Source organism: Medicago sativa, chromosome 4, assembly GCF_051527215.1.
Source record: "Medicago sativa cultivar Bolivia chromosome 4, Bolivia_mono, whole genome shotgun sequence".
In the NCBI taxonomy this organism is placed as follows: Eukaryota; Viridiplantae; Streptophyta; class Magnoliopsida; order Fabales; family Fabaceae; genus Medicago; species Medicago sativa.
In genome coordinates this window covers 85,040,268-85,101,215 of record NC_140752.1, presented here as the reverse complement: position 1 = coordinate 85,101,215, position 60,948 = coordinate 85,040,268, and the positions used below count along the sequence as shown (strand labels likewise).

Here is a 60,948-nt window from a genome sequence, read left to right as displayed (position 1 = left end):
CATTTTTTTAAGCACCATTTTCTTCCATATACTTTTCTTGCAAATTAACTTTTTTATTAACTCAACACTTTTCTTGTCATAATTAAATATTTATGTTATGACATGTTTTATTGATGTACATATTTTGCAGATTCAAGCTTTATACCACCGTTAATTTATGCAATGATGGGTATGCCATGCTCGCCATTAAGAAAAAATATGGAAAAAAAAAAATAATGCATATGCTCGCCATTTTAGATGTGGAGCATGGGAAAAAAAAATAAACATGCTCGCCATTTCAAAGAGAGAACAAGAAAAAACCTTAAATAATTTATGCTCGCCAACTTAAATTACGAACACACAGAGTTGTACAGAGAAAGTCTGAGAAAGCCTGCAAGCTTGCAGAGGAAGGTTGAAAAATTGTCATGCTCGCCATTTCAAATGAAGAACAAGGGCATTTAGAGCAATAATTTTCAACTGGGGGCAGATATATCATTTTTTTTTGTGATAGGGGCAGAAAAAAAAAATTCCTCTTCAAGAACACCCCCTAAAATGTTCTTATTTACCATCTTACAACAACTCAATGATTTTCTCTCTTTCAAGGTGTTTATAAAGTGTTTCCTAACTATAGGGTCTCTCTCCAAAAGACACAAACCTTTAGTTTTTTTATTTCACAAATATCTTCTATTTTGATCTCTCAAGATTCACCCAAATTGCACACAAATCTCTCACACTCTCATTTGTTTCCCAAACCTCGAATCTCGTTGAAAGGTACCAACCCTTAGCATATACTTTTCTTAAGAGTCTCCTCTTTTGGTTCCATGAGATTACATGAAAAAGAACAGGTCTTAACATTTTGGACTCCAGAAGCTAAAAATTTGGATCCATGTACTAGATTGTGCGCTAAGCGCACTTCCTCTTGCGCTTACGCATGAGTAAGCACTAATACGGCTCATACAATATTGATCTTTGCACCTTGCGTAGTAGGCAGAAGTAAATATCCTCCTAAAAACTCAAAAGACATGCGCCTGGTGCACCAGTACTTGCGTCTAGCACACGGGACAATTTAATATATTTCAACACAATTTAATATCTTAAAATTTTGAGTGAAGATCGTAACTTTTCGGTCTCTATGTGATTATGAACCATTAACTCATTATTGCTCCCAGCACTCCCCACACTTCCCACACTTGACACTCCCCATCAATGTCAAACGAAAACAAAAAACAACTGACCTCTTCATCTCCACTATATGTCTTGTAGTGTTGTGTTATGTAATTATGTTATCTGACAACCCTACCAATACCATCTCTCTTCTGCTTTCCCAGGGTTCCACTTTGGTGCCATTAATGGCACCAATGGCACCATCCAATTCCATCTCCACCACACACACACACATCACACACACATCCCCACGCGGACCCACACACATCAATGGTCAGGATCTCTGCTATGGCACCAATGGCACCATTTCTAAGTCACTGAAGTATTTCCCGCTTTCCCATAAGTCTTTCTTTTTCTGTAATCTTATCATCTCCTTTTTAAGTATCAACTCACTCATTCTTCTCCTTTATCCTAGAAACTAGAAGAAAAAGCTTTCCACCGTCTGTTTTTGATTCTCTCTGATACTCTTCCCAGTCACTACTTGGTTTAGCTGCATATATCATATCACTCCACAACCCTGCCTTTAGATTCTTTCGTACTATGCTAGCTGCTTATGTAAGTACATCTTTTCAATCATCTCATCACCTAAACATTTGCTTCTTTTACACTTTCTTCCATGCATTTCTTCTCCTTCACCACTCTGCTTTACTCTTTTTAGTTATCTTTTTTTTCACCTTTTCTTCTTCTTTAATTGGTGTATTCTTCTTCTTTTTTTAATCTTTATTGTGCTTTGAAACTCCTTGAAGCTTTACTTTAACTTGCAAGAATTATTCTTTTGGACAATATTTTTTAACTTGCAAGAATATTAATATATTAACATAAGTTTCCTAACAAAACAGAAGGTAATTAAGCTTCCTAAATTTGAGTATTGAAATTTAGATCTAAGCTGTAAGTGTCAACAGGGAGGCTAATTTGATGTTAAGAGCATTTTTTTTCTTCCTTTATCTTCTAGAGTTTGAGTGTTTCCAATCTTCCATAATTGATTGATTATTTATTTGCTTATATAGTTAGGAGTAGTGAGTAGTCTTGAGTGGTTACTGGTTACTTATCATATCAATTGATGCAAGTATAGAAGTGTTAATTTTCTCAAATTTATGAGTGATAACTTCCCCTGAACACTTCCTGTGTTAAGCTTTTTTATTTCCTTATATAATTAAGGGTTAAATATGTGATTACTTCCCACAATTATCTTGAATTCTGCTCTACAAAAAATTAAAATTTTATAGGGATTAAAATATATTTAACTCTAATAAAAAAAATATAATTGGGCTTCCCCAGCAAATAAAGGATGCAAGACTGTAAAAGTTTGAATAGTGTTATATTTGCAACAACAGACAATACAAAGTGCCAATATTCTCTTTTGCATAATTTAATGAAACCAAACAAGCAATTAACTTAGCAATGAGAATATGAAATCAGATTAAATGTGTGATGTCTCTCAGCTCCCCCTTTCAGTTTGCTTTCTTTTCCAATTCCCTTGTTGCGGGTCTATTAATTAAACATTTGGGTTCTTTTAAGGACCAAATCTAAATTGTTACATATTTAAGTTTCTAATTCCTTACTTGGCAAGATAGTTTACTACTGATGTGATAGTTTGAAGGCCATTTCCTCTTTTGGGCAAACAAAATGAATTTTAGATCAAAAGTTCTTTTTTCCATAAAAATCTTTTTAGTTAAAGATGTTGTTGACATTAAGCAACCTTTACATATCATATAATGTTTTTCATCATAATGTAGGTGACAGCATCATGATAAGCTAATCAATTTGCCACATTTGATCTATCCAACTTGCCTTCTGGAAAAGAAGTTATAGCTCATATAAGGTTCATAAAAATGATGACTCCAAACTTGAACTTGGAACCTGAAAATCAGTCAGAAGCACCCCAAGATCTAGATCCTATGACCCTTGACTTGACACTCAATTTCAGTTCGAGTGACGCCGAGTTAATGGGTTCAAGTGATGCTAGTAGTGAAGTAGGAGCTGCTGAAGTTCATGCTTCGCCATCGGTAACTCCAAGGATATTCTCTTGTAATTACTGCAAGAGGAAGTTCTATAGCTCGCAAGCATTAGGCGGTCATCAGAACGCTCACAAAAGGGAGAGGACGATGGCTAAACGTGCAATGCGAATGGGAATGTTCACCGAAAGGTATACAAGCCTTGCATCTCTACCTCTTCATGGTTCGCCTTTTCGGTCCCTTGGTGTTGAAGCTCATTCTGCAATGCATCAAAGACATATGCAACCATCGTCAACAATGAGGGCTCCAGATATGAGAGCTGCTGCGAAATTTGATAGAAACCATTTTGGATCGCTAGTTTTCGTGGAAGATGATGATGTAGGTAGCTTTTGGCCCGGAAGTTTTAGACAGGTGGACCAAGGAGGAAGTGTTAATATAGGATATCCTCAAACTTCAAATTCGGGTTTTGTTCCAATGGCACCTCCTCCACCTCAAGCATCTGCATCTCCTGATCTTACACTGAAGCTATAAGATTTGAGAGATGATACAAACTGGGGTAAACCATTTTTATGAGGTGTCGGTTCAAGTGGTAAGAGCTTGACTATGTAACTTCAGGACAGAGTTCAAATCCCTTTATGGACAGTCGTAAAATGGTCAATAGGTTCATAAAAAAACACAGATAAACCCTTGAGAAAATAATGAGTTGGTGGTTGTAAGAAGTGGCTCATTCATTGTTTCACACTCATCCAAAATTGCTCAATCACTCATTTATTATTATTTTTTATGAGGGGTTTATGACTTTGTGAAGGTTTTGCCAAGTGCTTGTATCATTTATCTTAAGATTATTTGTCTTTGGTATCATTCTATTCAGACATTAAATTATTGATTACTAGACAAAAATGCATTCTATGTATAGTGAGATGTGTATTTCCAATAGCGATTTTACCTTTTTATTTTAATTTCACCTTATTAATGTTTTCTTCTAATTTGTATTTTCTCCATCATTGTTGATGATTGCTGTAGCTATTGCCCTATTAAGTTTAGCAAAATAGGGTAGATTTATCTCTATTTTGTCTAAATAAATGCATCTCTGGAATTGATATATAGTACCGTGAGATGTGGTTCAAAGTGGACCGATTTTGTTTGGTTTGAGTTCATTCACTAATAGTCTCATACCTTACCTCAGAAAGACTGTTTAATGGAAAACTTGGCAAGATCTTTGATCATAAAATGTTAATTATGCTACCAAGTAAAGTCCCAGTGGTTCTAGATTCTTGTCCATGGACCACAATATTGGCTAAAGACTCTTTTAAGGTTTGAAAGGGCGTAGCAGCGTAGGTGCCCAAGGACATGAAAATGAGAAAACAAAGATATGTGGACCACGTGGTTGAAGATGCACATGTGACCATCAATCTATGTACACTACTGCATTAAAACGGAAGGAATGACAGTGGATATAAGGACACAAAAAGATGGAAAGTTATCTTTGAACACCATACACCTGATAGAGAGAAAAAAATAAAGAGTGGTCGATCTAATAGCGGTGATATGTTGGTAATGTGATAGAAGGGAGGAGATCCTCTCCTGTCACTGCACCGTCCAGTGGAATCCAGTCCACTCATCTTTGTTTATTAATTGCATATTTAATAATTGAAAAGAAACGGAACGGCAAAGATTAACACTGGACACCCTCCATTAAAAACCTCATTGGAGAGAATCCTGGTCCGTGATAGAAACACTAGAGAGAGAAAAATAAAGAGAGTGATCGATCTAGTAGAGGTGATATGTTAGTAATGTGATAGAAAGAGAAATGCATGAAAAATAGGGTCTTAAATGGGTATTGAAGAATTAAATATGTCCAAGTATAATTACCCAAAAAACACTAATAGTAGGTTTGGATACAGTTTCACCCTTATTTTTCGCGTCTCAATGCAATATTGTCGTGACTTTATAAAGTTAAAAATCCTAGCTTTTGAGTAATCGTGTGTTAGGAAATTTTTTTACCATGGAATCAAACGAGTACTAAAACATAATCACGCATAGCATATTTTTGCTTCTGAAGAACTTGTGTGTGACGTGAATAATGCATACCATCCATGGAATGTTCCAAGAACCTAGCGATAAAACTTACACACATTAAATGCATGAAAAATGATATTACATGTTAGAACTCTCACTGGACATATTATATGTTTTCGCATTTTTTTACCATATGAGCTACACTTACCAGACAAGAACAAACTTATTATTAGATAAATTAAGTAAATTTTTTAAAAGTATAAAATATAAATGAAAAGACTAAATTTTATGTCATCTCAAAAGCATATATATTTATAGCCTACAGGGACATTTAATATTAAAAAATATGTCTTTTTTTTTTGTAACAATTAAAAAATATGTCTATTCAGAATTAGACCTTTTTTATTTTTTGTAACCAAAAGAAGAAAATTGTCATATCTCCCGAGAAAGTAAATAGCGAAGCCTTCCCAAACAAATATCATTGCATTTTTTGGTTTCTCTCTCCTCCTGAATTTTCTCTCTCCTCCTTGTATTCCGAAAAGGACGCTTTTTTTTTTTTGTCTTAGATGAAGTGGTAATCCACTGAAAATAAACTCACACACAACTGTGAGGTCCCGGGTTCGAACCCGGGTCACGACGTCCGGCCTTGCAATTTCGGCATTTGCCAGTTGAGCTAGGACTTCTAGACAGGAAAGGACACGTTTTAATTGGGTAATGGGTGTATCGGGATGATTTCGGGACAATTCTCGTCGCGTTATATAGCATGGCTCCCAAAAGAATTAGATCTTTTTTTGTTACATTATTCAGAATTAGATCTCTGGGTTATTATAAAAAAATGTATATAAATTCTTTTTTTTTTAGAAGACATATACAGATTAAATCAACAAGTTTAAAATACAAAAAAGCTGATTTTATTTCAATGCTGCTTACCAGGAAGGAATCACTATGGACTGGGTCTTTTAGGTGCAAAGGGTGCTGCTTTTAGTACCTCCTATCCTCCTTAATATAAGAAGATTCAATGTTGTGGAAAAACCCAAACTGGTCATCCTATACAACTGACACGTCCTAAATTAAGGGGTAAAAGAAGTCTAAATAATGCTTTTTGTAACTAAATGAACACCTAAGTACCAAGTTATGTTTGTTTGGTTTCATTGCACTTCAAAATGCTTTTCCCGGTTTAATGCTGACTGAAGATGGTTGAGTACGTTTGAGAGGCAAATAAGATAGTTTGCTTTTACTAGAAAAAATTGCAACTACCAATGACAGCAGCAGCTGATTTGTGTCAGTGTGTCTCAAATCAATATATTTAATGTGTCCTCTACACAATTACCAACCAAATTTGGGGGCAAGTTCTCAAATTCAAATTCAATCAAATTAATTTTGAATATATATACAAGTGAATACTCATATACTCTATCTCACCATTCTCTTATTTTCATCTTCTCTCATTCAACAAAGTTCAAAAAATGTTCTACACATGAAGATTTTTTCAACTCTATCTTCAAGCTTCAAATACAAAATGAGCAAACCTGCAATACATCAAGGTAAAAGACTTTGTAGCAACACACTTTTATGAAAGATTCAACACACTTTTATTCAAGATTCAATACTCCATTTCATTCATTGTTCTTCATAACAAAAATTTTTCTTTAACAAAAACTGTTTTCTTTGCTAAAAAGTATTTTTCATTTTTTTTCCATATCATCATGACAGTTCTACATCAAAGGTATACAAAACAACATTCATGATTTTGTATTTCTTTTCTATTACTTTTTCCTTCTTTATTGAAAAAAATAAAGAAAGCGAAAATACACACAACAATGGATGAGTTTTGGTTCTATGCGACAAACTTCAAAGAGATTATTATGCAGAAATAAACTACCTTGATTTTAGTCCAAAATAGTTCTTATTTTATTCAGGAGTTTTAATCTTTTATTATTTTATATCTAAATATATCTATTATGTCAAACAAAAATTTTATAAACCTACTTTTGTAGATCTATATAGATATATTATATAACAAACTGTATTTAACAAATTGTCCAAAAAAATTATTATTTCTCTCTAAATTATATTAAGAAAATCATTATTGCTCTCTAAATTATTTTAAGAAAATAATGAAGAAGAAATATAGAATCCAAAAACATTTTCAACAAGAACATCTTATACTTCTCTGATTGAGAGCTTTTGTTCACTTTTTACTCTTTACCTTTTGCTAAGCTCAAATTCTGTTCTTCCACTTCATTTTGCAGGAATTAAAAGTTTCTCTCCTTTCTCCTGAGTCATGTAGACCGATTTTCTGTAAAATATGAATAAAATATATTATTATTTTTTCAGTCGGTTTTCTAAAAAGTATTTTCATATTTTTTTTAATATCATGTAAAACTAACTACACTTTGTATTTCTTTTCAAAATTTTGTATTTCTTTTCTATTACTTTTTCCTTCTTTTTATTGAAAAAAATAAAGAAAGAAAACGGAAATACACATAGCAACAAATAGCAGTATAAAAAAAATGTTTTAAACCAATGGATAAGGTATGGTTCTATGCTACAAACTACAAAGTTTTAAAGATTTAAACCAATGGATAAGAGTTTTTGTGAACATTTTCCTCTTTACCTTTTGCTAAGCTCAAATTCTGTTCTTCCACTTCATTTTCTAGAAAGTTAAGAGTTTCTCTCCTTTCTCCAATCAGCGGTGACCGATTTTCTGTAAAATATAAATAAAATTAATATTTTTCAACAAACAAAAATCACATGAAATCAGGGTATAAATACTCTTTTGAATTATTAAAATGAATTATTATTTTTTAAAATAAGTTTAAAATTTGTTTTTTCTGTGTACATAAATAAATCATTTAAATGATAGAAAAAAAATATTAAACAAGGTTTACACATAATTATTTTTTTTGTCTATCACGTAAATAATCAATTTCATTGAAATTAAAGAAAAAAAAAGTTCTTTGAAAACAACAACAAAATAATTTACAAAACAATATTTACCAGCAAAACATAATTTTTTTTGTTGACTTATAACCAATTTCGTTTCCTCACAATAAACTTATCTTTTCCTTTAATAAATGTGATTTTGTTGTTGCATGTATCAAATAAATAAATAGTGATGAAGAAATCAATTTCATATAATTAAGGATATGAATATAAAAGCTGACCTTAAAAGCCTTTGATTTGTTGTTGTTATTTGTTGCATGTGTGAAAGAAGTAGATGATGAAGGTTCCAGATCTGCTGCACAATTCCATGATTGAGATCCAAGTTTGTCGAAAATGGGAATTATAGACTTTTGTAAGCTGTCCATTGAAGATTCCATGTCAAAACTACAAAAAAAAAAAAATAGAGAAAGAGGGATGAGTTGCTCGTGTTCTGACTTTCTAGAGACTCTCCAAAAAGAATCTATTAAAGAAAGAATTTTTTTCAAAAAGAAAAAACAGAGTTGTAACTTTTGTTAAATAAAAAATAAAAAACAGGGATCGTATATAGAAGGAAAAAAAAAATTGATTTGCAAAAGAAAAATATCATTCACCAGAAAAAAAAACCTTATTTCCTGAACAAAAGTTTCATTTTATATTTTTTAATTCAAAATTGGAATAAAAATGATAATTTTTTGTGGTAAAGAAACCCATCTATTTTTGCATGAACCAAAAAATAACTCCAAACGAAGTCTTCAAGGAAATTGCAATATAAAAGCTTCTTTATCAAAGATCCAGGAAAAGGATTACCAAAATAATAACATTAGTATTAGATCTAAAAAAACCTAAAACAGATTCATTAATCTACAAAAACAAATCTTACATCTCTTGAAAATATTAGTCTTTCACTTTGATTTTTGCAGAGGAGGCTAACGATGGCTGCAAAATCGGAGAGAAATTGGACTCAATATTCATACTTTCCTTGATCTCAAAATAAATAAGGGGGTTTTGTATAGGATAATGAGACGATAAAAATGGTGGCTTTATTTATATGTACGGTGGTCGGAGTAAGTTGCAGATGAAGAGAGAAGGAGGTTTTCGTGGTTTAATGGGAAATGAAAATTAGGGTTTGTTATGGAAAGTTATCTATTGGGCCTAACCATTACAATTAACCTATTTTTTAAATTGCTTTTTAGACTCCTATTTTTTTCAACTATAATTTTGTTTTGAAGATTGATATTTATTCTTTATTATCTTTAATCATATTTTTTAGGGTCCTTTAATCACATTCTTCATTGTGAAAGTCCTCTTTTAAAATGATTATTATACACGTAACAAGTTGGCTAACATATTCTAAAATTGTATAGGTCAATTATTATTATACACTTGAGAAATTGTCGTTTCTAAAATTCCATGCAATATAAAAAAGTCCACACAACATAAGAAAGAATAAGTTGTTGCTGCTATAAAGTTAAAAATATTAATCATGCACGGCACACGTTGTTGCATATGAAGTTTTAAAATGATTATTATACACTTGAAAAGTTATTGCTACTAAAAATTTAAAAATTCCTTGAATAATTAAAATTAAAATTATTATTATACACGGGACGAGTCGTCACTAATACAACTTTTATAATAATTATTATTCACATGACAAAATATCATTTCTAAAAAATACATGTGACATGTGGTCACTAATACAATTTTTAAAATAATTATTATACACGGAATGAATCGTCACTATACATGAAAGATGTTCTCATAACTAAAAAACTTAAAGTAATTATAATACACGAGTCATGTTGTCATTGATATAAATTTTAGAATAATTATTATCCACGTGACAAGTCGTCACTGTACAAGAGACATGTTTTCATTGATAAAAACTTAAAGTAATTATAATACACGATTCATGTTGTCATTGATATAAATTTTTAAATAATTACTTTACCTGGGACAAGTCATCACTAATACACACAAGTTGACAAACATATTATAAAATTGCATATGTCGAAAATTATTATACACTCAAATAATTATGGTTGCTAAAATTCTATACAATGTAAAAAAGTCTGCATAATATAAGAAAGGGATAAATTGTTACTGCTAAAAAGTTAAAAATAATAATTATACATGGAATATGTCGTCAGATCATGTTTTAAAATGATTATTATACTCATTACAGGTTGTCACAAATAAATTTTTAAAATGATTATTTTATACTTGAAAAATTGTTGCTGCTAAAAATATAAAAATTATCATTATACACAAGATAAGTCGTCACTAATACAAGAGACATGTTTTCATTGATATAAACTTAAAGTAATTATAATACACGAGTCATGTTGTCATTGATATAAATTTTTAAATAATTATTATACTTGGGACAAGTCATCACTAATACACACGACAAGTTGGCATACATATTATAAAATTGTATAAGTCGAAAATTATTATACACTTAAATAATTGTCGTTGCTAAAATTCTATACAATGTAAAAAAGTCTGCACAATATAAGAAAGGGATAAGTTGTTACTGCTAAAAAGTTAAAAATAATAATTATACATGGAATATGTCGTCACATCATGTTTTAAAATGATTATTATACTCATGACAGGTTGTCCCAAATAAATTTTTAAAATGATTATTTTATACTTGAAAAATTGTTGCTACTAAAAATATGAAAATTATCATTATACACAAGATAAGTCGTCACTAATACAAGAGACATGTTTTCATTGATAAAAACTTAAAGTAATTATAATACACGAGTCATATTGTCATTGATATAAATTTTTAAATAATTATTATACCTGGGACAAGTCATCACTAATACACACGACAAGTTGGCAAACATATTATAAAATTGTATAAGTCGAAAATTATTATACACTTAAATAATTGTCGTTGCTAAAATTCTATACAATGTAAAAAAGTCTGCACAATATAAGAAAGGGATAAGTTGTTAATGCTAAAAAGTTAAAAATAATAATTATACATGGAAAATGTCGTCAGATCATGTTTAAAAATGATTATTATACTCATGACAGGTTGTCACAAATAAATTTTTAGAATGATTATTTCATACTTGAAAAATTGTTACTGCTAAAAATATAAAAATTTACATTATACACAAGATAAGTCGTCACTAATAAGAATTTTAAAATAATTATTATACACGGCATGAGTCATCACTATACACGAGAGATTTAAAATAATTATTGGTAAAAACCTTAAAGCAAATATTCATTACCCCATATTGATTTATGAACTGAAATTAATTATCTAACATAGAAATATTTATGACAAATAAACGAAAAAATTATTACATAGAAGACAAGTTGTTCTTGATAAAGATTTAAAAATAAAAAATAGACGTGGACAAGTCATCGTTTATACAAGTTTTAGAAGTAATGTAAATGTACGGGATAAGTTGTCGTTGACTAAACAAACTTTGATACACGAAACCTCATGTTATTTATAAAAAATTGGTATTGCTAAAACTTTCATGCTATTTAGCCATCCCCTGACTTAAATTCTATAATGATATTGAACCCTCATGAACTAAATACTTAATGACAATATTATACTGCATAAATTCGTCCCCGGCCAACCAGCACCCGTGCGGATGCACGGGTATCTTACTAGTTTCATAAAAAAATCCCTGACTTTTTTTACCTCAATTCCGGAAGTATGGCTTTTGGGGGGAATAATCTGAATCTCAAAGTAGAAAATCATATGGGTTTGAATTTCAAGGATTGGTTTTTCCTTAAAAAGAAACGTGGCGGTGCAGCTTGTTGACCCTTGTTGTCCACTCAGAGCATCCACAATGGAGACTCTCATCTTTGAGGTCTTAAATAGGTCTCACATTGATACATCACTTTTTAATAATTTTTTAATAATAGTACCTAATAGGTACTCAACCACTGGAGATCCTCTAACAAAAGGTCTAATTGGGTCCCATCAATATTATTTATTTAATATACTATCTATTTTATACTATTAAATTGACCATAAAAATTATTATTTTAATAAAAACGTGATGTGGGCCCATTTAAGAATGAGGTCTTAATTTAGATATTGCATCTTTTAAGACCCTTAATTTTTTTTTTCCACAATGGAAGTACCTATTAAGTACCAGGTCTTAAATGTTTAGACTCTCCCATTGTGGATGCTCTCATGTGTAATTTTCAGTCCATAATAATACATTGAACAATGAACTTGCTTCTGGAAGAAAAAAAATGTATAGCTAAATTTACTATTTAAGTAACTTTAATAAGTTTCTTCAAAAGAAAAGTAACTTTAATAATTAAATTTTTAATTTTAATTTGATATAATGGTTTACGAAAAATTTATGTTAACCTGAAAATAAAATATTGTATTAGTGATAACGATTTGATTTAAATTTATTTGGGAAATGTTAACTAGTACCCCTGGGACACTGGTTGGACATTTAATATTAAAAAATATGTCAATTCAAGGAAGTTCTTTTTCATATTTTGTGGAAACTTACTCGCGATAATAGGAGAATATTTACTACAACGCTGTAGAGTTTGTGGAAATGCATAAATATCGCAATCTAGGAATGCAAAGTTGAATGGCATGTTGAAGTTGTCTATAGGGGAATAATGTTAATAGAAGAATGGATAGAAGCTAGAACGGTGGGCAGAAGCAGAGGAGCAATGGGTATGGTAAATCCTCAAATGAAGTGGTTGCGTCCTCCACGAGGTTTTTTAAAGTGTAATGTGAATGCTTCATTCTCTACAAGCTTCAATAAAGTAGGAATTGGTGTCTACATAAGAGATGAAATGGAGTTTTTCGTTGGAGCTAAAACAGTGTGGCTATAACCTATTCTTTCTATTCCCATGGGCAAAGCATAAGCGTTACTTGTTGCGATTCATTGGGTTAAAGAGTGTTGAAATTGTCTTCAAATTTATGATCTAAGAAAATTCATAATTGTGGCACAATTATGGAGGTGTTTCGCGATTTTCGAGGCAGGGAGCTTGGTTTCTGTTGAGGCAAATTGTGACACGATTTGTGGCTGGCGTGACACGATTTCTAGATAAGGTTTTGTACCCTGGGTCATACGTTACGAATCATGACATGATTTTGTCAATCATGACACGATTTTGACTGTTATAGGGTACTATTCAGTTCAGTTTTTGAAGAAGAGATTGAAGAGAGAGAAACTTGGGATTACAGATGAGGTAACTTTAGGGTTGAGTGCCTTTGTAGTGAGGTTCTCTTGGGTTAGGAAACATTGTAAACACCTTCGGTTGTGAGATTTCACCATTTGAAGGATCAAAAAGCTTCCTTTAGTGTTTTCTCTTAGGATTCATTGAGAGTGTGAGTGACTTGAAAAATGTGTAGAAATTAGGTTTTGTTCTTTGTGAGCTTCCACGCTAATTTCTTGTACCTTTTGTATCACTTTCATCTTAATGGATTGGAGAGCTGCTCTCTCCCCTAAAGTATGTCATATTGGACCGAACTGGGTTACCAATCTTGGTGTGTTTGTTTTTCATTCTTGCTTTCTTATCTTGTTGCTTTGATTATGTTTGTGGTGATGTTTTACACATAGTTTTAGGACTGTTTTGTTGTTGTTGCAGCTTGAGACTACTTTATCCATTGATTCCTACTTCCTTTACTTCGCACATCTTTGTTTCATTGGTGTGATTTTGTCTGAATTCACAACGGAGAGCTTGGATTTGATAATGTGATTTTCTCTACTGATTCCAAGGGACCAACATATTAGAATTAGTAGCCCATGAGACTAAAATGAAACATAAAAATGAGTTAAAAGATCAAATATCCAATTTAGCAACAAAATAAAATTGAATAAATTTAGCCAAAAATTAATGAATCTACTACATATTGACTTTAAATCAAATTATTTGTGCTGATTAAACTATTACTTGTACCGATTCTTTTTTGCAGAAAACAAATAAACTTTTTCTTAAGGAAGAAAACAAATAAACTAACTACTCCACTCTTCTTCAAAACTTGACGTCTGTACTTAAAAAAAGAAGTTGAAAAATGAAATGAGAGAAGGTTTCACAATCAGTCATTGACTTTTTGTTTGATTTGCTTGAATACTTATAAGGAGTTTGTTGTTGTCTTATTATTTTCTAAGTTTGCTTACAAAAAAACGTGTTAGAGAGAGTTGGACAGCATGTTGACTTTGAATTGAATGAAGGAAGGAAGTATCATGCTAGTTTCTGAGCCAGCCGGCTTGTCCTTGTAAATGAATGATGATGAGACAATGATAAAATTGTCCAGGATAAGAGACTTAATGACTTTCAAGAACTTAATTTAAAATAGTTTATCTCAAAATATCTTTCAATTGACCATGAGTTTTACGGAAAATTGTATAGTGTGTGTTTGGTATAGCGGTGGTGAGAATTGATTTTGATAGAATTGAGTTTGAGAGAATTGATTTTAGTTAAAAGTGAGTTGAATGTGAATTGATTTATGTTTGGAAACACTTTTTAAAAGTGATTCTTATGAGTTGATGTTGTTTGGATAGTATGAATCAAAATTGATTTTAAACGTGTAATGATCAAACTACCCTTTTAATTATATTTAAAAGTAAATATCTCATTCTCATTAGATAATTATTTCAGCTTATTATAAATTGATTTTACTACTTCAAAAATTCATTTTAAAATAATATTATTTTATAAAAGTTATTTTTAATAATTTTTTATCAATCGGGTGATTTCTAATAGAAACATAAGCGTAAAAAAATTGCAACTAAAAGAGATACATTATATGCTCATACAAAACAAAAATGCAGTATATGTAAAAAAATCACACCCCTATTAACAAATCCTTTAAAAAAGAAATACTCCAGTTAACATAAAAAACATTGACCCAACCCAATAGTAAAAAAAAACTTAAAATAATCCAATAAGTGTGTGCCTCTCTTGTTAAAAAAATCACGTGGCTGGTGGCTCTCATATGTCATAGCCTCACTTTCATTTCTCCAGAGCCTTCTATGGTTGATTCCATTACTTCCATTTCAATCTCCTTCTAAATCTTTCAATATTCTTCTTTAACGGTTTCTCATTCTCTCATCTTTCAATATTCTTTTACCACTCTAATTCCCTAGTCTCTTGCCCAAAATTTCTAATTTTTCATTCTTGTGTTGGTTGAAGCTTTCATGGAGATTGAATGATTTCCTCATTCTTCCTCACCCATTTTCGTTTTTCACCAGATCTGAAAAAATAATTAGAGAGTGTTCCTGAGAATAAAAAAAATTGAAAATTGAAGGGAAAAAAATTGTAGCTTGAGAAGCATGGGTAAATAGGGAAAATACATTTGTCAGCAAAAAACAAATCTCAAACCACGTTTGAGTTGCCGCAGAAGCTATGAATCTGAGCTTCAGGAAAACTGAGTTTTGGGGACAGAAACCGCGTTTCACAAAATTGCTTTTCATTCAGCCAAACGGTATGGAAAAGAGCAAAACGGCGTTTATATAAAGTAACCCATGTTTTGAGCCTAAAAAGGTGATGCCAAACACATACATACCCTTATAGAAAATCGTAAACATATACACACTCCGGTCACTATTATAAGAAAAACTTTGCATTTTACATTAATTCAATTAATGATGTATATAGTCTTTATTATAGACAACATACATCATTAATTGAATGAATTTAAAATGCAAAATTTTGCTTATAATAATAACAGGAGGGTGTACCCTTGTAAAAAAAATTAAAATATTAGAAACATTTGTTAATATTAAAACGACAAACATTACAATAAAAGAGTTAATATTATAAAATGAGAAAGAATCAAATGACTATGGTGTCAAAATGAGTTTGACAATAAATCTCATCCGTTCATTACATTTAATCCAAAGTTTTAAAGCTATCTCTAAAATAACTCTTCTACACCAATTTATGTCTCCATCAACTAATTAAAAATAAAAGAGTTAATATTATAAAATGAGATAGAATCAAATGATGCTATGGTGTCAAAATGAATTTGACAATAAATCTCATCCGTTCATTACATTTAATCCAAAGTTTTAAAGGTATCTCTAAAATAACTCTTCTACACCAATTTCTATCTCCATCAACTAATTAAAAAAAGGAAAGCAGATCATAAATTCATTATCAATCATTCCCTTTTTTTTTCCTCTAATTTTTTATTACTTCCACTATTTATTATGGCAATAAGACATTTTTTTTACATAAGACATTGAAGCTTACCGCTGTTGTGATATATACCAATATCGATGATGTTAATCTTAAGGGCAATGCTAATTGGTGTCCCCGGGGCACTGGCTAAGGATATGAAAAAGGAAATTATATAATAGTTAATGCATTGAAATTGTGTAATTAATTTATAATAAAGTCAAAAACAGTTTCCTTTTATGGTAATAATTTCCTTTTATGGTATGCTTAACCAGTGCCCCGGGGACACCAGTTAGCAAGACCCTAATCTTAAACATGATGAGTGATAAAATAATCTAATTAACAGCAATTTTTTGAGAGGCATAGTAAACACCAATGGTGAAAGAAAAATAATCATTTTGATGTTTTGATGGAATGTGTGACTTTTTTTATTGAAATTTATCTAATTATCGGTGGTGATGTCCGACTCAATCAACCATAATAAGTATTAAAAACAGGGGGAAATAAAAAGGAAATGCATGATTGATAAAGAATTTATAATAACGAATTATTTTTAATTAGGTGATAAAGAGAGAAATTGATCCTTAAAAAAAGAAAGAGAAAAATTAATGTAGAGTATTATTTTGGTGTCAAACTAATTTTGACATCATTGTATCATTTGATCCTATCTCAATTTATAATACTAACTCTTTTATCCTCTCTCATGCAGCAAGTTTCAATGAAGGAGATACTCTTGAAAAACACTTTCCTCCAATCCCTATTATAAGAATTTTTTAAAAAAAATTAGTCATATTTATAAGAAAATATCGGTTTGATTAAATGCTAACCAGTACTCCGAGCAATAGTTAAGGTATTATCAAAGGAACTGTTGACCTTGAAAATTGTGTATTTTAATTTTTAAACTCGAAAAGTGTTCTTTTTAATGTTAAATTTGTCTTTTCTTTCTATTTTTAATTGTTTAACTAATGCCCAGTGACCACCGGTTAGTATGACCTATGTTTAAAAGACTATTATATCACTCGTTTAATGTTTGTTGTTTTCATATTAATAGATGTATTTAATATTTTACAATTTTTTATAATAGTATTAGAAGGAGTGGATGGAGTATATGAGATCAAGAAAAATAATAAATATGAATTTAGTTGTTTTTGTTTTTTTTTTTTTGAAAGAAGTTGTTTTTGCTTATAAAAGTTCTATTTTAAAACAGGGAAGCTTTTTGGGTGGGGGGATCCCACTCGCGTTTATTTAACGGTGTTGGTTTGAGACTTTCAAGAGTCATTAATAATCAAATTTCCTTATGTGTCACTTAAAATTTGGTTTGGACATGTGGTATTATCTTTTTTTTTTGTTGACAAAATGTAGTATTATCTTTTGTGAGTTCTGTACTAACAGAAAAAGAAAAAACTACACTGTACTTAGGATTATAAATAAAAAGCTTAAATGTGTAATTGGTCCTTGCACTTTCACCAATTTTTGGCATTAGTCCCTACACTTTTTTTTGTTTGGCTTTAGTCCCTGCACTTTGAAAAAATATTGCAATTGGTCCTTCTGTTAACCTAAGGTTAAAAAAAAACTAAAACTAACTGTGTGCCACGTGGACCAATTATTACACGCCACGTGGCACACTAAAAGACAAAACTGCTGAATTAAAATAAATCATATAAAATAATTCATTTTTAATTAGTTTTATTATTTTTATTGTTTAATGTTTAATTAGAAGGGTGCCCCTAATAACAGCAAACTCATTGAATACAGCTGGTTGACGCTTCTTCAACCTGGGCCACAAATCAATCAACATGGTAGTCCTCTGTTGTAGCAGGTTTTTTATTAGCAGTAGAAATGTTAATGAATTTGATTTGATGAAACACTTCCATTCAATGTATAAGCTAAACAAATGGCCAACGATTACCTTAAAAAAAAAAACACGGATATCCATTAACAGAAGAAAAACAGAAACACAACTCAACGGTACAAAGTTGAAACGCAGAAACGCATCTCAGTGGTAAAGGGATCAAACGAAAGCGACGGTAAAATGGCAACATAGGTCGAAACCGCGAACAGAATCGAGAACGGGAATGAAATCGCGAAATCGAATTAACGATGGAGGTTGAAATTGATTTTATGGATGGAGGACGAAATCAAATCGAAACCTGATGAATGGAGGACGAACTTGAATGGCAACGCTCAAGTTGAAACCCTAAAATCAGTTTCTTCCCCTTTCTCGTCGTTAGTTTTTTTCTTCTGTTTTGGTCTTTTGGATATCTCTTATCTTTTTAATTCTTAATTTCCAATTAAACAATACTACTACTAATAATAAAACTAATTAAAAATGAATTATTTTATATGATTTATTTTAATTCAGTAGTTTTGTCTTTTAGTGTGCCACGTGGCGTGTAATAATTGGTCCACGTGGCACACAGTTAGTTTTAGGTTTTTTTTTTTTAACCTTAGGTTAACAGAAGGACCAATTGCAATATTTTTTCAAAGTGCAGGGACTAAAGCCAAACAAAAAAAAGTGTAGGGACTAATGCCAAAAATTGGTGAAAGTGTAAGGACCAATTACACATTTAAGCCTAAATAAAATTACTCATAAATAATTTAACTTGTATGCAAATTGACCGTAAAATATTTTATACACGTGTTGAATAAATCTTATTTTGATATTAGCTAAATTATATTTTTAGTTCTTTATTTTAAATTTTAATTTGACCCCTCTTTTGTATTTTTGTACTTAAATAAATGGCCCGTTATATTGCGAGTTATAACAAATCTGGTCATCTTTTTCCTTAAATAAAAACAATCTGGTCCTTTTTAGTTTTGTTCTAAAAAATTGTCTTTTGCGAGTTACACCAGTTTGAACGGAAAGGATTACATCGCTATAACTTTGAAAAATGAAGGACCATTTCAACACACAAAAAAACACGGAACGGAGACCAATTTAAACTTAAAATAGAGATAAATGACGAAAAATAATTCCTTAAATATATGATTACATATATCAAAAAATTATACTCCCTCCGGTCCTATTTATAAGAGAAAATTTGGTCAACAAAAATTGATGTATCTGGAATGGATTTTTAACCACATACATCAATTTTTGTTGACCCAAATTTCTCTTATAAATAGGACCGGAGGGAGTATTATTTTGTTTGTGTCAACCTTCCCATGAAAAAGAGTCCTAGTAATATGATGTTCGATTTTAAGGTATAATTTGGTCATGAATTTTTTTTTAGGAAATAATTTGGTCATAAATTGTTCTACTCTAGAATTGAACACACATTTTTTATTTTTTTTTAGGAAATAATTTGGTCATAAATTGTTCTACTCTAGAATTGAACACACATTTATTTTCTAATGATTTGTTCTAAATTCATTAATATGTTAAACTCAATCACTTGTTATATATATATATATATATATATATATATATATATATATATATATATATATATATATATATATATATATATATATATATATATATATATATATATATATAGGAGGCATATCACATGAGAATGACTTTTCTATGTGAGAATGGTGAGAATGAATTGCAACCATTAGATTAAAAGTAATGGATGAGATTAAAAAACAACTTAAGTGAGTCATGTGCCAATCATGTGACATTTCTCATTCACTCCTTTCACAACTCCACGTTCCACTTCTCAATTCTGATGGTTCCCTTCCCTTCCTCTTCTTCTTCCAACGCTGCGTCAATTATTTTTTCTCTCCATTGTTTCTAATAAACACCATGATTTATTAATTTCTTCCAACACCATGATTTATTTTTTCTCTCAATTCTGATGGTTCCCTTCGTTCTTTATGGGTTGAATTGAAATTGATTTCAAATGCATGTAAATGAAATTGATTAAAATCAGAGTAAAAAGAACAAATTTATTAATTTCCAGATTTATTAATTTCTTCTTTTTCAAAAACAACTTAATAATTGAGAAAACAAATTGCAGCAAACATTAAAAAATGACGTTGCATAGATTTGGTTTGGATTTCAACTTTGCATTTGTTCAGAGACAAAAAATAAAAACAAAAAGCAAAATGACTGTGACATAATGGGAATAAATGGATTTCTGGGTTGTATTCGACAGTGTTGAATGAATAGAAGGATGGAGTAATTCTGAGGAAGAAGAATTTGGGAAGTCTAGGGTGAGAGAACCAAGCGTGAATGAGTTTTGGAGATTAGATTAGACGCGGTGACTCACTTAATTTGGGATTTTAATCTCAGCCATTCTTTTTAATCCAATGGTTATTATTTATTCTTATCATTCTCACATAGAAAAGGCATTCTATGTTTGTCCCAAATTATATGTCATTTTACAATATCAATAAAATAGTAACATATTTGTTTATATTATGCCCTCATTATTTATTACTCAATATTTTTTCAATTTTTTTAAATTTATTTTTCTCCTACCAGTGAATGATATTTTTGTATACTGTTTGATATCTTCTTTTTTCAAATAAACATTAGGTACATTTTTTAATTTATGCAACAAAAAAATTTGAATAAAATTTAAATTTGTGTAAAATTGTTAAAGCGATATATAATTCGCGACGGAGAGAATATTATATTTTAAGCTTATCACATTATCGATTCAAAATAAATATGATTAAATCAAATATTTTAATGATATGATTATGATATTTTTGCAATAATGATATGATTATGACTGATTATATAAAAATGTTTGTATTTTGAATGTATATTAATTAAGAGAATTATACGGTTTGATTGAGTAAGATTTGATTGTGTAAAAAAAAGAATTAATACGCTTTGATTGAAATATCGTGTAAAATTAAATATATTCTAAAGGAAAATTAAAGATTTTTATAGACAATTAAAGACAATATTTGCAAATTAAACTCAATTATAAACCATATTACTGTGAACCTGCCTGTTCTTACTTTGTTAAAAAAGGAAAAGAAAAAACCATTGAAAGAAACAACGCCGAAGATGAGATTGCATGGGGAAATACTTCAGTGATGAAAGAAGAACAAGTCATGCTTTGCTGTTGCCGTTACTTAGTTCTGTGACTGTGCCGTTAACTTACAAAAGAGTTGAAATCGAAATTTTCTAGTCACAATATTTGTTTTTTTACTCATAAATAAAGTCAGAAAAGCATCTCCGGATATTTCTAATAATAATTTAAAATAAACATTTCAGTAAAAAAAAATTAAAATAAACATTTCAGTCAAAAAAAACCTTCCATATACACTACTTAGTCAGTATGAACCGTTGAAAAATACATGATGATAACAATTTATTCAACCAAAAATATTGATATTGATAAACCGAATAATTTGAGGTCGAACAAAAAATAATATTTGAATTTGACAATTTTAACTGGGATACAGATCCAATTAGATTTATTTGAAAATTAAAAAGAAAAAAAATTAAATGATTTGACTAACTCATTTATCTTTTAATTTTTTATATCTTTGTATGTTGTCCAAATAAATTTGAGGTTGTGACCAAATAAAAATTGCTCATGAATTTTAAATATTGTTTCTCACTTTATTTGTAAACAAAAAGGTGTATTTCATTACATTAGTCACTATGGTGAAAATATTTGAGTGCTACAAAATTTTGGACACAATTTTTTTTTAGAGGACAAAATTTAAACACATAAAATACCTACTCATTTATTTTTTTTAAAAATATTAATATATACTCCAAATTTTTATCTTTTTGTTATCTTTATTGTTGTAAATGTGTCCAAATTTTTTGTCTAAAATTTTGCACAGTGTGTGAAAGGTTGAAAAATATAAATCCAGCCGTTATCATAGCATTTACCTACCTATGTCACGCTGAAAAACCGAAACCAAGCACAATCATAGCATAAAAAAACATTTAAATTCACTTCTTTCTATTCACTTTTTATGTTCTGAGTTGAAACTATCAACCTTAGTTTCTCTCTCTTCGTTCATCTCCCTCTCTCACTTGGCCATGATTGCTGGTAAAGATCTTCGTAATGGTGTTGCTGATTCTGATGGTGAAAACTCCAGAAGTAAGTTATCAAGACCCAATTTTGATCCAAACAAACGTTACCCAGATGAAAAAGATGCTGTTTTTCTGAGAGATTCCGACATGGGTGGTATTGGTGGGTCCAACCAGGTTTCTGGTGGTAACTCAGGTTTTCAAGAATTGACCCTGAGTTATCTATGTGGAAACCCAAGATTGAAAGAGATTCAAGGTGAAAGCTTTCTGAGTCAAAAGGGTAAAGAGGTTATGGTTTCTGAGAATTCAAATCAAGATGGAGGAAAATGGGTTGAAAGAGATTTTCTTAGTTTGAGTGATTCTTCAAAGAGATCTATTGAAGAAGATGCTGAAAGAGAGAGTAATATTAGGGATAAGAGACCAAAGGTTCAGACACTGGATCTTTCTCTTGGTTTACCTGATGTTTCTCTTTCTCTTACTGCTTCAAATGCTTTTCACAACAATGGTGATCATCAACAACCTGTTAGAGTAAAACCTAGCAGGCCTTCAACTACTCATACTTCATATTCAAATGATTATACAGCTCCTTTGTCTCATTCTTATTCTAACGCCTTTTCATTTTCAAATGGCTTTTCACATAATCCAAGTTGTTCTTTAACTCGTAATTCAACGGATAATTTTGATTATTCCGCGAGTAAAGACGATCAAATTTGGAACTGTGGTGAAGGTACTAATGGCTCTGTGCATAGCAGGTTTAAGCCAATTGGTGATGGTATTGTTGCTTTGGCAAATCCTGGAAATGGAACTGGTGTTAGTTCATTTATGCAACCAGGTAATAGTAGTCATTATAAAACGACTAGTTCTGAAAACCATTCTTTTTTTCCTTCTGAATTGCCTGCTAGACATAGGTTTGAGACTCATTCAGGGGATTCAAGGGGAAGAAATTCTGAGAGTTTGAGGGGTTTTGAAGGTTTAGATGGTGGTGGAAATAGGAATCTTTCAAAACCAGAGAGGATTGTTAGGGAAATTATTTGGGAGTCTGTTCCTATTTTTTCATTGACAATTCAGGAGCTTGCCGAGGAAGTTGTGACATCAACGAAGGAGTACTTGAAGAATCTTATTGAGACCAAGAAAGACGAATTAGTCAACCTTCAAAGCAGGCTTGAGAGAAGGTCTGATCTTTCCAAGGAGACACTTTCAAAGGGTACTAAAGTTCAATTGGAGATTTTAGTCGCGGTAAAGATGGGACTGTCCAGCTTCTTGTACGGTAATCTTCAGTTATCTGAGTTGGTAGAGGTTTTCTTGTATAGGAGGTGTAGAAATGTTACCTGCAAGAGTTTGCTTCCTGTTGATGACTGTGACTGTAAGATTTGCTCGGGAAACAAAGGGTTTTGTAGCTCTTGTATGTGTCCTATTTGTTTGAACTTTGATTGTGCAAGTAATACTTGTAGTTGGATTGGATGTGATGTTTGTTCACATTGGTGCCATGCTGTTTGTGGCATCCAGAAGAAGCTCATCAAACCGGGACCGAGCTTGAAAGGACCTTCTGGTACCACGGAAATACAGTTTCATTGTATTGGATGTGAACATGCATCGGAAATGTTTGGATTTGTTAAAGATGTGTTCATGTCTTGTGCAAAGGATTGGGGGATTGAAACCTTGTTGAAAGAGCTTGATTGTGTGAGGAGGATTTTCATGGGAAGTGAGGATCGCAAAGGGAAGGAGCTGCATTTGAAAACTGATGGCTTGCTATTAAAGCTTCAAGCTAAAATAGTATCTCCTTCAGAAGCCTGCAATCAGATCATGCAATTTTTCAACTGTAAGTGTCTCGACTATGGTATTTGTTTTTCACAATTAAATTTATGCTTTTATTTAAATAAACAATTGCCTGCAGCATTTGAGTTAGTAGGATTGTGAATAGGGAAGGACACAAATTTTGATATGAAGGTGGAAAAACATAACTTTTGATAAATATTAAATATATGCTCTTGTTAAATTGTCTGATTCATCATGCTCTTTAAACATTTCCAGTCATTGCTGAAATAAAAATTAAACAAATAACAGACAATTCAGAAGGAGACTAGATAAAATGTTAATTGAATTTAGTGTTTGGTTGTTCAAAGGAAAAAATCAAACAATGATGAGGATGGATGGACATCCAAAGTTTTCCAGCAATGTTTTTTTAAGACAAGAAATTCAGGGCAAGTTGAATTCGAGTTTGTTGATATTGCTTTTGAAGTGGGATTATAAGCATATTTGGTTTTAATTATTTTAGTAAAAGAAACAGCCAAAATCTCTCGTGAACATTTTGATCATAAACTTTTCATTAACAAAAGCAAATCTATTTGAATGGTATGTATGAAGTGATTTGAGACTCTGCAAGATGTTTTATTAACCTCAATTTGTTTGATTGACAATTGAACTTTTTCTTTCTTTAGATTCACCTACAGTATTCAGCTTCAATATTAAATTTGTTGGAATTTAATAAGTTATTATCATAGATTATATTAAATTTGTTAGAATTTAATAAGTTATTATCATAGATTAGTAAAATGAATTTAAAGTAATTGTTTTTGGTCTTTTGATGCTTGATTAGAATGAACAATGAATTCTGTGTTACATTGAATATTTATGCCTAATATGGTATGGGTGTTATGTTACAAAGTTGGTATGACACTGTGTCCTAGCAATGGTATTTTGCATTTGAGGTAGGAAGCGTTGGAATGTTTGTTGAACTGCAGCCCTATGAAACACGGGCACCAGACACTCACATGCAAACACTGATAATAAAGTGATTGAAATGTGCTTTTCTCTTTGGTACCGTTGAATGTGTTGATGTAACTATTCAAACTACATGTGAATTGTGACCCTGTGATTTGTTGTGTCATCTTGGGTAGAAGGCCTTTTCCTGCTTTAGCTTTAACTATTGATTATTGATAAGATTTTTGTGATGAAGCTAGTTTGATGTAGTTGAATAACCTATAATCATATCTGATATCTAACTTTTGAGAGATAATTTTTCTGATGAATAGATGCGGAAAACATGGCAAACTTTCCGGCTTCTGTTTTCTCTTCAAAGGAATTGATAGCCTCTCAAGCCAGCCTTCCAAAGGACACGCTGTCTCTTCCAAAATCTAGTTCTTCAATACAGAAATACGCTTATGAGTCGAGCTATTCTACTAGGCCACATTCCGGTGCCCCATCCAAAGAAGACATCAAGGCTACCATCTTTAGCGAACTAAAAAATGATGACGATCTTCAATTAGCGGCTTTACTAAGCAAAGGTGGAATTGAAAGTTTGGAGAGCATTGTTCGGATAAAGGAGGCAGAAGCGAAAATGTTCCAAACCAAGGCAGATGAAGCAAGGAGGGCGGCAGAAGGGTTCCAGAAGATGATCAGGACAAAGACTGCACAGATGGATGAAGAGTATGCGACAAAGCTTTCAAAACTCTGTCTGAATGATACCGAGGAAACGCAGAGGAGGAAATTGGATGAAATGAAAGTGGTGGAAAATTCTTGTGTTGATTACTATAAAATGAAAAAGAAAATGCAAGATGAAATTGATGGTTTGTTGGCGAGAATGGAGGCAACAAAGCAGCATTGGGTTTAACCTTTTTTCATATATTTTTAGTTGTTTTTATTTTGTTTTCTTACTCAGGATACTGCTAAAACATGTTTAATTTATTGAAATTCTGCTTTGGTATTCTGGTTGTTTCCAGAATGGATGATTTTCAATTTTCAATTTATAGATTCAAGATTTTGGTGTTTCATTGCTTATATATTGAGCTGTGTTATTTAAACACAGCTTTAGACATCATTTAGCTCTATCTTTATCTCTCACTTTTTTCGTTTTATACAATTTACATGGATTACAAAAATACACAGGGAGGACACATTATTTTTGTCAAATTTATGTGTCAATTTAACATTTCTGTTATATATTTTGCATAATTTGGAAGGACATGATAAAAATGTGAAACTTAGTGGTCCTTCCTAATATACTTTTGTACCCTGAAAAATACTCTCTTAGAGCATTCGAGAGAAACTGTTGGACAGGAATAGTTTTGGTCTAAAACTATTGGTACTCTTTGGTGGATGGAGCATAAAAAAGGATAATGCTCAAGCACTTTGGTTAAATATTGTATTTCTGGGATTTGTTTATTTGGTCACATTGGAACAAGTTCACCAAGGTGATAATGATGATGATGAAAAGGAATATGAATCCTTTCATGGTTTCATTTTGAGCTACGTGCCTTCATGTTTCACTTTATATTCGACAACTAAGAGCATATCCTATGCATATGTTCGAAAAATGGTTCTTAAATATAATAGTAATGAATTTTTATGCTAAAGAATGTGCCACATTTAAGGACAGTATCAACCGTAGAACATGTGCTTAATATTATTGTGTATGTCTCTCTCCTATGTAACCATCCTTTTTTTTGTTGTTAAAGTTATTCTTAACTTTAATCCATTAAAATGAAGTGTTCTTATTCAATATGGCATCACATCTTAGTGTTTTTAATTTCTTCCTAAGCTGATTTCGTAATCGTGGCTTTTGCCAAACATTTGATTATTTATGGAACCAAGACACTTTCAAGTTGCCATTATATTAAAGTAAAGTAAAATCCAACTTCATCGTGCTTGAGAAATGTAATCATTGTACTCTTTTTATGCTACTACAACTATTCTTTTCATTATGTTTAATAGTATTACATTTACCGTGCCTAATGGCTCAACGTGTACATCTCAGATTGAAGCCTAACAAAAATATTAGTGAGATAATGCTGTCCACAAGGAAAAATCTAATTGAAAAATTTACAGATCAGTGGAAATAAACCAAACTGCTCGATTGGGACATATACAACTTGATCCTATCTTATCTAGTAACAAGAATTTTCTAATTGGAGACTGCAGAGAGAAAGATTCAAATGATTTCTTCTACTAAAACATTCTAGTCCCTTGACACTGTACATTATGTCAAGTTGACAGATTTCAACTCATGACTTAACACATACCATTTACTTCAAGACCAGATTTATCTTTATTGGTCTTTCAGTCCATGAACTAGAATAGGTCATATTGAAACCTTTGATTATACTCTTTTTTATGTTCTTTTTTAAAAATTAGATCACATAGCGTTGTCAAAAATCATAGTATACTCTTTTTCATGCATAGAATTTATGTTTGTTGGTCTTTAAAGTCCTTGAACTTGCATTAGAATAGGTCATATGAAACCTTTGAGTAGACTTTACATATGAAACCTCTGAGTAGACTTTTCAAAAATTAAACCATTAGAATAGTATTTTCAAAAATCATAAACTCTTTTTTATGCATAGAATTTATCTTCATTGGTCATTCATCCCTTGAACTTTCCATTAGAATAGGTCATATGAAACCTTTGAGTAGACTTTCACAAGAGAATATTCTTTCAAAAAGGTTAAGTTATGTACATTATGTCATATAAGTTGTTTAGCAACACATTATTGAGCTAAGTAGCTTAAAATATACAATGAGACTCATTCCTATGTTTTTATTCTAACATTTTTTGTAAACTAATAATCTTTGCAAACTTTCGCTGAACCTTATAATTCTCAATAGGGCTTAAATGTGTGTTTGGTCCCCGCAGTTTTACCAGTTTTTGGCATTGGTCCCTACAGTTTTTTTTGTTTGGTTTAAGTCCTTGCACATTGCAAATAACTTGGTATTGGTCCTTCTGTCAATGAGATGTTAAAAAAAAAACAACAAAACTAACGGAGTGCCACGTGGCCCAATCATTTCACGCCACGTGGCACACTAAAAAACAAAAATTTAAAATTAAAACAAATCAAATAAAAAATTAGTTTTTAATTAGTTTTGTTATTATTATTAAATTAAATTAGAAATTAAAGAAAGAGAGAAAACAATAGCCGCAAATTGAATCATCATCTTCGCAAGAATAACAACAACCACCACAGTTGCCGTCAAGCTGAATCACCTGTGCACTGTTTGCAACCAAGCTTTCCCATCTTATCTTATGAAGCACTTGGTGGTCACAAAGCCAGCAGCCACTGTAAATCCTCATCTGAAAACCAATCCACCACCATTAACAACACCGTATGTGTTTCCATCGCAACCGTCACCCAACTGTCACAAGAATTTTCCTACTGCCCAAGCTCTTGGTGGACACAAATGGTGCCACTACGATGGTTGTAACAACAACGACAACAACCACAATAACAGTAACAGCAACGTCAATGTTAATAACAGCAGTGGAGTTACAATCTCTGACGGCGCCGCCGTGTCCTCTTCCATCAGCCACCGTGGCTTTGATATCAACCTACCTGTGCCTCTCACTAAATTCTGGACTCCGACGGGATTCAACGGTGGAGATTCTAAGAAGAACAAGGTTAATGATGATCTGGCCGGAATCGATGAACAAGAGGTGGAAAAAAGAAAATCCTCCCGTTTCTCTTCTTCAAATTCAAATCCCTTTTTATTAATTTATTTTTAATCTAATAATAATAATAATAAAACTAATTAAAATTTTAAAACTAATTTTTTATTTAATTTATTTTAATTTTAAAATTTAATTTTTTAGTGTGCCACGTGGCGTAATATAACTGGGCCACATGGCACTCTGTTAGTTTTGTTGGTTTTTTTTAACATCTCATTGACAGAAGGACCGATACCAAATTATTTGCAAAGTGCGAGGACTTAAACCAAACAAAAAAAACTGTAGGGACCAATGCCAACAACTGGTAAAATTGCGGGGACCAAACACACATTTAAGCCTTCTCAATAGTGACCTTTGCAGTTCCCCAATCTTAGTTTCCCCTATTATTTCTTATTAATGCTGCTTTCTATTATCTTACTCTTGACTTGATTATGCATCCTCTTTGACATTTAACTTCACTAGTTTTGATCCAAATGACAGAAGCATAATCTATGAGGGATCAGCAAATCATGTGTCACCAACAAGGCAAGCTTATGAATGGGAAGTATTGGTAGAGCCATGTATTACCAATCTATCCACCTGTGGAATAAAACCACAAGGAATCTCACAGATATCACATCCCAATTCACTTTTACCATAAATTCACAGAATAGAAAACAATATTATAGTCATGGTTCACTAATGCTAGTTCACTAAATCTAAGTATTATGTTCACTGGTTTTGACAATGAAACATCCACCACCGTGAATCCAATTTATAAGGTATATGGAGATATTTACAAGGAGCAGATCAAGTGCATGTTGATGTTTCTCCTCCTATGTAGTTTTTGTATTCTAGATAAAATTAATTTTATCTTAATCCTTTTTTTATGTCAGATATTTTACATATGTTTATTCAAATTGACTCAACTCTCTTGTTAATTGTTCTTCCTAACATAGTAAGCTCCAACTCTTTCTTACCATTGATAAAAAAAAATAAAAAGTATTTTGATCAAAAAACTTGTTGACTCACTAAAGAAATATCTTGGAACCTTTCTATAAATATTTCTAAAAAAAAAAATTATATAAAAAATCATAAGAAAAATACAATAAATTTGTGATGTGAAAAACCAAGTTAATTTCTTTTAGAGCAACAAAATCACAAACCAGAACTACAGATTAATCTGTGATTTGAGTTCTCATTACTATGAAATTAAATTAACTGTATCAATTTCATACTTCTAACAATTGACTTATGAAAATTATATACATTATTTAGGAAAACATCTGCATTATTAAGAAAGAAAGCATGTTGTGCCTATGTTTGGTTCCACGTCACGTTTGGATCAGTCAAATTTAACTTTTGATAACAAAATTAATTTTGATATGTTTAGTTGCTGACGAACATAATTGATTTTGACTACATATATAGTTGATTTAAATTTGAAACTATGATTTATAGCTTTTGATTCTTAATGTAATGTAGTCAAAATCATAGTTTTAACTTATTGATCAAATCACTTTTACATAAATGATAAATATATACACTACCTTACTTCAACTAATTTTAAAGTAAAATCAATTCATTTAAAACTGATTTTTTTCACTGCAGATTCAAAGTTGCACTGAATTTGTTCGTGGTTGCAAATATGCTTATTGAATTTAAAAAAACAAAAATATAAATCAAATAGATGTAGCATAATATGGTAGTTGCTTAATAGGCCTGTGAAAGTTGTTCAAACTTCTGAAAATAGATTAGGAGTTGCGAGACCCGATCTGCTGTGCAATTTGGGGGGCATATCGAGCAATCATGATATAACATTCGTTTTAGCCCAAATTTAAATCAAGTAGTCCTCAAAGCCCAACCCAAACTCATAGCGATTGATTTCATTGAAAATCTCCAGAACTATCAAACTGAAAATCGAGAACATTCTGACGCATTTGGCGCGGAAAACGACCAGACAGTTATAGAATTTTCTAGCAGAAACTGGTTTCTTCCTCTATTTCCTTTAAATACCTCATCACATTCTCCTCTTGAAAACCATCAAAATAAAATATAATTATAATTATAATATCACAAGAGAAGATTCATAACAATCTATCAATCATCAAAGCATTCAAAACTTCGTCCGTCCAAGAAGTTGAAGGAAAAATGTCGCTGATTCCAAGTTTCTTCGGTGGCAGAGGCAGAAGGAGCAATGTTTTCGATCCATTCTCCCTCGACGTTTGGGATCCATTCAAGGATCTTCCATTCCCCAATTCACTTTCCTCTTCCTTCCCGGAAAATTCAGCATTTGCGAGCACACGTGTGGACTGGAAGGAAACTCCAGAAGCGCACGTGTTCAAGGCGGATCTTCCAGGACTAAAGAAGGAGGAAGTGAAGGTAGAGATCGAAGATGATAGGGTTCTTCAAATCAGCGGAGAGAGAAGCGTTGAGAAAGAAGATAAGAACGATCAATGGCATCGCGTGGAGCGTAGCAGTGGGAAGTTTATGAGGAGGTTCAGATTGCCTGAGAATGCTAAAATGGATCAAGTGAAAGCTGCTATGGAGAATGGTGTTCTCACTGTAACCGTTCCGAAAGAAGAGGTTAAGAAGCCTGAAGTTAAGACCATTGATATCTCTGGTTAAACACATAACAAGTTCTGTGTTAGATTAGAATGGTGTTCTTTTCTTTATTTTAATGTGTATGTGATTTGTTTGTGTGATAAAGAGAGTGAAATCATGTAATGTGTTTTGTAATTTGGAGAATTTTATGTGAATAAAGACTAGTTTGCAGTAAATACAATATTCCAATTTGTATTATGAATTTAAAGCAAACCACATGAATCAATCAACTTATATCTCACATAAGTCAAAGGAATAATTTAAGAAAATATTATACAAACCATTTCATTTTAATGAACAACACAATTACAAAATACACAATACATATAAAAAGAATGTTGGAGAAATTCAGTCTGTGATGATTCTTCACTCGTGTATAAGAAGATTTGAGGAATGAAATTCACTTCAAGAAACAATATGGGCCAAACCAACTGTCATATCCACAAAAACTCCAAACAAGAGAATTGCTAGACCAGTAAAATTGATGAGATGGGATTCTCTTTGGTGTGGCATTAGTTTTAACATAGCAGACCTCTCCATCAAACCTGTTAGTGCAGCACAAATTGCCATGAAAAATAGTGCTCTACCACCAGCTATGTGCCATGGAGCCATTGCAGCCCTTGATTGTCTTCTTCCTTGAAACATGAATGTCAGTCCAAAAAGCCACTGCAAAAATAGTTTATATTACATACAATTTCGTAAAATAATAAATTTAATAGAATGTCGCAGGTTAGTTTTTTAGGGAGACAGAAATTGTTAGCAGCAGAGATCGAATTTTGAACCTTCTGAAAGTCTTTCAGCGTACCAACCCATCGCTACATCTTTTGGACAGTGGGGCGTTTTTTTAAAAAAAATATTTAGTAGTATACAAATACTTATATCATAAAATGTTATTAAACGTTTTGTGTAAAACTTTTGTTCAAAGCCATGCTTTTTGGTTAAATTCAAATGTTATTGTAGGGATAAGATTTTACCTGCAAGCCAAACAAGCAAAAGGTGCCAAGGCCAATCCATGAATGGAGGCTGTAAACATCAACCAAGTTCACCATATCATGGAACTTGAAAACGGCACATATACCAACAATTCCAAGAACTATGGCAATGAAATGAAGTGTCATGTGAACAATCTTCTGTGTTTCATGTGTGCCTGGTACTGTGTGGTAAGACATTATTGCTGCTCAAAGTAAACAACACCAATTCAATCAGTCAAGTAATTGATATCTGAGGCTAGTATTTCAGTTTACTAGTATTAGGTTTGAGAAAACATTACCAGTTTTTATTTTTAACTGTAAAAATGTCCCTAATTTTTACTTTGTTTCTTATTTTCAAATATTTGTGCATGAAACAATAAAAAAATTACAAATATTTAAAAACAAAAAACAGAGTAAAAATTGACACGATTTTACAATTAGTAGTACAAGTAGTGAAAAAATAATAAAAAATGTTCTCTCAAACTAAAAAAAACTTCTAAAATATGCTTTTATTAGCTTTAAAATATAAGGAACGTGATAGTAAGAAATATGCAAATTCTATGGTGGACAGCCATAGTGACCAAATAGACCAATACTTCAAAATCGTTTGAAAACCTGAATGGTAAGTGATGTTGCACTTTGGAAGTAGAAGTTTATGGTTCTTCTTGTTATAACATGTGGTATGATTGATGTTAATTTAACAAAACAAGAGAAAACATAGATTTGTGCTTCAAAAACGCAATTCATATTTGTTTTCTCTTGTTTTTGTTAATTAGACCGACATCAAACACCTCAATGTCTCGATGTAAATATGATTGTAAACTTCTACTTTTCAAAGGATGTAAATATGTTTATGTGATTTTCAAGTAATGATCCACGTCGGACCACCTATCTTAAAACTTGAAATAAAAAATATATACCTTGACCAACAAGGAAAATGAACCCAAAGAACATCAGAAAAGGGTGAACCTGCATAATGGAGAAAAATTCAGATAAAGTAGAATGTGACCAGTTGTAAAGTATAAAAAATTAATTAAAGAAGAAAAACACAAGAAACATACATTGAAAACACGAAGTGGATTTCCAGAGTCATATTCAATCCCCTCACGGTAATGCAGCAACCAAACAAGCATAAGGATGAGGGCAATTATGCCAAACAAGTGAGCCAAAATTGAGGTACTATAAGAACGCATCCTGCTGGTTACTACAGTATACGAGGTGACAGAAGAGATAAATGCAAAAGCTAACTATAGGGAACTTGTTATGACACAAAAGTTTTTGGTGCTTCTGAGTGGTGTCATTCTTCTGTGGTTCAGTCTTTATAAGAGTTTTGCTTTTGATAAAGTTCATAAAAGAGAGAATTGCTTGATCTCTTGGTTTTGGAATTTTGAATGAAGAAACTTTGATCTTTAGTAAGCATCTTTGTCTTACAATAAAATAAGCCAACCATATAGCTGTATCTAAAGTATATATTCTTATGTAATGGTTGTTTTAATTAATGTGTCTACTACATATTTTATTTATGTATTCTTTTTATACTTTTGGCACCGGGATTGGTATCTTACCTTGTATATACATTGTCAGAGAGCCTTACGGAGTATAAATCATGTGTAAATTTTGAATAAATTTGTGTAGTAATATATCTTTTGAATATAGTGCTTGTGACAATATCAAATGTTTTTATATTTACGTATAGAGATGACTTATATATTTGAAACTGTTAATTCAACAATCAAATATTTAAAATATGTATAGAATAAAATGTTATTGAACTTGACATGCTAATGTTACACCTTATCTGAGAGATGGGTACCTCAACTGATTTGAGCTAAGGATTAGATAGCTCGATTGATTGAACTAGAAGTTTGAGGTCTAGGTTAAACCCGAATAAAGGGGTATATACCCTCAATTTTAATTCCCACTTGGATTTAAATCTAATCTAATTACTTACAGAGTTTTTGTTCACCCAAGTCTCAAGCACTTCGGAATCAGAACTAGGATTAGGATATATATCTGCTAAAAATCTAAAATGATACTTCCTGTTCTCATTTTCTCGTTGTAACTTTTTCTTCTAACTTCTAACTTCTAACTATATTCCTTGATCTCCCAGAGTCTCAGTAACTTTCACAGTTATGTTCCTTTTTTCTATCGGAAACTCTTTATTCCTTCTTCAGTTACAACTTACAAGTATTCCATAGAGTAAAAAAGTTGAGTTGATAGGTTTAGAAAAGAACTATGGTCTTTTACCCGGTCAAAAAACAAAGAGTATCATATTCATTGGGATGGATGGTGTCAATAACAAATAAAACAAAACAAAAGCAACAGTTGTGGTGTCACTATCTTTTGGGCTTTATTTGTTCGTTTCTAAACCAACGAAAAGAGGACGAAAATCGCTCTTTAGACTCCATTGATTGCTCACAAGCACTTCAAACTTTCGAAAATAACTTCGCCTGAACGGTAGTTAAGAACCATTCAGCTCGTATGGAAAAGTTCGGCCCGTTGGCTTGGTCCTATTTCGTATGGCTAGCCATCATATCTCATTGGGGAACTGCAAGGGGATTATGGCTTTGACATTGCTGGCCTTGCCAAGGACCCAGTAGCACTGCAAAAATATTTGAAGTACCACCACAAGAAAATATAAATTTTGACTTTTACTGCAAAAAAATAATTCCATTAGCATGCAACATTTCAAAGCTTAATGCTAAATTAAATCAAAGGATAAGTTAACTATTTAAATAATTAAATCCTACTTGAAAAGCAGCAATAACAAACTTGGTACACAAACTTGTAATATACATCAATAAAATGCATTTAATATATGGATGCAAGCGTCATGTGATTAATTTTCAATTATAATATTCTATTTTTAATTATAGAAATGTTTTTTTTATAAAATGCAAGTTTTAGTTAATTAATAGAAAATGCATGAGGTGAGAGTTCAAAGACAAAAAAAATGATTTTGAAAGCTTAAGGAACATGGATCAAATCTCACTTAAAATGGTTGCAAAATACTAATCATTGGTATCAATTTTTTTTTTTTTTGAAGAACCATTAGTATCAATGTTTCTTTTTTAAATATTAGTATCAATGTTTTTAATAATAATGTCTCTTATATCATCTTTTAAAGTTCATCAATTACAAAAACAAAAAAAAAAAGGTAAATAAATTATCTCATTCCCTCGTGAAGAGATGAGACTTGGGGCTTTTCATAAAAAAGGAAGAAAAAGAAAATGAGACTTGGGATCCCCAAATCCCAATTGCCCAATTTTAGCCACTCAACATTTTTTGGATTGAAACTACAAATATGTATGTCGACGCAGTGGATAAGACCCTTGCTTATATGGACATAGGACCCAATCCAATCAAGGTAGATATATACTATGTTTTATCACACATTAACCCCACCAAACCAAAGTGCAGCAATGCCATTATTCTTCTTAATTATAGCCCTACCAAAGGATCTCATTTTCAAAAGTTATTGTTGTCCAAACTGTTTCATATGTCTTCATGTTAGACAAGAAAACAACCCGTTAACTTTATTGTTTATATTTATACATGTATTGAGCTCCATATATGTATATGCACAATCAATCATTTAACTTGGGATATAAGCAAGAATAGTGGACCACAAACTACAAACTATTACAGCTCGAAAGGCACTGACCTGGCATATGAGTTGGAGCTATCTCTAATGCATTTGACATGTCGTCAATAAATAATGTGATGAAGGATGGCTACAATTATATTGATCTTGAAAAACTAGACACTCATGTTGTACAAAGATTGTAAATCAAATTCTTTTTAATAGCAATGTGCTTAATTTATTGGTTGGTACTCATCTGGACTCAAATATAAGCAAAAACGGACATGAATACAAGTCTGAAATAGTGCAATTTAATATAATTACAAATTAATATATTTTTGAAGAAAAAATTATGAGAAGGGGCACAAGTTTTTTTTCAAAAAACCAATATCAGAAGGAGCACAAGTTAATATATGATGTATCCATATCATGCATATATGTCTTGTACAAAAATAACAATATTGAGTTGATTTTTAAACCTAATTTAAAAAGATAGTGACAAACTGTATGTTGTACAAACAAATTAGTTGCCTCAACTCAATCTATTACTTGATATAATAAAATTAATGACCATTAAAATTTCTTAATTAATTTTGGTTAAACTCGCAATCTTTATAATTTTGTGGGTACTTTAATGGTTAATTATAAATATGTAGTTCGTAAAATAAACCCTAAAAATAGATAACAATTTCTAAGAGTTTAAAAAAAAAAAAAAAAGGGTTATGTCCTCAACTTTGATTTCATTTTAATCAAGCTATTAACGTTGATAAATTAACTTTTTCCTTTTAATTGTGGGTTCTTTAACCGTTGCAGTAGAGCGTTAAGTATGGATGCTTGACTTTGATGCTACAAAAAGAAGAAATGCATGTAAAAACAAGATAAAGGCAGAATGGCAAAAGGATAAAATAGCGAAAATAACTTTGTGTTTTATAGGCAAAATTATTTCTACCGTTTGAAATGCATGGCCACGTTGATTTTCCCTTTTCGAGGGGTTTGTGGTGCCCCATGCGTACGTTCGACTATCAGATTTTCAATTCACATGATTTGTTGACAAGGTTCGTAGTGTGCAACCTTTCCATGAGCGTGCTTCCTTGCCAATTGTTCCTTGCAGTTAGTAACGTGATAATAACAGAACATGATTTTTATGCTCCATTGTCCAGTTCTACTAAGCTTTGACTCAGTCTGAGATCCTCAAGACTCACGTACTTAGTTAGTGGACTTATAAAAGAATAGGTTATCCTTAATTCAGTTGTTGTGGCCTTCCTCTAACTCTCGATAGGCCTGGAGGAAACTCTTCTAACCTTTAATCGTCTATCTATCAATTTCGGCTAATAGAATAATTATTTTTAGGTGTAAACACGTTCACATCTACAACAATAAAAATTAGCTCAAAAAGAGTGTCACTTTCAATCTTCATTGTAGTTTAATTTTATTTATTTATAATTGTACCATCTAATTAATACTGCGTGTATTAGTGTTATTTATTTTTGGGTCGAATAAGTTTTCGGTCCCTATAAAACTTTCAAATTTAGCATTTAATCCCTCTACAATATTTCTTCGGCGTGTGGTCTTTGTTTTATCTTGGTTTTCGGGTGTCAAACATTGATTACGTTTGAACCTTTCTAACCGGTGATATCTCATTTTTTCTTGGGAAGGGAAAAAGTAAGCAAAACCCTTGAGAATCGAGGTCCGGGAGTTGTTTTCGCTACGGGAAGGTGTTAGGCACCCATAACGACTATAGTATCCTATAGGAACCGTCTTTAATTTCTACGCGTGCGCTTTATTTTTAAATGCTATTTTGAAAGATGTTATTTAAACCTAAAAGTATTCTAAGTGAAGAATTGGAGGGAGAAGAATGTTTTTGGATTTTTATTTTAGTTGAATTGAAGGAATTTTGTTCCTTGCCTACGTACCCGATTAAGGGATCAAATCCACCGTAGTTCTCTTCCAAAAATGTTTTTGTTTTTGTTGGTTGATTTTAAGTTTGAAAATGGAATTTGAAGAATAGAAAGAGGCCTCAAGGGCATGAGATTTAGAAAAGGTGAGGTGGGATTAGTTATTTGCGAAATATGGTCAAAGTATGATTATTTTCATTTGGAATTTGATTAAGAAAATGAAAAGGAAAATTCAATGGGATTTTGATCCCAAGGTTTATTTAGAAAAAGGGTTTGAGTGATGTTGTTCATATTTGTTTGGAAAATTGGTTTTTTCTAAGTATAAGTCCTAGGCATTCATCTAAACATGCAATCCTAAACATACATCTAAACATGCATATTCTAACTATATAGTGATATGTGTGTGCATGTGTCGGTGCTCGTGTCGGTGTACATCATTAGAGTCCATTGTCCTTTACATCATACCCTAGATACATTCTATGGCCTCTTTGCCAAGAAAATTAAAAGTGCATAAAAGAAAAATATTACAAAACTCCTAAATGTTTACATTCTAACTTTGGTACAAATTAGATTGCAAGAAAGAAATAGAAACGAATATGGGATGAGATGGAGATGCTTATGAAATGATGAAATACGAAATGAAAGGAGTTAGTAGCACAAGACAATATTAAAGGAAATAAAGCAAGAAACGCACTAGAACATAAAGGGTAGAAAACAAAGGCAAAATGAATGCAAATATGGCTAAAATTTGTTCATAAAATGCAAGAACCATATGACCTATAATTTTCACATTCCAATACATTTTTAAAGGTTTAGAATCAAGTCTTGGAATGGGAATTAAGGCAACACGATTTACTTGGCATTTTAAAACAAGTTTTAAGCATATTTACATTATTAACCACTCAACTAACTTGTAAGCTAAGTAACCAACTAAAATCCACCATTATGCAACAGTATTGAACACAAAACAGCAGCTAAAGCCCTATGAGATCAAGTGGTATAGGTCACAAGTGCTCATCAAGCAATTGGGGTTGAAATCAAGCAAAGTTCCACTCATTTTTAGCACAAAACATGACAAAAATAACAAGAAAATTAACGCCTCATTTTTTAACCAATTTTAACATATGAAAATTATCACAAAATGCTACAAAAAAAAAATCAAGAAGCCTACATGAATTTTTTTGGAATTTTTTAAAGGTTTTTTAGGCTAAAAAAATTACAAGAAAATTGCTAGTTTTAATCAAAAATGGTGAAAAAGTCACACATATATTTTTTTTTATCAAAATTCAACACACAACAGCATCACAAGAAAATCAAGAAATTATTCAAAACACATGAAAAATTAATTGGAATTTTTAACAACTTTTTTGAGCATGCAAGGGTGCAAATAGCAAGAAACCAGTGGAACATGCAAGATACAGGGGTGTGCATAGCAAAAACGTGTGCAGGCATGGCAATTGGGCTTAAAGACGGGTCAGGGTGAAGCCATGGGTTAACCCATGGGTGAACCGGTTCATTGGCCTATATAAGGCCTTGAACCGGTCCAACACTCATTTCCCCACTCTACTTCTCTCTCTAAGACAAAAACTAGAGAGAGAGAGTCTGCAAATGACTCTCTCTTCTCCGATGAGACTATCTTCCTCCGACGTGGTGGCCCATGGTGGCGCCGCCGTGTCGGAGCTTCAACCTCCTCCGATCTGAGAACTGAACACATCTTCTTAAAGCTCCTTCTCTCCTCTTTACGATTTTGACAACGTTTTCTTGAAAACAAACTCAGATCGGAGTAGATCTAGGATTGAATCATTCGGTTCTTATGTTTTCAAACTTCATGAAACGAAACCCTAACATGCTCTGTTTTCTTCTCTGATTATGGAATTGAACTCGTATTTGAAAAACAAACGGTGAATCTCCATGATTTTTTTCAAATTAGGGTTTCGTTTCGAACTTTTGGATTTCTTCGAAGTTTTCACTTCAATTCACCGTTCGTTTTCAAACTTGAGTCTTCGATGATGGTTTAAAGCATAAACGAGAGGATTTTTGTGAATATACCTGGATTCAGTGGAGATTCGAATGGAAATCCTCAAGAAAGCTTCTGATCCTTCTTCTTCTCCCTCTTTTCGTCCCTGTGATCGTGTGAATCCCCTGGATTTGCACTTGAATTGCAGGGACTAGTTCGATGATGAAAGTTCTTGCGAAGAACTTCTGAGAACTTCGAAACAAAATCCTGTTCGAAATGACCTTTGTTGCGTAATTATTGGACTGAGACTTGCGTTTGATGAAGAATTTTGTGTTGTGTGATGTTTTTGATTCGGTTATGGCTTGAATTTGATGAGAATTGATGGATTTTGTGATAACTGAATTCGGTTAGGGTTTTGAGATGATGAACTTGTTCATCAGGTTCTTGAGCTTTTTCTGGATTTTTGTGGTGTTTGATTCGTTTTTGTGGAGAGAGAGAGAATGGGAAGTGTTTTTGATGAGTTGTTAAAATCTGAATGGCACTGCAATGATTGGCGCCTTTTATAGGCTGCCAAGCGTATTACTGGACCAATGCAAAAACGCCACCTGGACATGGACTTTGTAACAAACTCTTGGGACTTTTCTGCAATTTTTGAAAGTTGGAGGACTATTTTACTAAACTTTGGACAAAAAAGGACTTAAAAGGAAAAATCCAAAAGTTCGAAAATAATAAAAACTTAAAAGTGAATTTTAAACTAAGAAAAGGACTTATATGCAAATTTTGGAAATATTGGGACTTTAGAAAATAAAAAAAAATGATAAAATTGAATTAAAAACTGTAATTTGAAACAAACGTAAAGTGAAACGCCTAAAATTGACAAAACGGACTAAAATGAACCAATGGCCTAAATGAGGTACTTTAAAGTACCTCTCTGCCGAAATTTCGTGTGAAATGACCAAAATGCCCCTGGGGCTGAGAACGACTAAAAATGACTCAGATGAAATTAAAAAATGGATTTTTAACAGAAATTGAATCAAAGACTCATACAAGCAAAATTAAAAGACTCAGGGACAAATTTTAAGATTTAAACAGGGCTTTGACACTTGAAAAGACTAAAATGCCCCTAGGGGTAAAACTGACTCAAAAATGACTTCAAATGCAAATTTTGAAATGGATTTTGACGTAGAATGAACGAAGACTTATTCAAGCTACTTGAAAGGACTCAAACAAAATTTTAAAGATTGGAAGAGATCTTGACAAAAGAAATGACCAAAATACCCTTTAGTGTAAATTTGCAAATAACATTGAAATAAAATGCAGAGAAAGATGCAATTGATCAGAGACAGTTCAAATGACTTATAATGCAAGAAAAGAAGAATTGAGTTAGTATTTTTAGGTCCAAAACTAGGGTATAACAGTCTTTAAAAGATTTTGTGTCACCACTTTTGGTCATTGATTTAAATTAACTCGTGTATATCATCCGACATAGCTGATCAACATAAGTTAACTCATTTTACTTTTGGACCAAAATTTAGATCAAATGCATTAACTTATATTGATCCATCTATGTTAATAGTTTGAGACGGATGAAGTATTTGACAAGGATATAAATTGGCCGGTCCTCACAACAGTTATTGTGAAACAAAAAAAAGTACCACTACTAATCTAAGACATTCTAATGCGAGTTGTAGTCCCTTAACCACCTGCACTTAGCACTTGAGTTCCTCCTCACGCTTAACTTAATAAGCTCTAACATCTTCATAGTCCACCCTCTCCGTACTAGTGATTAAAGTCAACTTGAGTGATGCATTTTCAACAAAATACTTCCCATCATAATTTTGATAGAAGTTGAAGGACTGCCCATAAAAAAATTCTTCAACGGTAACGGTTCAAATAGAGTACGATATGTGTAACTTACTGGTAGGAAATAGGAATATTTCAGAGAGTCCACACGCCACTATTTATAAGTCAATAACATTAATGTGGAGTGAATAGCCAAATACCCCCCCGAAATTGCAAGGGGCGTCAATTACCCCCCTGTAGTTAACGAAATATCAATTACCCCCCCGAAATTGATAAACGTTAGTCAATTACCCCCCTCCGTTAATTTCCTCCATCCAACATGCTGATGTGGCAGTTAACTGCCCACGTGGCACTGCCACATGGTCAGAAAAGGCATGCCACGTCAGAGGGGGGTAATTGACTATAGGGGGGTAATTGACTATATTTTTTTTTTTTGAAAAAAATCTGATTTTCTTTTTCTTTCTTTCTGGTTTCTTCATAATTTTCTACCATTATTTTCTTCATCTCTTCTCTCATTGACCACCTTAGGATACAATGATAATGATTGTGTGGCAGGTTTTGAAATTGAAAACAATGATTTGATTTTGTTCAACAAATCAAAGATTTCAGGTAACAATCTAACATAACCCAACTCAACAACACCAAAATCAGTAGGTACTAAAACAACAGTTTGAATTCCAGCAGATTTAGCCAAGAAAGAACGAAAGCAGTAATCAGAAACATATTTGAACCACAAATGTTTACCAGAAGCAAAACACTTAACGGGTCCACCATACCCTTTTGGGAAAAAGAAGTACATAGAAGCTCAAAAGAACATCTCTGTGTCGGTTACACGGTCAAGGCCAAAAGCGTTAAATGGTGTTGTGTTGTTGAATGGTTTGATTTGGAGTTCAAGAGCAATAAGTAGAAATATAAGCAGAAGCTGGAGAATTGAAACTGTTTCGAATTAAGCAGTTTGCTGCTACAAGAGATTAAGTTGTTCCTGCATGGCATTGTGATGATTATATTAAGAATGGTAAGATTAAGTTGTTGTATGACTAGTTTTACAAGTGACTAAGCACGTTTGGATAGATGGATGGGCTGAAGCTTGGGTTGAAGTTGAGTGGGTTGAAGTGCTTAAACTGTAAATAAGTTGTTTTAGGAAGTTTAACTTTAAGCTTAATTCTGTTGATGATTGCTGGGTGTTAGAGGCAACAATTTAAGGAATCACGAGTAGTGACAAGTTGTTAAAGTGTGGTAATAAGCTGATTTGGCATGGGAGTTGAGTCATAAGAACAACTCCAACCATGCTTTTCTCTTCTTCATTCCATATCATGCGCCTTATTGATCCCATCTCAAAAACAAAACTAACCAAGAATCAAAAATCAAATTTTGAACATACCCTTTTGCTGCAATCACAAAATAATGGTAGAAAATTATGAAGAAACCAGAAAGAAAGAAAAAGAAAATCAGATTTTTTTCAAAAAAAAAAAATATAGTCAATTACCCCCCTATAGTCAATTACCCCCCTCTGACGTGGCATGCCTTTTCTGACCATGTGGCAGTGCCACGTGGGCAGTTAACTGCCACATCAGCATGTTGGATGGAGGAAATTAACGGAGGGGGGTAATTGACTAACATTTATCAATTTCGGGGGGGTAATTGATATTTCGTTAACTACAGGGAGGTAATTGACGCCCCTTGCAATTTCGGGGGGGTATTTGGCTATTCACTCCATTAATGTGTCTTTCCTTCAAAAGAAAAAAAATTAATGTGTCTTCAATTTCTGTAACAAATTCACCTCACCTACTTAATCCAACATGCATTGCAGAGAACCATTGATAAATGATCTTCGTTAGTAAATTAACGGTAGAGATTGTCACCCTCGAGATTTCAACCAAAACTCACGTGCATGTCGTCCACCCAATACAGCTTCTGCGTCATCACCTTTCACCTATGCAACCTTGGGATCCAGTGTCTTTCAAAATTAATATTCCCCATCTCCATGTGATTTCTCCGAAACGGTGTTCACTTTGTTAGAGATTTCGTACGTTACAGTTCTAAATTGCTCTCAACAAAACTATTTCTCCCACCAGTCATATTTATAAGCAAAAAATAATTTTTTAAGTACATTGAGTAACTAATGTATATAGTCTATTAATGAGGATGACTTGGTAAAAAAGCAGTTCTTTTTTTTTAATTATTGTATTTCTTAATATGTATGTAAAAATCTCAAACGACATTCATCTTAAATCGGAGGGAGTAGCCTGTAACGACGCCGTTTCCGGTTGGTTCATTTCCCTTTTACCATAAAGCACGTGTTTTTTCAAGACATTGTTGGCGAATTTTGAGAGGCAAAAGAGGGAGTATCATTTTTAAAAGTGAATGATGCTTGAACAACCATTTTGTAAAAAACTTTTGTGACAATTTTCTCTCTTATACTTACACTAATACATTATATTATCATTTTGTCTCTATTGTTTTAATTTTTGTGTAAGACTTGCATTTCTTTGTATATCTTGGTTGTCCCAAATGTTGTTCAAATAAAATTTCTCTTTTTAAAAGAAGTTTATAAAAGAAAAATTTGCTTTGAAACACAAGTCAAACCTTTGTCAATATACTAATAAATACTTCATCTGGTCTCGAATATAAGAAAATTTTCATTTTTTATGTACATTGAACAAATGATGTATTTGATTTTTATTATTGATCATGTGCAACATTTTCCAAACAAACTTGCTATTTTTTATGGCTTATCCAATGTCTCAAGAGCACTTATTAGCATTTTCCTAAAAAGAAAAAAAGAGCGGGTCAAATAATTAAATGACTTTGAAATGGAATGACACTGGGAGATTTATCTTTCTTTATATATAATTTAAAATTTCCCTCATTTGAAGAAACTTGGAAACTTATTATAGTCCCTCCGTCCAATATAAGAGTAGTTTAAAAAAAGAGAAATGCTAGGGTCACACCCTCTAACACTTTCTTTTGAACACACCCACTCATATGAAGCCACATCATCTCCTTTTTTCTAGATTTTTACCTGATAACCGGCTATTCAAGTTGTGACATAGGTATTTTTTATTTTTTATTTCCGTTTGGAATTTAAGGGGGGTGTATTGGATTAGGATTTTAAAAGACTATTTTAATAAAAAAAGTCTTTAAGATTTTAAAAGACTGTGTGAGATTGTATTGATTCTGTGAGATTTTAAAAGACTTTTTATGTAAAAGACTTTATACACTCAAGATTTTAATGGATTTATCACACTGACTTTTAAGGATTTCAAAGGATTTTATGGGATTTTAAAATTTTAAAGGATTCAATGAATTTTAGGGGAAAAAAGAACAAACTTACAAGTGTGAATGATAAAAATAATGAACAAATAAATTCTAGCGTTTGAATAAAGAAAAATAAAACCAATAAAAAATTCTTTTACTATTGATTTTAAAATTTTAAGGATTTTATGGATTTTATAAGATTTTAAGGGACTAAAAAACACTCTTAACACATTATTCTCCATACACATTTTTTATTTGTTAAAAATGTTATTCCCACAAAATTCAATTGTACATATTTAAAATTATGACAGCCCTTACAAATCTTTCAAAAGAAAAATATTGTGTCAGCCCTCATTTTGTGTTTGAAATTAGAGAAGTCGTTTGAGTTTTTCTAAGAGAGGTGAGAGAGAGAGAGAGAAGAGAGGAGACAGGGAGGGAGGGAGGGAGGAGAGAGAGAGAGAGAGAGAGAGAGAGAGAGAGAGAGAGAGAGAGAGAGAGAGAGAGAGAGAGAATGGAGAGATAGAGAGACGAAGAGAGAAAGGAGAGAGGGGGGAGGGGAGAGAGAGAGAAGGGAGAAGAAAGAGATAGTAACTTTTAAATGAAAAACAATCCCAAGAAATCTCATCTTTTCATGAAAGACTTTTTCTTGTTAAAATTACACTACAAAATCCCACAAAATCCATCAAAATCCAATTTATTAAACAATCCTTCGAAATTTGAATGATTTTGAATACCATGAGACTTTTTTTAAGTGATGAAAAGTCTTGATTGAATATTTCAAGACTTTTTTAAAATGACAAAGAGTTTTGATTGAATACCACAAGACTTTTTTTAAGTTGCAAAAAGTCTTGATTGAATACCACAAGACTTTTTCATAATTAAAAAGTCTTTTAAAATCCCATAGAATCCTAATTCAATACATCCCCCTAAATCTGCATAGACTAGACTCCATGATTTTCCAGATCTGGCTCATATTGCTCTTCTTCGTCGTTTTTCATTGCTATATGGTTTAAACACACCCACAAACTGTATCTGATCTTTTCCGCCGACGTTGCGTTTGCGGCCACAATCTCCATTGGGAGCTCCAATTGCCGTCAAATTATATGGTATTTTGAAGCCGAGCCCTGACGGTGGTCGGTGGCTATGGCCTTCTCGTTTGTGTTTCTTAATCTTTTTTCTATTAACGCTTTGCTCTTTTAATTTTTTATCCAAAGTAGAGAACTCTTGTGCTGGACTGAAATTCGATGAGTTTGTTTTGGATTATTGTACTGGGTTTGTTTGTAAGTATCATTTTTTCATGTCAAGTGTTTAATGGAATCAAACTCCAAAACATCGATGTTTGCATAAGAACAATAATTAATCAAGTTTGCTTCCAATTAACTTTTTGAGAATTTGACAAAAGATGTACTGATGGGCGATGAAACCTTGGAAGAACGAGAAGAAACAAGATGGAGGGTGAGGACATAGCAAATGAAAAGGTTAAACCCACGTGATAATTAAAAAAATAAAATAAAATGGTAACGCTTATTAAATTGAACCGGTAGCCAAGAACCAAAATAAAAAAGAGTGATGATGTGGCTTCACATGAGTGGGTGTGTTTAAAAGAAAGTGTTAGAGGGTGTGACCCTAGCATTTCTCTTAAAAAAATTATGGGTGTTAAAAAAAAATAGTTGGAATAATAAATTTATGTGAAAAATATGTAACTGTTAATATATTAAAATAGGGGGAAATGAAAATATCTTTCACATTTTTAAAAGAGAGTTTCTTTAAATGATAAATTAATGTTTACGAGTATATTTTCAATTATATAAATATTATAACGACATAGATTGAATTATAAGAATTTATAATAACCATCCAAAATTCTCCTCCAATACAATTTTTGACTTTATAAAATTATGAAAATTTTGTGTTATGAGAAGAAAAAATAACACCTTAAAATCCTCGCCTCTCAAAGTTTTTATTTCTTCCACTTACTTTCTCTTTTTTTCCCAAGTTCTCTCCTCATTTCCTCTCGAAACTCGCAAATAAATCATAGCAAGGGAGGGGGAAAGATCTCAAAGTCTTTTATTTTTTCCATTTACTTTCTCTTTTTTTTTTCCGAAATTCTCTCGTCCTTTCCTCTCGAAACTAATTAATAAATCATGCAAGAGAGATGGAAAGATGAAAAGCTTGTTATACTATCTCTATTAAAAAATAAATGTCATTTAAGGTCGTTGCGTATAATTAAGAAATGAACAAATAACCGAAAGAAATAACAATTTAAAAAATTGTTCCTAATAACTTCTTTTTTTGTTTTTGATAAAAAAAAATAGTGGTGCGAAGAGTTCAAAAGGTATTTACAAATAAATTTATATTTATCTTCCTTAACAAATAGATTGACATCTAATTTCCTTCAAAAAACATTGACGAAGCATGGATAAATTTTGAGTCCAAAATATATTTTTGGGTTAAATATGTCTTGGTTACTATAAATATATTAACTTTTCGTTTTAATCCCTCTAAATTTTCCTTCAACTTTTAATCCCTATAAAATTTTAAATCGCTACTTTTGGTCTCTATTTTTAAGTTCGTTTTTGTATTTTTTTAATAAATTTGTGCAGAAATGTGTAGAATATTGTAAAAATATTTCCAAAAAAAAAGTTTTTTTTTTAACAAAACATAAATTAAATATGAATTTTTAATCGTCAAAATATAAAAATTCATATTTAATTCATGTTTTGTTAAAAAAATCTAATTTTTTTAGAGAGATTCTTATAATATTATAATTTTTTTTTGTAAAATTTTATTCAGAAATTTGAATTCTACATATGAGTTTACTTTAAAGGAAAAATCAAAAGTGAATATGGAAAATTTTTGGATACTAAAAGTTGAAGAAATTTTTTAGAGAGATTAAAACGAAAAATTAACATATTTATAGAAATCAAAAACATATCTAACCCTATATTTTTTATCATTTGACCAAACATTTATAATTTGTTCCTATAAACTAGTGCTATTGATAATAGGCAAAATTCACATTGAGAGGGCACTACGACACTACACTTGAATAATTATTTGAATGTGGTGTGCACAAAATTAACGTGGAATTAGGGGTGTTTAAAACCGAACCAATCCAATAGAAAAACCGCAGATCAAACCAATCCAAATCGAAACCGCAAAAAACCGCACTTGGTTTAGATGAATTCGGATGACTTTCGCACTGAACCGCGCGGTTCGGTTCGGTTTGCAGTTTGCATCTCAACAACCAAACCAAACCAAACCAAACCGCAAGAATAATGAATATTACTTAAACATGTACTAGCCCAATTACATAGCCCAAGAATAATCTCTTTTGATTCAATTTTTCCATTGTTGCACAATCAGGTTCGATTCTAATTCCTTTCCATCTCTTTCAATTCATTTCCAGTGATGAATTTGTTTCCTTTTCTTCCCAATAATTTGTTTTATGCTTATGTTTCTTCTTAATTTTATCTATTTTGATATAAGTTTTACATAGTATTTTATCATCTGAACAACAAAATAAAATGTACTATGTTTATTTTGTAACAAGTTGGCAATATTAGAGTTAATGTAATATTTTTTTATTTCGCGATAAACTGCACAAACCGAACCAATCCAAACCGCATTGGTTTGGTTTGGTTTGGATGACTTTTTAAAAATCAACCAAACCAAACCAAACCGCATGTTTTTTTATCTCGCGGTTTGGATGACTTATATGCTTAAAAATGAACCAAACAGCACCGCGATCACTCTACGTGTAATTATACTTCGATTAAATCAACTAAGTATTGCATTGAAAAGGTTAAATGAGACTTATTTTTTTAAAAAAAGAAAAAACCGCGCTAAGACCACATTTATTTTGTAATAGAGGGATCTGTGTTTTTCTTTTATAAAGAAATTTTTTATACTACAAATATCTGTATTTTATTTTTATTAAATGAAAAAGGTGATTTATTAGTCAAAAAAGGAAGAAAAAGGTGAATTAATCGATTAACTTTACTGTGCGTGAAAGTTGGGCCCCGTTTGATAATGAAGTGGGGTCAGGTAAGAGTGGTGGTCACAGCAAAACACAGCACAGGATTTGAGGGAGGTAACGGCGTTGTTGACGGAGGGATGCTAGGAAAAGGAAACGCGTGAGAGGTACTAAACGCGGACGGCGATTGGGGACGAGTGTGATTTGACTCCGTGAATAACGGGAGACTGGATTACAGAGATTTGTGTTTGTGGGGACCAGGTGGACAACGGCTATTTTGTGATGACATGGAGGAGACATTATGTCACGTCTCCTTGTCTTTGGCCTTTTGGAGATTCATTCATGTGTCTTTGGCCTTTTGGAGATTCATATGAAGAAAACAAGGCAAATCAATTTAACAAGACAACACCTTCTAAAAAAAATAAAATGAGTTTTACTATCGAGTGTTATTAAAGTGCTTTTTAATGGATTTTTAATGAATAAATTATTATTTAAAAGGTTAAATATTCCAATTTTTAATATAATAAATACATAAACTTTCATAAAATTTTGTTACTTTGGATACTTAAAGAGTGTTTTAGAAGGTAGTTTACATGGTACTTGTCTAATGTATCCACAAAAATGTGTGTGATATTATTGTTGTTCAACAATTAATATCGCTGTTATTAGGATTTGGTTGTATTGCATATAATTTGTATTAGGATTTGGTTGTTTTGCATATAATTTGTATAAAAATGATCGGTGGAAAGCAAAATATCATAGAAATTGCATTGTGATTTTGTTAACCACTTTCTAATGTATCATTGTGATTGATTGTATACTTTATGTTTTCAGTTACATTATATGTGTATATGTCAACATGTTGTCCTTTGGGTGGTATTTAGTTTGCACCATCAATTAGATGAATTCAACTTAGAACACTTTTTTTTACCATTAGATTATATATAACCATATAGAACAAAAGAAATGAATTAGAGTAGGGTTAACTACATTTAATTCCAACAAAAAATAACATTAACTACACATAATAGCCTTACAATACTTAAGTGAGAAGATTTCTCAAAGCTACTTCAACCTTGTCTTTTCTCCCTTGGTCGCTCTCTCTCCCTCATGGTTCTGAAACGTGAAGAATATGGAATGATTAAAAAATGGACAATTTATTTTGCAAATTTTATGTTCGCTTAGCGGATTATTTTTATAAACTATGATGCAATTGCCAGTTGACTAAGTGGCAATTTCATACCGTCTTAACTTGTATTCGCTAAGTGAAGTAAATTTGCATATCTGCTGAATTCTAAAGTGGCACTAAGCCAATTTATCAACATTTGGTTCTTCAAACCCTAATACTCTTGTACATACGATCGAGTGGAGAAAATAACTTGATAACAATCAATTATAGTTTATAAGTTGAAATATAAACCGATGGTTAATGAACTCCATCGATGAATTGTTTAGGACAATTTGAGTTTGGTTATTGCGTGAAATAATTTTTGGTCAGATTTTGATTACCATGCGGTCGAACTCCGAATTATCATGATTCATATTTTTTTTGAGAATCGAAAGGTTAACACATAAAAAATGCCATGAAATATATATCGAAAACTTCGTAAATTTGTCGCTTATAGAACTATCAAAATGGACCATCCTTGATGAATAATCTCATTAGTCCATATTTCAGCACATATTGTCCGTAAAAAAGCAATGAAAATTATAGGTATTTTTTAGCTCAATTCATTTAGCCCTCGATAAAAAAATAAATCAGGTCAAGCTAGCACATCAGTCTTCAAGTTGAGTCACCATCAACAACTCCATATGATTTTTAAAATATATTTAAACATGTAAATTTAATAAAAAGAGGTACATCTGGTTAAAAACGTTTTAAATTTTTAAGTTAACAAACTATTGTAGTAATTTGGTTCACTTGAAGTAGTAAACTTGAATTTTATTGATATTCAAATAATGTAAAAAATTACAATTGCATTCCATCATCATATAGTATCTCACAAAATACATGAATGTGATAAACTAATCATACATCACACATGCATTTTGATTAGTGCCGCGAAATTCGTTGCCAAGGAAATTCATGTGACAAATCTTGAACTCTGATATTTGGAAATGTGGTTTGAAACGGAAAATTTTCATGCGAGAAAACGTAGGAAAAATGTATTATGGGGCGCCGAATTTTGAATTTGGCCCACGCAGATCTTATTCCTCGTTTAATTGATGGAGATTCGGAGCGTTAAACTTTAGTATTTCCGTTTCATTAATGCCCTTGCTTCCTTGTCATGTTTGTTTACGCAATAGCTGTGGGGTTATAATAATGTCTTTTTTCTATATCTGCATTGAATTGTGCCGCTCTTTGTGGAAGGACCTAAATCTGTTCCGGTTGCCGCTTCCGGAATGCAACCAGCTGTCATAATTTCCAATTTCAATTGTAAAGGGGTTCTTCTTTTTAAAGTTTATGGAATGTATGATGATTAGTATTTTGGCAATCATTCGTACTAGTAGTATTTGATAATAGAGTATGGTTCTTTGATTTGCTGTGTTCAACTTCACTTGTTCATCTTTGCATTTTATTATATTCACTAAAAACTCATTTTGATATGTCACACACCGGTGACGGTGAGAATAGGTTAAGTTGGTCTATAAAATTTTATACTAATGGGCAAATTTAGGTCAAATTAGACTTTTATAAATAAAGAAGATAAAAGGTAAGTTTGATAATATATGTTTTCGAACATATAATTTATATCTTATAAGTTTATTTGACTAAAAAAATAGGAGTACATGTTTAGTAATTGTGACTTTCTCACAAGTTTATAAGTATATTTTATAAGTTTACAACAGTTTCTAATAAGTTAATTCAAGTAGTTTGTAATTTAAAACTTATCACTTTTTATCTCAATTTTACATCTACAATCTTAATTAAAAAAATAAAAATTAAATGCACTTTTTTTTTGTTATTTCGTATTTATAAACCAATTCAACGGCTAATTTACTAAACACTCAGGTAGCATATCCGCCGCTAGTTATAAGCTATCTTATAGGTCATTCATTATAAGCTATCTTATTTCATTTTTTTATTAAATAAATGAAAAATCTAATTAAAAACATTTAAAAAAATCAGGAAAATTGAAAAATTATTAAAAAAACTGATAAAAATTCTGAAAATATTAAAAAATTCTGGAAAAATGAAAAATTAATAAAAAAATTGAAAAAAAATATAAAAAAATTCTGGAAAATTGAAAATTAATAAAAATGAAAAAATATGGAAAAAATTTAAAAATTCTAGAAAAATAAAAAAATTTAAAAATTCTCGAAAAATTAATAAAAATAAAATAATCTAATAAATTGAAAAATAATGAAAAATTCTGAAAAAAATAAAAAAGATTAAAAAAATTTGGAAAAATGAAAAATTAATAAAAAAATTGAAAAAATATTAAAAAATTTCAAAATTTTCGAAAAAATTAAAAAGATTAATCATGTGTATTTATAAACCGAGCTTAGGTTTTTTCAGTGTATTTATTTCCAAAAAAATTTCAGTGTATTTTTGTGTATTTATAAACCGAGAATAAGGAAAAAAATATGTGTATTTATAAACCAAGCTTAGGTTTTTTGTGTATTTTTCGAAATTTCGAAATTTTCATTAGTATTTTTTCCGAGAATTTTTGTGTATTTATAAACCCGGAATTTTTGTCTATTTATACACTGAAAAAACCTAAGCTCGACATATATACTAATGAAAATTTCGAAATTTCGAAAAATACTAATGAAAAATTTTAATTAGAATTTTAATTAGAATTTCGGCACGTTTCTAATTTTAATTAGAATTTTAATTAGAATTTCGGCACGTTTCTAATTTTAATTAGAATTTCGAAATTTCCATTAAAATTTTAATTAGAATTTTCATTAGTATTTTTCGAAATTTCGAAATTTTCATTAGTATATATGTCGAGCTTAGGTTTTTTCAGTGTATAAATACACAAAAATTCCCGGTTTATAAATACACAAAAATTCCCAGAAAAAATACTAATGAAAATTTCGTAATTTCGAAAAATAAACAAAAAACCTAAGCTCGGTTTATAAATACACATATTTTTTCCCTTATTCTCGGTTTATAAATACACAAAAATACACTGAAAATTTTTTGGAAATAAATACACTGAAAAAACCTAAGCTCCGTTTATAAATACACATGATTAATCTTTTTAATTTTTTTGAAAATTTTTAAATTTTTTTATTAATTTTTCATTTTTCCAAAATTTTTTAATCTTTTTTATTTTTTTTAGAATTTTTCATTATTTTTCATTTTATTTTTTAATCATTTTTTATTTTTATTAATTTTTCGAGAATTTTTAAATTTTTTCCGTATTTTTCAGATTTTTTTTATTTTTCTAGAATTTTTAAATTTTTTCCATATTTTTTCATTTTTATTAATTTTCAATTTTCCAGAATTTTTTTATATTTTTATTAATTTTTCATTTTTCCAGAATTTTTATTAATTTTTCAATTTTTCTGATTTTTTAAATGTTTTTAATTAGATTTTTCATTTATTTAATTAAAAAATGATTTTTTTATTTATTTTTAATTTAATAATTACCCATGTTTGACCGGTCAAAATTGACCAAAAGGACCAAATATGCAAAGGGACTAAAACATAGGGGACCAAAATTGTAGTTTTCAAACTTAGGGGGCCAAAATCGCAACTTTTTGGAAGATAGGGGGACAAAGTTGCACTTTAGCCTTTATTATATTCACTAAAAACTCATTTTGATATGTCACACACCGGTGACGGTGAGAATAGGTTAAGTTGGTCTATAAAATTTTATACTAATGGCAAATTCAGGTCAGATTAGACTTTTATAAATAAAGAAGATAAAAGGTAAGTTTGATAATATATGTTTTCGAACATATAATTTATATCTTATAAGTTTATTTGACTAAAAAAATAGGAGTACATGTTTAGTAATTGTGACTTTCTCACAAGTTTATAAGTATATTTTATAAGTTTACAACAGTTTGTAATAAGTTAATTCAAGTAGTTTGTAATTTAAAACTTATCACTTTTTATCTCAATTTTACATCTGCAATCTTAATTAAAAAAATAAAAATTAAATGCACTTTTTTTTTTGTTATTTCGTATTTATAAACCAATTCAACGGCTAATTTACTAAACACTCAGGTAGCATATCCGCTGCCAGTTATAAGCTATCTTATATGTCATTCATTATAAGTTCATCCTCTATGAGATGGTTTATCAGTTATCCGTTATTTTTTACTAAATTGATTTGAATGTATGTTTGATATCAACGTAAATTTGCCAAAATCATACTGAAGTGTCATCTTGCAAAATATATAGTTTTGCAAAATCACGGCAGTTCAATGGGATTAAAATCATTGTGATACCGTACAAACGCTTCTTTAGAGGCTCATTTTGCTAATATCGAACTCGTGTTGTAAGAAAAGCTTTTTAGGACAACCAATTTAAATAAATATTTGTTAATTTTTTCAATTAATTTCCGACATTTACATACAAGGACAAACTAATTCATTTGTTATAATGAATCAAAATCAACACAGACTAATTTTTCTAATATGAAAACGTCTCTGACTAAATTGTTTTTTCTTATTATTATGAGTAAATTGGATTGCGAGAAAATTTGAATAGAGTAATTTGAATTTTTTTTTTCTTTTTATGTTAACTTGTGTCCTAAGGACATATGTCAAGGAAACTAAAAAGAACAACTTTGTATTATAAAAAATAACATTTTTATTTTTAAAAAGTTTGATGAACAATTTTTTATACATATGTTCTTATAACGAGTTCTTTAACATGTGTTTTTTAGAGCACAAGTTAACATTTACCTTTTCTTTAATATTATTTTTCTTTTATTGGTTTTGACACTTTGTCCCTTCCCCAAGCTTTCAAGGCTTGATTTTCAAACTTGTATATGATTAGATTTATTTAAAAGAAAAGTATTCCAAACCATGTATATTCACTTCAGTTACAATTCAGTGTCTCGTTTTTTTCTTCTTGTTTCAAATCTTCGAGCTTAAGGTACAGGTGTCTTCTCCTTCGCACAAGTTCCATAAAGTGATTAAAATTCCTTACTTGTATAATTGGTAAGATAAATGATTATTAATGAAAAAAATGCTAACAAATGTTTTTATGACATAGTTTAAATCAAACAAGCGAGTTGGAATCAAAATTAAATGAGGGAAAATTCCATTTTAGGATTGAGAAATTCACAACATGAGATAGGGATGGCAATGGGTACCCAATGGGTAGGGTACTACAGTGCCCTTCTCCGTACCCGCATTTGCAAAAAATACTCGTACCCGTACCCGTGCCCGTACCCTCGTGGGCAACAACTTTAGTGCTCTTCCCCATACCCTATGGGTACCTAAGTGCCCATACCCATGCCCGTTACCCGCACTTTAACTATGAAAAGAAAATAAAAACATCACAATTGAAATAAAACTATGGTCCAATTTTTTTTTTTTTTAAAATTAACTCATCAAATCGTACGAATCGTAATATTTAGTCAAATAAAAAACATGCAAAATATCCCTAAAAAATTGTACATCGACACGATGGAGTTGTTATTGTATTAAGTAGTTTTTTGGTTTAGGTTTGGGTTTATGCTTAAATAACTAAATAAATTAATTAATTATACACCAAAAACAAATAAATTATTTATGATATTATATAAATATGTACATGCGGGGTTGCGGGGCTGGGCAGTATAGTACCCTTACCCGTGCCCATACCCATTAAAATTTGCGGGTATTACCCGGACCCGTGCCCAAACCCATGAAAGCGGGGTTTTACCCTACCCATTGTGGGTATTATTTGCGGGTACCCATCGGGCCTGGGTCCAATTGCCATCCCTAACATGAGAGGTCTCTAAAGACGTTATCAGACCAACGCAATTTTATGATAATATAGATGTATCAACACACCAACAACAAAGGAATACAAAGTCCTTCATATTCTATTTTATGTCAAACACCTCGAACACATATCTTACCTTGCAACATGTCGACCCAAGTCAAGTCGACGCAAACACGGGCGAATCTTGTCCTGTTCACATCTAACGCTCTTTAATCAACCCTAATAGGACGACCCACTGTCAAGGCTATGGCTAAGAGAATACTCTCGATGACTAGACAAAATTAATTTATGGAAACCTCACGCACCATAGCAAGCGTATTCTCAATCTTTACCATAAATGAATTGAAATTTGTACTCCACGTCAAAACAGCTAGATAATAACCATTGTAGACATTCAAGAATTCAAAGTCTCCCACTAGTTTCCATGTATTTGCAAGTTTGACCTTCATGGTGATGAAGCATACTTCTTTGTCTAATAGTTTGACAATGAGCGTCTCCTTCCATGAACAACATAGATCGGCAAAAATCTCATCATCAATTGACATCAGCATGAGAAGTTGATTACTCTTTTAAGGTTTATCTTTGTTAATCAAGTTTTATCTTTGTTAATCCTGATTTGATTAGGTTTGAAGTTTCTTGGAGTGACCACTGTGTTGTCTATGAACTTATCTATGAAATAAGTTGATGACCCAACTTAAGCCAATCAACTCATCATTGAGAGCTAGTCTGAAAATGCACTTTTTTGAGCTTATAGCTTATAACTTATGTCATATAAGCTCATGTGATTAAAAAATACCCGTTTAGGGACAATCACTTTCTCATGAGCTTATAGCATTTTTTGATAAGCTAATTCATGCAACATCTAACTTAAAGCTTGTCATCTTTTATATCTATTTTACACCTGTAATTTTAATTGAAAAATAAATATTAATTAAATATACCATTTTATGTCATTGTATATTTGTAAGCTACTTTAACGGCTAATTTTACCAAGTACTGTAAATTCAATTAGTTAACTTGTCTGTTTCAGCTATAAGATAACTTATAAATCATCTGCTATAAATTAGTCTATTAGCTATTCATTATTTTTTTTTTATCAAACAGAGTCTAAATTGAATTAGTTTAGGTTTGACGTGAAAAATACATGTTTTTTACCCAACCTAAGTCAATAAATTTTGGTTGCAAAATACATGTTTCATCCAACCCATGAAACACTCTAAAGGATAAATAGTTACATACTACAACTCCAAATAAAAATAAGTTAGGCACACATTCATAAAATATTTATGATTTAATTATTTTTAAAAAATTTAAATTATATAATTTTATTCTCTTTCATATTTTTTATTTACATGTTTACGTCTAAAGAATATAGACTATTATTATAAACAAACATTCACTTTTCAAATTCATTAAATAACCGATGTATCTTAGAATATTATATTCAAATTTTGTAAAAAAATGATATTATAGGTAAATCCATTAACTATTCAATAAATTAAAAAAATAAATTTTGTTTATAATAATAATCATCGAAGAAAGTAGTATTAATGTATGAGTAATGATATTTTGACATCCATTTGATGACAACTTTGTTGACAACCTTGTTTTTCTCACTTCTTATTGGTCTAACACAATGGAGAGAGAAAAAGGAAGAGAGAGAATAACAATATCATATGAGTATGAGAGAAAAAGTTGTCCAAAAATTGTCAAAAAATAGTTGTCAAAATATCATTTATCTTAATGTATTATCCAAGCTTGTATATCTTCTTAAAGAAGAGTATGTTGAAAACACCTCATATTAATAATTATTATCTGAAACTAATTAGTAAAATTTATTATATACGAAAATATTTATTTGTCTACACTTGAAAACAGCTCAACACAATCAGCAATAAAATAATCCTCCTTTGTCTCTGCCTTTCTCCTCTCTAATAACCAGCTAGCACCTCTCTATCGCTTCTAGCTGTTGAACAACATATTCCAAACCTCTCTCTTTCTATCTATCTTTTTCTCTCCTTCTTCTTCGTTACCCTGTTTTTTGCATCACTTCTTTTTCTATATCCACACACTTCTATACTAATAAAAATTAAAAAAAAAATATAATTCATGGGTTATTCTCATATGGCCTTTCTCTTCCTATTTTCTATGCTTTTTCTTTCCGCTTCTGCTTCATCTAGAAATTTACCTATTACGGCCTTTGATGAAGGGTACACACCTTTGTTTGGGGATAATAACGTCTTTGTTCATAGAGATGGCAAATCGGTGCATCTTTCTTTAGATGAAAGAACAGGTTTGAAAATCTGCATGGGTTGTTTTGATTTTTGATGTTACTATGATCTTGTGGATAAAGTATTAATCTTTTTGGTTTTTCTGTTGTTGGGTTGTGTTTGCAGGTTCTGGATTTGTGTCTCATGATATTTACCTTCATGGGTATTTCAGTGCTTCAATTAAGTTACCTGCTGATTACACTGCCGGTGTTGTTGTTGCTTTTTATGTGAGTGATTACTTCTAATTGTTCTTTAATTACTAAATCTGTTTATGAAGCTTTTTTGTTTTTTATATTGATTTTCTTCCTATTTTTGTCTCTTAATTTTTTTGTTTATTTTCTAAGTTTTAAACTTGAGAATATAATCCGATAAGGTCTCAGTCTCAGGGTTATAATATTCAGCTGTTGAAATTCAAGGCATGCATGTGAATTTTTATTAATTTTTTTTTTGTAAAATAATAATAAATTAGACAGTTTTCAATTTCATTTTCCTCAACCGCATGCTCACTGATTGTGACTAAAACTTAGGATTTTATACAAATTTTTAAATAATTTAATCTAGTTTCCACCAGAAACGTCACTGTTGAAATTCAATCTCTGTTTTATAAAAATTTATAAAAAATCCAATAAAAGTAAAAGGAATAATGTTTCATCATATGTTTTGTATCTGCAGATGTCAAATGGTGACATGTATGAGAAGAACCATGATGAAATAGATTTTGAGTTTTTGGGAAACATTAGAGGCAAAGATTGGAGGATTCAGACCAATGTTTATGGCAATGGTAGCACCAGCATTGGCAGAGAGGAAAGATATGGTCTCTGGTTTGATCCTGCAGAGGATTTCCATCAATACAGTATTCTCTGGACAGATTCTCGTATCATGTAAGCTTCTATCTTTCTTCAACCTCATACATACCATATCTGGTTCACCTTTGGATTTTTACATTCCAAAGAATATACCTACATTTTCTTAGTAATACTAATTTTTTTTTCATCATTTCACTTTTTACCTTTCATGCAATATTTTTTTTCTTCACTTTTGTCTTTCATGCAATAAAGATCTTTGTTTATAGGTAGTAACTTAATCTAGCTGTTTTTTGCTGTTGGGTTTGTGGTGCTTTGTTCAAAGATTTCTCTGATTTTTTCACTTCTTTTCCCAAGTCATATATAGATTCCTTGCTGTCAAGAGACCACACATTCGATTTGCCCTGTTTGGATAAACAACTAAATTAAGCATGCTTATAACATAAACACTTAACATATACAATGCTTATATCTAAGCTATTTCTATAACAAAAGATAAAGCAAAGTCAAAAGATTTTCGAATAAGCTATTTCTAGCTGTTTTCATAAGTTGCTTACGAAAATAAGTTGAAATCAGCTTATGGACATGTCATAAGTTGTTCACATAAGCTCTTCCAGATAGCCCGACAAATATTTACTTGCATCTTTGTTTTGAAATTGAAGATGCTTAAAATCTGTCGGCGTTAATTCACTTACCGTGTGAATGTTTGATCAGTTGACAGTAGGGAATCCATATCCTACCATCGGGGGCTTATAATCAAATCATCTTGGATTTTGTTTTTCATAGTTAACCATGTTAATTACGATGTTTTGATGTTCATAACTATTTACATATTTTCCTAATATTGTATTCCTGTTTTCCCTTGTGCAGATTTTATGTAGATAACGTTCCTATTAGAGAAGTTACACGGACAAAATCGATGGGAGGAGATTTCCCTGCCAAGCCTATGACTCTGTATGCGACTATATGGGATGCATCAGATTGGGCTACCAATGGGGGAAAGTACAGAGTTAACTACAAGTATGCACCATATGTTGCCAAATTCTCTGACCTTGTCCTACATGGTTGTGCAGTCGATCCAATCGAGCATGTAGCCAAGTGTGACACTGCTCAAAGTTCCAAATCCATTCCTTCTGGTGTTACACCAGTACAAAAAATCAAAATGGAGAACTTCAGGAAGAAGTACATGACATACTCTTACTGTTACGACAAAATCAGGTACAAAGCTGCTCCTCCATCAGAGTGCGTGATCAATCCACAAGAAGCTGAAAGGCTAAGGAAATTCGACCCTGTCACATTCGGCAGCGGCAGACATCGTCATGGAAAACGACACCACCACAGCAGAGGAAACCACGCAGAAGCTGTTTCATTTTAAGAAGGTTCCACACGAAGATTAATTTCATCCTTGATTCGGTTCGATTACCACCTGGGTTAATTTTTCTTTTCCTTTCTTCGTGGTGTATAGAGAGAGAAAGAAAGAGGGGCATATATAATTCACGAATATGATAATTTTGATATGGTTCCTTTTGGTGGTGGGGGGGGTATGTGTATAGTTCATACCTTAGGTTCCCAGGTATTTTGTTATTCATGTCTTGTGCTTTACAGATTATTAAATCAGTTGATTCCTGTATTTAGACCATATACCTCAGGGTTTTCAATAAATTATTTAGCATGAGTTATTTAATGAAGTAGGTATGACTTATTTCAAATAATTTCTTTTGAATTGATTCAACCTAATAGTATTGTTTTATTCTTTTGGTCATGATATGCATACCTGTCTGGTAGATATAATATTGGTTCAACATAAATGAACTGTTTTATTCTTTTGTCTATGATATACATATACATACTTGTCTGGTGGCTGGGAGTTTATGTGGTCAATTATATTTGTCAGCTTCCGGACATTACATTCATTTTATCTAATTTCTTAAATGGAATCCAAAGTTAAGCTGAAGAATTATGCAGTGGCTTGCCCCTGTAGGCCAGTGTAGTATTTGACCAAAGTTTGTATGTCTTCACTTTTCTAATGTTGTATGTATGATTGTTTGAAGTGTTCGTTGAGATCTCTATGGTCACAACATTATTATGGGTAGTTAATTGTTTCTCACCTACACCATGTGTCTCTGTTGTAAAGTGAAGCCAATTTGCAGTACATTTAATCTGGCCTTCCTACCAAATGCTTATTGATTTTACAGTTTTAAGAAGTTTCCCTACCACCTTTGAAATTAATCTTGTTTTCACATCAATTTGGATACAGCACGTTGTGCCCTTCAGTTTCATTGACCCTTTTGTTGCATCTTGCAAGTAGTAATTAGCAAATGACCGCTCCATTTTTCAGGAAGCACTGTAATTTGGAAAATGATCAGAGTAAGGAAGAG

General features: G+C 31.4%; 5 protein-coding genes, 1 long non-coding RNA gene and 1 pseudogene across 7 annotated transcripts; 5 read left to right on the top strand and 2 right to left on the bottom strand.

The window, feature by feature from the left end:
- The first annotated feature begins 1,551 nt into the window (after positions 1-1,551).
- Positions 1,552-4,057, top strand: LOC146933009 (zinc finger protein 4-like). Its single transcript, XM_085704733.1, has 2 exons — positions 1,552-1,698; positions 2,880-4,057. Exon 2 carries the CDS (start codon positions 2,976-2,978, stop codon positions 3,627-3,629), a length of 654 nt encoding a protein of 217 aa, XP_085560859.1. The 5' UTR covers positions 1,552-1,698; positions 2,880-2,975; the 3' UTR covers positions 3,630-4,057.
- A 2,348-nt stretch (positions 4,058-6,405) lies between these two features.
- On the bottom strand, positions 6,406-9,136 carry LOC146933008 (uncharacterized). 2 transcript variants are annotated; one of them, XR_015007305.1, is made up of 5 exons: positions 8,923-9,136; positions 8,285-8,447; positions 7,735-7,824; positions 7,327-7,416; positions 6,406-6,646 (listed from the first exon to the last, which is right to left on the bottom strand). It is a non-coding gene; the product is annotated as an uncharacterized LOC146933008 (long non-coding RNA). The 2 variants fall into 2 exon arrangements; XR_015007304.1 differs by lacking the exon at positions 7,735-7,824.
- A 12,943-nt stretch (positions 9,137-22,079) lies between these two features.
- On the top strand, positions 22,080-25,907 carry TTA1 (class I heat shock protein, putative (DUF1423)). Its single transcript, XM_085704738.1, has 2 exons — positions 22,080-23,956; positions 25,170-25,907. Exons 1-2 carry the CDS (start codon positions 22,147-22,149, stop codon positions 25,745-25,747), a joined length of 2,388 nt encoding a protein of 795 aa, XP_085560864.1. The 5' UTR covers positions 22,080-22,146; the 3' UTR covers positions 25,748-25,907.
- A 1,838-nt stretch (positions 25,908-27,745) lies between these two features.
- On the top strand, positions 27,746-28,632 carry LOC146933006 (zinc finger protein AZF1-like; annotated as a pseudogene).
- Positions 28,633-30,314: 1,682 nt separating this feature from the next.
- On the top strand, positions 30,315-31,332 carry LOC146933005 (18.2 kDa class I heat shock protein-like). The gene has a single exon (XM_085704736.1). It carries the CDS (start codon positions 30,704-30,706, stop codon positions 31,178-31,180), a length of 477 nt encoding a protein of 158 aa, XP_085560862.1. The 5' UTR covers positions 30,315-30,703; the 3' UTR covers positions 31,181-31,332.
- On the bottom strand, positions 31,322-33,420 carry LOC146933004 (Cytochrome b561/ferric reductase transmembrane protein family). Its single transcript, XM_085704735.1, has 4 exons — positions 33,189-33,420; positions 33,048-33,096; positions 32,131-32,330; positions 31,322-31,822 (listed from the first exon to the last, which is right to left on the bottom strand). The coding sequence occupies exons 1-4, from the start codon at positions 33,318-33,320 to the stop codon at positions 31,562-31,564; spliced, it is 642 nt and encodes a 213-aa protein (XP_085560861.1). The 5' UTR covers positions 33,321-33,420; the 3' UTR covers positions 31,322-31,561.
- Positions 33,421-57,461: 24,041 nt separating this feature from the next.
- XTH28 (xyloglucan endotransglucosylase/hydrolase 28) lies at positions 57,462-60,258 on the top strand. The gene is made up of 4 exons (XM_085704732.1): positions 57,462-57,790; positions 57,894-57,994; positions 58,440-58,648; positions 59,441-60,258. Exons 1-4 carry the CDS (start codon positions 57,607-57,609, stop codon positions 59,943-59,945), a joined length of 999 nt encoding a protein of 332 aa, XP_085560858.1. The 5' UTR covers positions 57,462-57,606; the 3' UTR covers positions 59,946-60,258.
- Positions 60,259-60,948: the final 690 nt, after the last annotated feature.

What these genes read in the sequence shown, in the direction of transcription:
- LOC146933005 (XM_085704736.1), top strand. Translation starts at nt 30,704, where the DNA reads ATGTCGCTGATTCCAAGTTTCTTCGGTGGCAGAGGCAGAAGGAGCAAT.
- TTA1 (XM_085704738.1), top strand. Translation starts at nt 22,147, where the DNA reads ATGATTGCTGGTAAAGATCTTCGTAATGGTGTTGCTGATTCTGATGGT. An exon ending in GATCATGCAATTTTTCAACT is followed by an intron (nt 23,957 to 25,169) that starts GTAAGTGTCTCG and finishes TCTGATGAATAG; the next exon opens with ATGCGGAAAACATGGCAAAC.
- LOC146933009 (XM_085704733.1), top strand. Translation starts at nt 2,976, where the DNA reads ATGATGACTCCAAACTTGAACTTGGAACCTGAAAATCAGTCAGAAGCA.
- XTH28 (XM_085704732.1), top strand. Translation starts at nt 57,607, where the DNA reads ATGGGTTATTCTCATATGGCCTTTCTCTTCCTATTTTCTATGCTTTTT. An exon ending in TTCTTTAGATGAAAGAACAG is followed by an intron (nt 57,791 to 57,893) that starts GTTTGAAAATCT and finishes TTGTGTTTGCAG; the next exon opens with GTTCTGGATTTGTGTCTCAT. An exon ending in TGGACAGATTCTCGTATCAT is followed by an intron (nt 58,649 to 59,440) that starts GTAAGCTTCTAT and finishes TCCCTTGTGCAG; the next exon opens with ATTTTATGTAGATAACGTTC.
- LOC146933004 (XM_085704735.1), bottom strand. Translation starts at nt 33,320, where the DNA reads ATGCGTTCTTATAGTACCTCAATTTTGGCTCACTTGTTTGGCATAATT. An exon ending in CATTTTCCTTGTTGGTCAAG is followed by an intron (nt 32,331 to 33,047) that starts GTATATATTTTT and finishes TACTTTGAGCAG; the next exon opens with CAATAATGTCTTACCACACA. An exon ending in TTTGCTTGTTTGGCTTGCAG is followed by an intron (nt 31,823 to 32,130) that starts GTAAAATCTTAT and finishes CTATTTTTGCAG; the next exon opens with TGGCTTTTTGGACTGACATT.